The sequence below is a fragment of the Thamnophis elegans genome, chromosome Z (assembly GCF_009769535.1).
Source record: "Thamnophis elegans isolate rThaEle1 chromosome Z, rThaEle1.pri, whole genome shotgun sequence".
Classification (NCBI taxonomy): domain Eukaryota; kingdom Metazoa; phylum Chordata; class Lepidosauria; order Squamata; family Colubridae; genus Thamnophis; species Thamnophis elegans.
The window spans coordinates 105,843,914-105,916,002 of NC_045558.1; the positions used below are offsets into that span (position 1 = coordinate 105,843,914).

The 72,089-nt window shown below is 38.8% G+C and overlaps 2 protein-coding genes across 2 annotated transcripts in view; one reads left to right on the forward strand and one right to left on the reverse strand.

Annotated features, from left to right (window-relative positions):
• Window positions 1–15,745: 15,745 nt before the first annotated feature.
• On the reverse strand, window positions 15,746–57,643 carry LASP1 (LIM and SH3 protein 1). Its single transcript, XM_032235146.1, is given in 8 exon segments — window positions 15,746–19,200; window positions 20,785–20,888; window positions 22,051–22,216; window positions 23,512–23,619; window positions 40,134–40,218; window positions 51,839–51,933; window positions 57,371–57,425; window positions 57,427–57,643. Coding segments are annotated over 8 exon segments (804 nt in total). The 5' UTR covers window positions 57,444–57,643; the 3' UTR covers window positions 15,746–19,026.
• A 10,567-nt stretch (window positions 57,644–68,210) lies between these two features.
• IRF3 (interferon regulatory factor 3) overlaps window positions 68,211–72,089 on the forward strand; it is an 18,646-nt gene continuing 14,767 nt past the window's right edge. The window contains exon 1 of the mRNA XM_032237865.1: window positions 68,211–68,343. The gene's annotated coding sequence lies outside the window, so the exon portion shown is untranslated. The remainder of the gene's footprint in view (window positions 68,344–72,089) is intronic.

Sequence of the window (72,089 nt, forward strand, 5' to 3'; positions counted from 1 at the left end):
CAGCCCCCAGGAGCTCTGTGAAAGCCTCCTAAAACCAAGGCATGGCCATTTTGGTGAAACGGGCAGGGTTTCAGGAGGCAAAAATGCTGTATTCAGTGTATGATGCACCCAGATTTTCAGCCTTTTTAAAGGGAAAATGGTGCATCTTATACTCTGAAAAATATGGTATTTTAATTGAAGTTCTCTTTGAAACACAACTACTTTTTACCCAATTATACATATTAAGTTAAACATTATTGCATCAATTATTGGGAAAATGTGTTCTGTTTTCCATTAAAGTTTTTGAAAGAACTTGCACATATTATTCTGACTTTGAATTATTGGTCAGTTTACATTTGTTGACATGCTTTAGTGAAGTGAAAATATTCAAGAATTGAGTATCAAAATATATTTCAAGATCAATTTATTTTTAACAAATTATATACATATTCATACACACACAGGCATTATCTAAGATAATGTTGCTATTTATGAACCATCTTATTAAACAGAGGTTTTTTTTTTACTAAAGATTGTTTTTAAGTGTATTATTCGTGTTTGGGGAAGATACAATGTCAGGTGGGATTGCATACAAAATGGTAAGATACTAAGTTACATAAAACAAAAAGAAAGTGTGAAGAATGCATAATCAAGAATCTAGCAATAATGTGGTTTTGCTTTAAATTTTGGAATATTTTATATAAAGGGACATAAAAACAATTATAGTCATATGAAGATTGAGTTATGATGACAGTTCACTACTTCCTCCCATATTTGGGCATACCAGGGGTTGTGACTTTAAATATATACCTTTCTTCCTGGCTCAGCTGATAACGGAGGACAGCCTATGGCTTAGTGGTTAATACTTCTGCCTAATATGTAATACAGCACAGGCTCGATTCCCAGTAAGGGTATGGCTAGCTGATGAGAGCTAAATAGCTTGAAATAGATCTATACTAGTGTCCCGTTATTTATTTATCAGCACAAATGCAACACAAATGTAACAAAAGGCAACAGTAAAAAATATTGGGTTTCTGTCTGGATGGTCTCTTGTGACGAGCCGAAGGACAGAGAATGGAAGCAGTGAACTTCCTCCCATATTTGGGCATACCAGAGGTTGTGACTTTATATATAACTTGATATGAATTGTAGGTGATAACTGTGGAAGGGATGCACGAAATCTCTTTGTAACCAGTTGACATACTTTTTACAATTTGTAATGGAAGATATTTGTGTGGTGTTTGTTGTGTTTTGTCTGTTTGTGTTTATTCAATAAAAATAAAAAATCATATTAATAAAAATCTAGCAATAATGAAGCAGTTAGCAAGACAATCCTGAGGGGCAGTGAGGCTATCCAAGAAAAAAAAAACACTGAAGTCGAAGTCCAGGTCATCTTCAGCAGAGCAAAGAAAGATATCCTCAAGGGCAGCCCCTTTGGCTTGCTACTGAAATGTTAAATGGAGATTCCCCTAAGAGAGTTTCAAGTCCAGAGGCCTGCATGTCAATTGGGGTGGGGTGGAGGTGAGGAAGGAAGACTTTAGGCCTTAGGAAATGATCCTTCCTGTTTCTGGCTTGGCTCAGCTCAGGCAAGCAAAGGGCAAAAGACAGTGGGAACGCCTTCTGTGGCCTTGCCAGGGAAGCACATTTGCACAACATTACAAAAAGGCCCTTGGGAGTCTGCCAGTCTACTCAGCACAGTAACTCTCTGAAAACAGAATGGGTATTTGGTGTGGTGAGAGAATTTGACAAAACAAAATTGAATTTGGAAATGGGCTGAGCTCAGCTACGGGCTACAAAAAAAAAAAAGAAGAAGAAGGGGAAAAAATCCTGCTCTTAAGCCTTTCCCCTCATGTGACCCAGAGCAGAGTTTCTTTTAAGTGAATGGATGGAATTCCCAAATGCCTTCAGTGCTCTACCTCAATGGTTCCCAAACTTGGCAACTTTAAGACTTGTGGACTTCAACTCCCAGAATTCTCCAGCCAGCTCTGCTGGGAGTTGAAGTCCACAAGTCTTAAAGTTGCCGAGTTTGGGAACCACTACTCTACCTGTTTCATCCTTTGGCTGATTTCTGGTGCCAGTGTTTGCCTTTAATATGTCCTCTATTACTGACTTAAATGGTAAGGATGATACAGCAATTGCAACTCAGATGCCCTCCCCACTGCAACTCTAACCTTATCTCACTAGCCACTTTTACAGTAGCAAATTGGCACTTTTCTCCTGTGGTTTGAACAAAGTTGCTTGTTGGCATAATTGATGGAAGGAAAAAAGAAAGAGGTTTAACTAAGATTAAGATATTTTAACTATATATTCTCAATATTAATACATGAACATTTAGTTAATAAAAACTCTAAGGGACACATTTGGATAAGTCTTATGATTTTATATGTTTAGGGTAATATCTTCCTCTGATATGAAATTAAAATAATTGGCTAAATGGATCTAATTGCCCGAGTAATGACAATCAGTCCATCGCTAAGCTGACAGTTGGGTTTCATAAACCTTAAAGTAAAACAGGAGTATAATGCCCTGATTTGCATGGATAAAGGAAAAGAATAAGGATCCTTAGTGAATCATTTAAAACTGGTAGTAGTCTATCCACAAAGAAGAAAATTACAGAACAAGGAATGCACTTCTTGTATATTCTTGCTATAGGAGAATACAATAACACAATAAGGAATCTGGTAGCATCTTTTCTGATTAACAAATGTTATTAACAGTTCTAATTTCTCATTTATATGTATTTGATGAAGTCAGCTACAGCCCATGAAAGAAAAACACAACTCTCCTCCTGTGATGTGCTCTTGGTTGGTAACAAGCCAGGGAAAATTGCTACGTTTGGCAGGAAGCAAAGAGAAGGGCAGGGCGTGAGCTAAAGGGTAAGGATAAAGTTAATCATCGGCTGTGCTGTGCAAGCTAAGCCATTAGTTCATTCATGGTAATCCCTGGCTTTTGAAGCCCATGAAGTCAATGAAAAAAATGAAAGAACAGAGAAACCAGCACCATCCCAGAGATAACCAGTGGTGTTACTGAACAAAATGAAATTCAACAAATTTAACAAAATGAAATTCAATGGTGAAAAAAGTAAAGTTCTACATTTAGGCAAAAAAAATGAAATGCACAGGTACAGTATAGGTGGTACCTTGCTCAATAGTAGTAACTGTGAGAGGGATCTTGGAGTCCTAGTGGACAACCATTTAAATATGAGCCAGCAGTGTGCAGCAGCTGCCAAAAAAGCCAACACAGTTCTAGACTACAGAAACAGAAGGATAGAATCAAGATCATGTGAAGTGTTAATACCACTTTATAATGCCTTGGTAAGGCCACACTTGGAATACTGCATTCAGTTTTGGTCACCACGATGTAGAAAAGATGTGGAGACTCTAGAAAGAGTGCAGAGAAGAGCAACAAAGATGATTAGGGGACTGGAGGCTAAAACATATGAAGAACGATTGCAGGAACTGGGTATGTCTAGTTAATGAAAAGAAGGACTACAAATGACATGACAGCAGTGTTCCAATATCTGAGGGGCTGCCACAAAGAAGAGGGAGTCTTCTTTCTTCAAAGCACCTGAGGGTAAAACAAGAAACAATGGATGGAAACTAATCAAGGAGAGAAACAACTTAGCACTGAGGAGAAATTTCCTGACAGTTAGAACAATTAATCAGTGGAACAACTTGCCTCCAGAAGTTGTGAATGCCCCAACACTGCAAGTCTTTAAGAAGATGTTGGATAGCCATCTGTCTGAAATGGTATAGGGTTTCCCTACCTAGGCAGGGGGTTGGACTAGAAGACCTCTAAGGTCCCTCCCAACTCTGCTATTTGTATTGTATTATATTGTATTGTATTGTATTGTATTGTAACACTTAAAAATCTAACACATGAAGAAAGTTTGGGGAAAGCACAGGATTTTAAGTGTGGGTTTACCTCACACTCATGGAGAAATAATAAGCAATTATCATGGAACTGCTAAGGTAGCAGCTGGTAATTTAAAGAAATTGGATATTTTTGAGTTTTATTGACACAGCCTTTCATTTATCAAAATGAATTTCTTTATTTAATTTTATCCCACTTTTATTACTTTATAAGTAACTCAACGCAGCAAACATGTTACTGCTCCCACCTCCTATTTTCCCTACTACTAAAACAACAACCCTGTGAGGTGGGTTGGACCAAGAGTGACTGACTCAATCATCCAACAGACTAGGCTTTCATGCCTAAGGTAGGACTAGAACCGAAAGTCTCCTGGTTTCTAGGCCAGTCCCTTCATCATTTCACCAAAGTGGCTCTCTTAAAAATGAATATTCAGTATGCAGAAAGAATTTTTGGTCTGGCCCATTTCTGTGCCCTGGAATATGAATAGGCTGCTAATTAGATCTTCTCTAATTAGCAGCCAATGCTAATTTCCAATTGTGAATGCAATTATGGGTTCTCAGACAAAAGGGGAAGAGAGTTTGTAGACTTTTGGAAATTTAGGTTTCAAATTTCCTACCACTGGGCATCCTAACTAGGCATGAAGGGAAATAGTCCAACAATATCTGAACAGCAACAGCTTTCTCACCTGCAAACTAGAGTTTTAGATGTCTTTGGCATCATTCTAGAATGTTTTCTTTTTATATTCCTGATCTGGGGACCAAAAATAAAATATCTAGCTTCATTTTCGCTGGCAGAGGCACCGCGGCCTGTTTCTTCACTGTTTCCAGGGCAGTTTCTTGGGTCCAATCTAAGTACCCAGCAGGCTGGATCCGGCAAACAGGCCTTGAGTGTGACACCCTTGTATTAGAAGCTTTTTGTTGAGTTTGCCTGTTAGTTCTCAATTTTTTTTTATTTGAAGATCAAAATTCACAAATTAAAAGTATTACTGGTATTTTGACCAATAATATCTTATGTATTTAAAACAGGGGTCCCTAACCCCCAGATAGCAGCCCCCTACCAGGCTGTGGCCTATTCAGAACCAGGCCTTGACTGGCACAAGCAGCGGGCCAGTGTGCACGGGCATGCAGCTCAACTTGCGCACATTGAGTTGAGTTGTGTGCGCATATGCACGCTGGGGACTGCTTATTTAAAACACAGAAGCAGCATTTCATTTTTCATTTCATTTTAATGACATTTATAGGCCGCCCTTTTCCCTGAGGGGACTCAGGGCGGCTTACAATAAATAGGAAGGGGGTGCAAGACAAAACACAAGAAAAAAAAATGTGTGAATAAAAAAAATAAACCAGTAAAACACAACATTCATTCAGCATTCGGGTGGGGCGAGGTTAGGGTCTTATCCCCAGGCCTGACGGGATAGCCAGATCTTGAGGGCTGTGCGGAAGGTCTGGACGGTGGTGAGGGTGCGAATCTCCATGGGGAGATTGTTCCAAAGCGTCGGAGCTGCAACTGAGAAGGCTCTCCTCCGCGTAGTCGCCAGTCGGCACTGACTGGCGGATGGAATTCGGAGGAGGCCTACTCTATGCGATCTGATGGGACGGAGGGAGGTAATTGGCAGAAGGCGGTCTCTCAAATAGTCAGATCCACTACCATGGAGGGCTTTATGAATGGTGAGTAGCACCTTGAAGCGCACCCGGAGATCAACAGGTAGCCAGCGCAGCTCACGGAGGATCGGTGTTATGTGGGCGAACCGTGGTGCGCCCATGATCACTCGCGCGGCCGCATTCTGGACTAGCTGAAGTCGCCGGATGCTCTTCAAGGGCAGCCCCATGTAGAGCACATTGCAGTATTCTTCCAAAGCATCACTTTGGAAGTATGTACACTTTGGAAGATTCTATTCTAATTACCACAATTTGGCAAATTTCTAGATAAATGTCCTAGTAGAAATCACTGTATCTACCACAAAGCAACTTCTAAGATGGCAGAGAAAATACTATAAATTCAGTTCTTGTCGTGCTGCTAGCACATGATGGTGCCTTCTTGATTTGTTCTTTATAGGTCAACAAAGTAGCAAAACACTGGCTCCCGCAGTTATTATGAATCATGAATTTCATGTCTGCTATTCAGATGAATTGCTGTATAAATTTGACTAAATAAATAAATAAATAAACTTAATGTTTGGTTCATGCTCAGTGTCAAAACCAAGTGAACAGAATACACATACAGTTTTGTGTCTCCCACATATTTGGCTTAGCATGATTGCCTGGTTTATCCCATGTGCAAGGACAACAGCTGGATTCCAGCACCTACTGAGCCACAAACAACCCAACCCAATATAAAGCCTATTCTATAAAACACATTGTGCAAAATTGCCCACTTGCATTTGACTCCTCCTGCCACCATCTTTACTCTGCTGAGTCTCCATAACATCCTTCTCATGTTGCCTCAATCCATTAGCAAGGCAGTGTAGTCATCCTTAGCTACCTAATGTTAATCTCCTGTTTTTACTCTTATGCTGACAACAACCAATGGCAGTTCCTGTGCTCTTGGCATCCAGTCAAGTGGTCCAAAACATAGCTTATTCAAAATCACTAACCTCAATGGGCTTTCAGAATTAGCTGGACATTGATACACTTATAGAAGGAACATGGCAGTGTAACTTGAGCGAGCTATTAAAACATGCCATCTCTCCAAGCCATTTCTCCCCCACACCACCCCATACACACAGACATGAAAATGTGAATCATGTCAGGATTGGTAGGTACTTCCCATCATCTAGCAATATCCAGAAAGAGAAAGGACAGAAAAGCCAGATGGTTAAATTAACTCCTTTGTGTAATATGCCCTTCTTTCCAGTAAGAGTCAATTTGTTGGCAAACCAGAATAGAGGCAATAGGAACATGAGAGAGCAAAAATGAGACAGCCAATATTATGCCAGTATAGATATTTTTGACAATTTAATAAGAAAAAATAGCAACCATACTTAAATTGGCAGAAAATGTCGCAGTGGGGAAAGTCCTTTATTCTATTTACAAAGGGTTTTTTGACATTTTAGTGGAGTTGCAAATATTTTCATAAACAGTTTAGATGAGGGAATAGAAGGGAAACACATCAAATTTGCAGACAACACCAAGCTGACAGGAAAAACCAACACGCCAGAAAATAGGCTCAAGATACAGAAGGATCTTGACAGACTTGAACCCTGGGCCCTATCTAACAAAATGAAATTCAATGTAGAGAAATTAAAATTTTACATATAGGTAAGAAAAAACAAATGTAAAGGTATAGAATAGGTGAAACCTGGCTGAATAGCAGTAACTGTAACAGGAGCCCTAGTGGACAGTCACTTACATGAGCCAGCAGTGTGCTACAGTTGCCAAAAAAGCCAATGTAATCCTAGACTACTAACAGAGACAGAATCAAGATGACATAAAGTGTTAGTACTGTTTTATAATGTCTTGACAAGACTACACTTGAAATACTGCATTCAATATAAAAAAGATTTTGAGACTCTGAAAAGAGTGCAGAGAGGAGCAACAACAAATTATTAAGGGACTGGAGCTAAAACATATGAAGAAAAGCTGCAGGAATTGGGTATGAGTAGTGAAAAGAAGTGACATGATAACAGTGTTCCAATATTTAAGGGGCTGCCATAAAGAAGAGGGAGTCAACCTATTCTCCAAAGGATCAGAAGGCAAGACAAGAAGCAATGGATGGAAACGTCTAATCAAGCAGAGTAGCAATGTAGAACTAGGGAGCAATTTTGTTAACAGTGGGAAAAATTAACCCATAGAACAGCTTGCCTTCAGAAGTTGAAGGTGCTTCATCACTGGAGGTTTTAAAGAAGAGATTGGACAGTCATTTGTCTGAAATAGTATAGAGCTGTGATGGCACATGGAGCCATTTCTGAGGGCACGTGAGACATTGCCCTGTCAGCTCCAGCGCGCATGCATGCTCTGTCCAGTTGATTTTTGGCCTTCGTTTTCGGCCGTTTTTCGCCGTTTGGAGGCTTCCCTGAAGCCTCCGGAGGGTGAAAAACCACTCAACGCACAAACTGGAAGTCTGTTCCTGAACTTCCGGTTTGCATGTTGGGTGGTTTTTCACCCCCTGGAGCTTTTCTTGAACTTCCAGTTTGTGTGTTGGGCCATTTTTCGCCCTCCCCAGGCCCTTAGAAAGCGTCTGGAGCTGGAGACGGTGAAACCTATTGGGTCCACCGGAAGTTGGAAAACCGGCTGTTTCAGGTATCCAGAGGGTCTCTGGGGAGGGGAGGCCATTTTTGCCCTCCCCAGGCTCCAAGAAAGCCATCTGCACATGTGCAGGGCAGTAGGGGGTAGTCACGCTTGCACGTGCAGGGGGCACAACATGGGGGTATTAAATTATGGGTGGGCATGTGAAGAGTGCCATGCATGCTTTTGGCACCCAAGGAGAAAAAGGTTCACCATCATTGGTATAAGGTCTCCTTCTTGAACAGAAGAGGTTGGTTCCAACTCTATTATTCTGTTCTGCCTCTGTTAGCCCAGCACTTGAGAAGTTGAAACTGCACGTCTCTAATAAGAGAGGTCCATAAGACTCTCCTATTTTTTTTATTTTTTTTTAGCAACTGAGGCACTGAAAATTGCTCTGGACCTTTGGATGGAGAAATGTTACAATGAATGGAATAATTACGCAAAATGTCTAATTAGAACTTCATGGGTTGTTGTGGGGGAAGCTCCATGGTGGGCAGATCACTCACTCTCACTCTCATTTTAGAGCAATTAATTTTCTAGGTTACTCAAAAAGCTATACTTAAAGTAATATTCAAGAAATGTTCACAACTTTTAAAATGTTCCTAAAATTATTTTGTGTGTAGGTGAGAAGATGACGACTATTTCCTGCTAGGTTCCCCTCCCCCTTATTTTTCAGATCATTATTCACATTAAAACCACATCCTATCCCATATCTTGATATAAATGGAAAACTGCATATTTTTAATGCATATTTAGATTCTATAATATCAACAGGCATTATTCTATGGTGATGGGACACAGAAGAGAAGATAAAAGTACCATCACCTAAAATCTGCTGAAATTACATTGGCCAAATGTTTCCCTCACTCTTTCCTCCCTCCCACCCAGTTTCTATTTCCATGTTGCTTTTTATTTCCTAGAGAAATATTATTTTTTGGATCGAGCCCATCTGGGCAGCAACCAAAATGTATTTCCCAGAACGTCTTTTTTGTCCCCAGTATCAGGTAAGAATAGCAAAATATTTTTTTGGGGGAAAACTCATTGTGGCAACTGAAAGGGAGAATGAGTATGGTTGCCGGCATTCTTTTCCAAGGATCCTAGAACAGAACAGTGTTTCTCAAACTTGGCAGTTTTAAGATGTATGGACTTGCTGGGGAATTCTGGGAGGTGAAATTCATATATCTTCAAATTACCAAAGTTGAGAAACACTAAAATAAAAATTTAGTTATATACCCATTCTTCAAGGACAGTTTCATATAAGCAGTTCACCTTTTTATTATTTTTTAAAATATTTTTATTTTATCCCTGTGGCAAGTCTCCTTGCTTCATATAGGAAATATAATTAATATTTTGTTACAAAGGAAATTGGTTTACTAATTGCATTATAAAATTACATAAATAATTGTTATAGTTTGATCATGATAGTGAAAATTATTAATATGCTAGAGTTTACTGTTTGATTCCTCTGCAGTGACATATTTAGCATGATGATATCAGTAGAGAAAACAACCCATTATAAACAAATTATTTTCTGGAAAGTTTTGGTTTTTTTTTAAAGCAAGGAAAAAAAACACGCTGATCCATAGAATGAGGCTGCATTTTCAGATATGCCCCGATCTTCCAGAAATAAGTATGACATTTTGAAAATACTATGTAATAACTAGATAATATTTCCTTCCCTTGCCCCCAGCAAACTGTTCTGTAGCTACACCTGAAATTTCTGATATATAGTTGCCTTTTATGTCTTGAGAAATGTACTGTTTAGCATGGCAAACATTAAATGTAATTCAGAAGACACATCAATCTTCTTGCTCTCCCAACCCCTTTCTCTGCAATCTAATGCTTTCAGAATCCTGCATTTTAGAACTTAAAATCACTGAAGATTGTATATCTAGATATGCAAAAACACAACTTTTTTCTTTAAAAAGCAGATTCTTCCTCTCCACTGTTTTAGGAACATTCCATTAGAATTCTCTCTCTCTGCTTTCATTTTCCTTGCCTCTTGTTCTTCCCATCCTCTTCCAACTCAGTCTTAGGATACAGCTTCAGCATTTAGCTAAATCACTCTTCTCTTTGTCAGGGAGTTTTGCAAGGGTTAATTTTTTTCCAGAATGCTCTGGAAGACCATGCTGATGAGATGTAAACATGGAAATAATCCATGGATGCTGCTCCTGTTTGGAGAAAATTTACATTTAAAAATAAAGGGAATGAAGCAAGGCAGAAAAAGAAAACTAGAAAAAATATGGGTAGAAATGCAAATAATATGACTTATTAAAGAATATCAAGCTTTCAGTCATTTGTTAAAGGCAAGCATCCCTTCCCCCTCAAATTCTTAAACCTCCAAATTCTGAAAGACATTGTCTAACCTTTGTTCCTTCTTTTGTTCTAAAACTAGCACAATTTTAAGTAAGCATCCTGAAAAAGGGTGGTTCTTAGACCTTAATGTTATGTATGCATGCATAAAAATGAAGTATTATTAAAAAAAAACATTTTGCTCAGCATGCATGATCCATCTTGAAGAAGACATATTTTTCAAATCATATTGTTAACACTTCAGTTGACCATCCGGCTCCCTATCACAAACATACAAGAAAAATTCAATGCTGATTTTAAATCCCAGCTAAATTATGAACCAGTGAGAATTCCCACCTGCAACATTGCTGAAACAACTGCATTAAATAGGGAGGGAGGGGGGGGGAAACCTGCTTCCTGGCTTGGCTGTCCTTCACAGGCTGTTGGTGGCAGTAAGGTTGTGGCCGGACATGTTACAGCATGTAGATGATATATGATAAAACGACCAGCCCTATAATGGCAAAAAACATGAGAATGAATATGTCCAGCATGATGATGGGGAGAAGCAAGTACAGCAGTAGCCGTGCTGGAATCGGAGGCTGGGATGGGCAGGCACGAGTGATGTAGAGATGCTGCAGTAAGGAAGAAAAATGAGAAAGGGAGGGATTTGCAAGCTAAAGAAGAACACACAGAGCTACACTTCAAGAGGGCAAAAAGCCGATTCCCGATGAAACAGATTCAATTCTTCAGGAGGAAATGGGATGGAGGGAGAATTGTAACAGTGGCTTCTACACAGGGTGATGTAGCGAAGTGCAGATTTTGTAAAGATGCATATTCAAGATTAGCTACAATCTGGATAAATTCTAGCAGAGGGGAAGGTGGCAGAACTCAAGGACTATCTTGTGTATCCTCTTCTGGGTTTTTTGGTTTCTGCTGCACCAGGGACTGCCTGGCTAGATGTAAAGAATCAGATCATATTCAGCCTAAAACACCAGCAAAGATTCTCCTGACAATGGAGGAATTTACCTTGTTTAGCCTGTGGAAGAAACCCTGTAACATAAGAATATAACCTCAAGCTTCCAGGATTGGAATTTGTGGAAATTTCTTTGCTGCCGTCTAATGATTGTTTGGATATTTGCAACCCAGGTCTGGTAACCCCCCTGTCAACATTATAATATATGTGATAAATACAGCTGCCTGGGTGTCAAGTTAATTAAGAAATGGAGGACTGATGACATCTTTGGCTCTAATTCCATCATTACTAAAATTAAGGTTTCTCCATTTGCTTGTCTAGTCTTCCAAGTGAAGACTGACAGAGGGATAGTATCAAGGTCACATGAAGTGTTATTACAGCTTTATACTGCTTTCATAAGACCCTATTTGGAATACTGCATCCAGTTTTGATTACCACAATTTAAAACAGTTTTTGAGTCTTTAGAAAGGGTGCACAGAAAAGCAATGGAGATGATTAAGGGATTGGAGGCTAAAGTATATGATGAACTGTTGCAGAAAGTGTGCAGAAATTCTGAAAATTCCTTGCTTTGTGAAAAAACCAGTTAAATCCAAGATTGCTGTAGATTTGTAGGCACAGCAGGACCAACTTCTATCACCTTGCTCTATGCTCTTGCTTTAAATATAATATGGGCTGTCCATCTATTCCCAGGGCAATTTTATTTCACCAGAAATGACAGCGATTACAGCTCATTGTAGCAAAATCTGATTATCATTCCTTGTTTTACTTGATGGAGAGGAATTTTGTTTATCACACATTTTGTTGCTTGGTCTTGGCTGACATAATATCTCACATTAACTAATGGATGAATTCAGACCCTTTTTAGTTATTCAGAAAACTGGCTAATTTAACAATGGCCCCAATATGTAAACTACTGGTGATAGTTTACTCACCCAACTGACAGCTTGCAAAGTATTCTCCAAAGCACCTGAAGGAGGAACAAGAAGCAATGTATGGAAGCTAACTACAGAGAAGCAACCTAGAAATAACGAGAAATTTCCTCACAGTTGCAACTATTAACCAATAGAATGGCTTCATTAGTTATGGGTGCTCCATCACTGGAAGGTTTTAAGAAGAGATTGGACAACATTTGCCTGAAATGGTCTCCTGCTTGAGCTGAGGGTTAGACTAGAAGACCTCTAAGGTCTCTTTCAATTCAGTTATTCTGTTAAAGTAGTTGCAAGATAATCCAAACTCCACAAAAAGTATTCTGCTGGACCTGGAAGGTCATCTTAAGAGGTCCATTTAGCGCCACATGTACAGTACATAGGCAGAAAGGCTCTCTGTATAGTCTGTCATTATGTGGAACATGCTGCATTGAAAGCACTTCTTTTCAGCATATATTTGATTGTGGGAGACCACTGAGGGGTATTTATTAAACGATTGTAGTTTTTGTGGAATTCTATGATTTAATAATGTACCGTATTTTTGTACCGTACAAGACACACCGGAGCATAATACGCACATTAGCTTTAGAGGAGGAAAACAAGAAAAAAAAATCTGCCTCTGCCTCCCAGCATCCATCTGGTATTCATCTGGCTAGCATCCTTGCAGCAAACAGTATGGTCAGCTTCAGCACGTTATCGCAGCCCCAGCATGTGGCTCATCAGGGATCCATTTTGTTGCGCCCACCACCAGTCAACGGAGCTGAGCTGTTGCCACCAAGGAATGCTGGAGCTTTCACTGCTGAGCAGCTGATTGGCAGTTGGATTAGCCTCCTAGAATACCACTGATCAGCTGTTCTAGGTCCACTGCCTCTCACTGCTACTGCTGCTCACCACCACATATCAGTGGCAATCGGTGATTAGCGGCAGTGATCCCCATCGCCTAGAACAGCTGATTAGCGATATTGGTGTTCCGGGAGGCTGATCTAACTGCCAATCAGTTGCTTAGCATTGAATGCTGCAGCATTCCATAATGGCAGCAAACAGTGGCAAACACCTGCAATATTTGCTCTATAAGACACACACAGATATCTCCACCCACTTTGGGGGGGGGGAGGGTGGGCGGAAGTGCAATTTATAGTGCGAAAAATATAGTATGTTTGACATTGTAAATTGCTAGAATGCATGTGCAGATAGTATTTAATTTTTAATTAAATAAAATATGTATTGTTATTTTTTAATGACTTAAAGAAAATGTGACTTTTGCATAACCTACATCTATATTAAATTATTGTATGGAGTACTAAGCTTTTATCAGGTACAAAAATGTTGGTAGTAATGTAACACTCAAAATAATAGTAACCCCCCCATTTTTAAACATAAACATCCAATTATTTGAGGTTTTTTTTTTAAGATACAGTACACAAATCATTCTGGGTGAGGAATGGCAAACTAGGGTATCTCCAAATGAGTGGGGACAATGACCATGGCTAAGATCAGAGGACTGTTCAGTAGACTTGATAAAGAGAGGACTGGAGGTTGCCCACTTGTGCTCTGAATAACTGCGCCTTGTGAGGAGATTGCAGAATAGTGTTTTCTTTTCTTTTTCCTGCAGGTTTGAGTGCCAGAGGACAAATACAATGATGCTCTCAACCACAACAGAAGTTTTTAAAGAATACTGAACTTATTCACTCACTTTCTAATCACATTCAACTACTTTTAAGGGTTTTGGAAAACTTCAAAGTAAGTTTGAAAAGCCATCTGGTGAGTTTACTTTCATTCCTAGTGAAGGTGCTAGTCGTAATTTATAAAGCCCTTCATGGTATTGGATCTGGGTACTTGAGAGACCGCCTGCTGCCAATTACCTCCCACAGACCCATTAGATCTCACAGGGTTGGCCTCCTCTGGGTGCCATCTACCAGCCAATGCCACCTGGCTATTACCCGGGGGAGGGCCTTCTCTGTGGCAGCTCCGGCCCTCTGGAATGAACTCCCCGCAGGGATTCGGACCCTCACCTCTCTCCAGGCCTTCCGAAAAGCCGTCAAAACCTGGCTTTGCCGACAGGCCTGGGGGTGATGAGTTCCCTCCCCTCTCGACATGTATGGTTGTGCGACTGTTGTTTACTTTTATTATTTGTATTTTGTTTTTTATGTTCCCCTTTTTTCCCCTTTGAATTGTTCGCCGCCCTGAGTCCTCCCGGAGAAGGGCGGCATACAAATAATAAAATTCTATTCTATTCTATTCCTGAAAAAAAGAAAATTCATAAGCTTAAGAAATGTCAGGTCCAAGCCCAGAGACTGTATTGTGAATGCCAATTGAGTCAAATCCTTTATTTGCTTACACCTAAGGGACAGACCCTTGCCAAAATAAAGCTATAACCTTCTAACATGTTAAATTTATTATGGGAGATTCTAGAGTGTGGCTACCCTGAACTTCTTTCTTCCCTCTTTTCCTCCAGCTCAGGACTGTAGTCTCTTAATCTGGACCTCTCTGTGAAAGCTTTCCCCCTATAGCAGATGCACATTCCATCACAAGAACTGACACATCAAAAACTCATGATGTGAAAATGGTTTTAAACAGCCCAGGCTGGATTTGTGCACTACTCCTAAGCCTTATTTTAGCTACACTTTGTTAAAGCTGTGATTGCTTGATATGGCATGCTAATCCATAAATTATAGTTCACAAATTACAATGGCAGAGTTCTCACATTGCATCAATTCAAATATGTATATCCAGAAAGGTATTTTTCCCATTAAAATTTACAATTTAACATTAAGATTAAACACCAAAATGCTGTATAGGAATCAAATCATTTTCTTCTTGACTGCTCTTTAGTGTCTTCTTTACTGTAGAATTACCAAGCTCTTCATCACAGTGGGCATGAAGACTTTAATTCACAATTTAAAGTTTTTAAAATTTGAGCTAACAAGACTATGAGGGATTAACAATACATGTTTCCTAAATCAACTCAGAATATCAAAGAAGGTCCTTGAATTTGTCTAGTAAACTTTAGTTATTATTGTCCATGAGTGTCCATTAGCAAAACCAGTATGTCTTGAAATTTTTCTTCTAACATAGAAGAAAAAGTAACAAAGTTACTTTATACAATCAGTGGCCTCCAAAATACTGAGCAAATATTGATTGTATTATTTTGACTTGTCAGTTAAATCCTATCCTGGATGTTGTGTTTGAAATAGTCTATTTATGGATTGTTGTATGCTGCTCAGAGTGGTTTTTTGAGATAAGTAGCAACACAAATTTGATTAATAAATAAACATTAACAGCCAAACCATCAAACTCTTGTTCACATAACCATTTGTCAGTGTTACAAACGATACCACAATGTAATCAAGTTTACTCTAAAACTGGCTTAGTTAGATCTATTGCTCTAAAAATAACTTTTTTTTCTTTTATTGATACCATTGAAGAGAGGGAAGGGAGGGAGAGAATGTAATTCCATAAAATGAAGAACAAAACAATCAGCAGGTACAAATTATATTTTTATTTTTAAATTGGCATAAACCAGAAAAGAACTGGCACTACATTTGATTCTATGGTCCCATTGAAAAAGGACAAATGATTTTAAGAGGGTATGTAAGCCCACAGTGAAGAAATAGACAAAGAGAACAAATGAAAACCCCAAAATATAGTTCAAAACAAATAATTAAAGTCATTAATTTAGACATTGAAGTCTAGTTTGAAAATCTAAGATGTACAGAAGACATGATGTGAATAACAATGGCTACAGAGATGCATTTTAGCTGTTCTTTCTCTTTTTTCATTTATTTATTTAAATACAGGTTTAGGTGCTTTTCAGATATTGGAAAAAATCAAAGATAAAAGTGCATAATTCAAAGAAGGCGAGGGAAAATAAATCAAGCAATGACAAACCATTTATTTCAAGGAAGGGGTGAAAAAGCTAGAAGACATTTTTTAAAGATGAGCTATTTTATTGTAATTTTATTTGGTCCTCTAAAAATATTTATTCACATTATGTCACTTTGTATCTTCCTCATGAAAAGATAGCCTCTGCAGGATTGTCCACACGATTTTGCCTAATTCTCATCAGTCAGAAAAACAGCTGCTTTTTTTAGCTTGTGCTTACATCTTAGCACCAAGGATGTGATGATCTCATCAATCATTCCTCTGGACACCCTTTAAAAACTCACCCCAAGAGTAAGTGGTCCCTGGACACCTACAGTCCTCTACAAATTGCCTCTGACAGGAAAGCCTGCCACCATTCTCACTGGCCTCTCTAGTGGCTCCAACAGAGTTCATGGAATTATACTATGGTATGAGGAAACAGACACTCCTTCCTTGAACACCTTTTTCACTAGTGCAAGCATTTAAGGGAAAAACACAGACTAGGATTTTTAAGAAATAAGACTAAAATGTTTGTGCTTCTACAACACGAAAAGAATGACTTGATAATTTGATAAATATTTCTACATTGATTGGAATAATGTATAAGAGCTTCTTAATGTTATGAGGCAACGAGCTCAAATCAAACCAGCAAACATGTTAACTATGAAAGATACAAGACCAGAGTAAAATACTGGAACATCCCTTTACTTAAATTTGGAGGAACTATACACTGAGGTAAAAGGTTCTCCTTAATTCTTGCTTAATGAATACCCTTGCTTGCACCCCTTGTAAGAGATGGTTGCTTTTTATTCTTAACTGTATATGCTTTGTAGTGCAAAGAAAGTTAAGGAAAAAAGTCCCAGAAACAATATAATTGGAAATAAGTGGAAATAATACAGAGATAATGCCAGCCCTTTACCATGCCTCCTCTATGCAAGGGGGGGAAAGCAATGATCAAAAAACAATATCAATCAGCTCTGGAACGTCAAAAAAATTTAAAGTAGTAAGAATTTATCATATTGATCCTTTACAGTGGAGGTAACAAGAACAAAGCCAGAAAGAATGTGCCTTTGATAACTGTAGCATATTTAAATGTTACAAATATCAGCTTTCAGGATACTTTCTGCTATGTGACAGGGAGCAGGTTGTACTTTTGCTGAGCAGGGGGTGAGTCTTGGGAAAGCTTTAAAAATAAGAGAAAGCAATTTCTACTCAATAAATGATCTAAGAATTTCACACTTTCAGTAATCCTCTTGCCTTTGTGATTCAATCTTATTATCCAAGCAACATAAACTTCCAGTTTTGTAGCAGTTCCCTGATATTTTTTAATAGCAAACTTCTATAAGAAATTTGATTTTGGTCCATGATTTTATCCCACACAGCAAAGAAACTGTCAACCTGACAGCAAAGGAGGAGAAAGTGGAATATTTCTAGTGAAAGGACTTTTTGTTCCCCTGATGACTTCGCCGAAGGATCAGGTCTATCAGGGAGAAACAGTGGAAAAGAGGATAGACTGTAAACATTGCTTGGCTCAAATGGCACACAAAGGAAAGAGGGAGATGTTTCTTAATCTGCCTACTAGCTGACAAGATTTTGAGTCCTACTTAAAAAAAAAAACCCTCATACAAGAATTTACTTTGAACAGAAACTTATGAAAAACAAAAATGTGGTCCCAAAGATAGCACCTCTGTAGAAAGTGTGACTCTTTTGCTAGGGCTGATACAGGGAAATTTGGGGAATTTGCCTATTTCCACACATTAAATACCAACAAGAGTTAGAAGTCTGGAAAAAGGAGCCTCTATCCTGATCATAGTTGTTCCAAAAGTGCTTTGAAAAAGGCAACTGAACTTTCTTGAGATCTTCGAGATAGGCAGGTTAAATGGTCTAGTGGCAACTCTTCATGAGCATTCTTCTGACTACTATCCAATCAAGCCACATATCGGAACGAACTAGAAATCTACTCTGACTGAGTCATGGCATCTAAGAGGCAACGCTAATCAAGCCTGCTAAACCAGGGGTCCCAATCCCTGGCCCACTACCGGGCCTTAACTCGTTCGGAACCGGGCCATGGAAGTGGTGGGCAAATGTGCATGCACAGCTATATTTGCATGAGTATGGCGCAGCTCCATTTGAGCAGCAGGCACATGTGCCCGCCACTCGTACAAATGGGGCTGCGCACACGTGTTCACTAATCACTTGCGCGTAATGATTTCCTCTCCCTTGCCCATCCCCACCGGTCTGCAAAGGTTGAGGATTGTTGTGCTAAACTATTCCATCTGTACAGAGTACCTTTATGTTAGAAACTGCTGCAGTGTCCATACCTTCCATATAGACTATATATGCTCACTGCTTTGAGTCCACAAAAACCTTTTGACAAATACTTTCATTTCTTTCAAATGGATATTTTAAAATTCACAGAAAGTTAGATAGAATAAATGAGCAAGAGTCAACATTGCAGAGATCCTGATAATTTTTTTCAGTAAATTGCTCAGATTTCCCCCAAGTTACTGAAAGTGTGACATTCCCCTCCTTCCCCACCAGCCAAATAAACATCTTTTAAACCTTCCCACACTACTTCCCAATCCATGTAGCAATTGAAGTAGGATTTATTTAATTAAGTATCAATTCTAAAAAATACAGCTCCAGGAAGAGGGAGAAGGGCACAGTGCTATGTTCCATGAAGGCTGAGGAAAAGGATGGAAGGGCAATTACATGATACCCCTCCCAAGTTCGTATGCCTCCAAATCAAGGCTAAATTGGTAGAGAAAAAGATGACCATTTCAAAGATTCATAACATAATAAATGATGGGTAACAAGATAGAGCAAAGAAGTAATAAGGGAACAAAAACCCCAAAGAGCCCTTGCCCTGCTGGCTTTCAGGGTAGCACTACAACAGAGCTCATATAGCCTCCACATAGTTAGCTGGAAGCATGCCTGTGTCACCGGTCCGTTCAACGGTGCCATACATCCAGCCATCGTCAATTTGCTGCACATTGATTATGGTATCACCATCCTGGAAGGAGACCTCATCTTCATCGGCTGCACTGTAATCATAGACTGCACGGAACCGTTTCTGGGAGAAGGGGATGAGAAGGAAGTAAAGTATAAATCAATGCTCAGAAATGGATATTTCCAAAACTGTGGTGTGCGTGCGTATGTGTACGCACACACACACACACACACACACACACACACACACACACACACACAATGATTTATATATTTAGGTTCAATGAATTTTATTTGGTAATATTTGTGCAACCCAGGAGCTTCAAGAAAGTTCAGGGTGTATGGTTAAGCGTCTACAGATAGAGGCTGATAGAAGGGTTTATTTCTCTGTCCACCCTTGTTAACAAATAATCTGAATTTCCCACTATTAGGAAAGGTTGGGGTTTTGTTGTTTTTTGCAGAAAATGAAAACCAAGCAAAAAAGAAAGAGTATCACTTTTTCTTGCTAGGCATCTTACAAACTACAAATTAACAAGATCCCCTTGTTTCCTAAGGTTTCTACATTCTCCTGTTGCTCACTACACCCTTATCATACAACTCACTGTTTTTTACATTATTATGTGCAAGCATGAAAGCATATCAACAACAAAGTGGAATTAGTGGTAAATGCATGTCTCTCAGAGATAAAAGATAGGAAGACACCCAACCTATAGGCTAAATAAAAATCACATAATTATCTGCCGGGGTAGCCACTTATTCCAGGAAATTTTAATATGTTCTATGTCTTCCTCTATAGTTCTGTCCCCTCCCCCCAGTGCTATAAGTTGCTGCAGATTGCAGCAAAGGATTTTTAAGTCTTCCTGCTCCACATTCTCTAATGTTTGCTGCTTAACTGATTGTTTAGAAACAATCTGACAGTGGGAAAAAGAATATTGTGCAGTTCCAATGCTATGCCTCCTTTTTCCATTGCTCCAGCAACCTATTGAAAAGTGTGAAAAGAGAGATGTAAACATTTGGCTCCTATTAGCTCCCATCCCAAATAGCATTTCTGGTTTGTTCTGGTAAATGCTAACTCTTATGATAACCCCCCTATTATTACATGCAAGCAGAATTCATGTTGTTTTATATATTATACTTAAAATTGTTATTTCCTGTATTATTGTTTACAAAACTGAAATATAAAAAATTAAAAAGAACAGGCACAACACCTAGAAATGCTACACACTATCCATTTTGGAGGAACTTTGGTCTTACTGTTTGGTTTACAGATGAACTGTGCTCCATTGTTCTGCAGATCAGCATGAACTGAATGAAACTTGAATTAAAAGTTTTCCTTATTATCTGAGACTTTTCTAACTGAACAAGGGTTAAAAAAGAAGGAACCATAAGTTTAAGATTCAGCTAAAATAAGAGAATCAATAGACAGCTGGAGGCTAAATATCACAGTATTTTGAGCTGCCTTCTGTAGCTTCACATGCAGAGATTAGACTTGCAAAATTATTCCTTTCCAATAATGTACATTAATTGCTGCAATTAAAGTAAGTTTGCTTAATATATACTCTGACATGAAAGTACCTTTCCTCCTGTCTTCACCTAAACTTTGGAGATAGACCACATCATTGGATAGTAGTTAAGAGTTAAGACTACTTATTTCAGAATAAAAATCTGAAATATTTACAAGATATTGTATATGAAGGATCATACTTACTCCTCCTCCACTTGGGGCACTACGCTGTATTGACACTGGTGCTGCTGGTTCCTTAAAGCCATAGGACTGAGAGGCTGGTTGTTGTGATGGCTGCTGATGATAAACTAGAAATGGGGGGGTGGGGGGGGCAGACGGACACAAAGACATTGTTAACCATTGATTAGAACTTGAATCTGCACTGGATAACCATCAATGCAAAATTCCTGATGAAAATGTTCTCTGAGATGCCACATTCACAAGTTGAAAAGCTACCTTGAGACAACAAAATCTATTAAAGGAATTTGCTTTCATCTTTGTTTCTATTTGTCATTATGTTTTTAAAACTCCTGCAATATTAAATAATTTGTGCTGTTTATTTGTGGAATGACATTACCCGCCATGCTGCAAAATTCCCTCTGGCTGTTTTTTGATGCCTCATATCATGATTTTGGGGAATTATTTGTAAACAAATGGAGCAATTTGTGCGCTTATTAAAAATTAATAGTTTTAAGCCTTAATTTTATTTGAATTTCTTATTGGTTCTTCATGGTCTATGTATAAATTTGAATACTGGTCAGTGATTATAATAAAACTGAACAGATTAACTGAGCAGAATATAGTTTATATGAAAATGGAAACTATTACCAACATCTTTTCTTACAATTATTAGTCCTACTATTTTCATATTTTGAATGACTACAACTGTTTATTTTGCCTAATATTACAAATGATCACTCCAGCTTTGCACACAATATTGGCAGCCTTCATCTACAATAAAATTCTTGCCTTTTAATATCAGATGAATAAAATGTGGGAGTAGAATGGCTTGCTTTGCATCAACTAGCATAGTCTTTCCAGTTATATTACATTTTCCCCTGTCACTCTGCTTTTCTTTTAACACAGGCCCCACCCCACACATTTCACCCATGTATGTTATGTTTCTTCTAACAACAGAATTCTGATGTGATATAATACTAACAAGGTTAGGATTAGGAAGACTCAGATTCAAATACCCCTTCAATTATTAATAGTAACTTTTTTCAGCTCAATCTATCTCACAGGTAAATTAAATAAAATGAGGCTGTATCCCAGCATGAGTTCCTTAGATTACATTGTAAGAAATAAATAATAACTATACATTATATTGCTTCATAAAACACAAGGTCAACAAAGGCAATCCTATCTTATTTGTGCAAGATGAAATTATTGCAGAACAAATTGATACTTATATTCATGTGAATACATTGATGGGATTGCCAGCAATCTCTATTTCCTCCTGCTCATTACCAGGGTTACTTGGCTGGGCATGATGAGGTTGTTGATGTGATGGAGGCGGCTGTTCAACTGGTCTCCTGTAATTGGCACCTTCTTGGGAATTACGGCGTTCCAGCTCACCTCCCTCCCCTGCAGGAGAACCCATCTTGCTCTTCTCAAATTCCTCATGGTATTTGATCTACAAAAGAAGGAAAAGATACTATCAGCAAGAGCACCAAGACAAATGAGAAAGCTTATAATGTATTTGCCACATCATTAGTAGAAATTTTCCTGACTCCTTGCTGACCTTTATTATGTCATGCACTTTTGTTTTCACTATCTTAATGAAAATTCAGTAATTGCAATTGGTTTGTGAACTTCCACTGAAAGTCGCAGATGAATATACAAATAGTTGACGGACTGAGTCTCAGGAATTGGGTTTTCTGCTGAGTAGGGATAGTACTAAAATGTTAATCAATTTTTCCTTTTTTACTAATTCTATATTTGTTTATCAAAAGTTTAACACACCAAGTTATTTGTGTTATTTATGTTATTCTCTACTCAGTATTCATCAGAAAATATATTATGATGTTTAGCAATTGCTTATCAAATTCCAACAGATAGTCTTGGGCAATTCCAGGAGAACATAAACCCCAGAATCATGATATATAAATAGTCAACTCATTTTCCATAAACACTGGTTTCCTCCTTAAAATAATTATCTTTAACCTATCTCTGCACTTGATGAATTATTGTAATAGAGGTTATGAACCAGAAGATGGAAACTGAGAACTGGTTCATTCCTATACAATATTGTGGAGTGTAATTAACTTCCTTCTTTCACCCATTAAGCTGTCTTTCCTAGCCAGACTGATTGATTGATTGACTGACTGACTGACTGACTTTCTATCCATCCTCCCTCCCTCATTATTTTTCTGAGGATATCAGATAAATATTAGTTAGCCATTACTTATTTTTACAAGAGGAACCTGATGCCTTTGATTTCAAATCATGAAGTCATTCTTGTGAATGAGGAATTCTGTCATTCCCCAATCTCAAGATTTGGGGATGTCATGCAGAATAAACTGAATCCCTTGGGGATTCCATTCCCATGCCCTCTATTCCACTTGCAAATTTGAAATTAGGTAATTGCTTTTTTGTTTTGATTTTTCCCTCTTTAGTTCCCTCTTCACTCCAATTGTCTATGCTACAGAACCCCCAGGGTTGCAATGGAATGTATGAAGACATGTTCTAGTTTGATGATAACAGTTCAATCCAGTTTAGCCCAGAGTCTTGGGAAAATGTTAGATCAACAGGAATGTATTTGCAGTATTTGGACTTTATAAGTAAGTATCCACAGTACTGCCTTAATGACAAAATTCAAGTATCTGCAATCAAGATGTTTTAAGAAAAGAACAAATGAAGCTGACAAAGGAAAAGCTTTTAAATATCTGAAACGCAAAGACAGAAGATGAAATGTGCTGGGCAGCTTACATTGCTGATTTGATCTTGAGTTTTTTTGATTCGCTGTAGTTCAGGTGTGTCAGCCACCACACTAAAGCCTTTCCCTTTATTCTTTTCAAATTCCTCCTTATAGCGGACCTGTGTATGAGAATGAAGAAACAGACATTATTTATATAATGCCAGCCTAACTATATATGAATTCTAATCTATAACCCCACCTAAATGTTAAAAATGATTATTATTGTGGGACTGAAATTGCCATTAGAAATACTTCCTGAAACTATCTGCAATGGCTAATACTTGAATTTAAAAAGTTCTAAATATTATGTGAAATTCGTAGTTTGAATTAATGGCTTTATATGTTATAACAGATATAAAGTGCTGACCTCATGCCTGCAGGCTGATAGGAAGTAGATGGGGAAGATCAGGCTTAGGTTCAAACCCAGCAGGTCAATGTTATGGATTCAGAAGTCACCCAATTCAGAAAAATGTATCCTTAATTATAGATTGTGTCATATCTATGGCATTGATGTGCAGCTTTTAAGAGTCAAAGTTCATATCATGATTCAAATTGGAAAAAAGACTTCAATCTTAAATTTAAATTATGATTGTTCAACCTTTTGGCTTGTGTAGGCCTCATTGAGTAAAGAGAAATTGTCCTGGGTGATGTGGAAATTGTAAAATATAATTAATAGCAATAACAATAGCACTTAGACTTACGTACCACTTCATAGTGCTTTTACAGCCCTCTACAGAATCAGCATATTGCCCCCAACTATCTGGATACTCATTTTATCAACCTCAAAAGGATGGAAGGCTGAGTCAACCATGAGGTGGTAAGATTCAAACTGCCAAACTGCTGGCAGCCAGCTGTCAGCAGAAATAGCCTGCAATACTGCATTCTTACCAGTGCACCACAACAGCTCTTAATGTATATAAATTATATAATAATGTTAAAATTTACAATCTTGTGGGGCCACATTTGTCCAGAGCTGAGGGTTGGACATGTCTGATTAAAACTACCATGCTTATTAATCTTTAAAAAGATTAAAACACTTTTAAAAAATCTAAAATAATAAAATTAAATTGCTAAATGTTTAAAATTAATAAGCCATGAACTAAGCAATGTTCCTTACGAAAATAAAAATACGGGTAGTTCTCGACTTATGACCAACCCTTCATTTAGCAATTGTTCAAACTTATTGGGGTACTGAACAAAGGGATTTATGTCCAGACCCCGGAGTTACAAAAGTTTATTTATTATTTCATTTGTTGTCACACATCTCACCACATGGTGACTCTTGAGATTGCAATGCTCCTTCAGTCACTTGATCAAAATACAGGTGCTTGACCCCCCATTCCTACCTATGATCAATCCCTTCACCCACATATTATCCTCCCCATCTATGCTTTTTTGGCCTTCTGCACTACACAGTCCCTTACCTTAGAAGAACTTAGGCTCAGAGCTGGGATGAACCAAGGCTGAAATGGCTTGGATTGGAGTGAGTCCTTGGCTAGCAACCTATTCACAATGGGGATTGTTGAGATAGCCATTGCTAAGCAATGCAGTCAAGTGATGTTGAACTTTATGACCACATTACCGAGTGACAGAAATTCTGATCCTAACTGTGGTCATAAGTCAAGGACTACCTGTAGTTTGCCTTTAAAATCTTTCAGGATGCATTTTAAACTTCTCTTTGAAAGCTTCCCAATGAACCATTCCAGACAGTGATTTAATATCTGAGCCCAGGAAAGGTCAGTCAAATGCTACCATCTGCTGAAACTGCTAAAACATTTTTATTATGGCAAATAGATACAAACCTGTTTACAAAAGCAGCATATTGTACTCTGCTTTCTTGTAAATTAACATGGCTTAGTAAGAAGATTGATAAGGAAATACATTCGAATCAAAGGGTTTCTTAACCAGTTCCCCTTGGCCTTGAATGTATCCATTTTGTTAAATAAACTGTTACTTTCTTTCAACAAGTTCATGTAGAAGAGAACTGTACATACATTCATTTTGAAAATGGATGTAACACTGCAATTTGACAAATTAAAGTTAAGAGACACACTGAATTATATTTACAGAGATCAGACACATTAAAATCAAGGTTCTTGACAGATGTAATTTTCCCATACTCGGATACATTCATATGTTTAAAATCTATGTGTATGAATCCAATTTGAAGAGGAAATTCATACACACACACAGAGAATCACTCTGTCCCTAGAAGCTGAGCTTAGGACATTCTTAGTCAGTAACTAGGCTACAATGCCATATATGTCTGTAAAAGGGAAAATTACCCAATAAGCAAATTTTTCCCATATTAGTATATCATAAGATATTCTAAAGTAAATAGTCCTTCTATTCTGGTGAGTTGCAGATTTTCCTCAAGACATCTGTCCAGAATATTAGGAAAATCAAAACATACACAGATGAATGCCAATTTAATTTTTTTTTTACCTAAAAAAAATATCAGTGTACAGAGCAATCTCTGATGACTGCAAACAGATTTGCTATTGCTCTCTGTGGAGCCAGCAAAGGGGAGGGAAGAGAAACAGACAGAAAGCCTTGTTCTCACAGACAGCAAAAACACATTCACAGTTTTCTAAATCTAAACTGTGAAACTGATAGGAGTGCATGTCAATACAGATGACTAACCAGTTTGAGAGCCAGTTTAGCATAGTGGTTAAGGCATCAAACTAGAAACCGGAAGACTATGAACTCTTATTTCTGCCTTAGGCATGAAACAAGCTGGCTGGCCTTGGGCCAATCACTTTCACTCATCTCTAGGAAGGAGGCAATAGCAAACCACTTCTGAAAAATCTTGCCAAGAAAACTACAGGACCTATTCAAGGCAATCTCCATTGGTCATGACTGAATAGAAGAAGAAAAAGTTTAAGAAACCAAACTCAAAAGAGAAATTTTAACAAGAGATAAAGAAACTTCTACATATTAGGGTATCTAGAATCTGGAAGCAATGAAAAAGCAACTCCAATATGAACAAATTTTAGTGAAAGATGTCAGAAAAGTATTTTATGTTTCTAAACGTGTTATTGTAACTTTTTCCATAATAGGACAGATAGAGCAAGAAAAATGAAAGCTTGGATTGGATTAAAAATATCTAAACTTTACTATTGTAAACAGGGGATAATATTATGATTATTTGACATAGGGACAGCAGTATTTTTAGAAATATGCAAATCAAATGTTGCAAGCATTCATCATTTGCACAATATCAAAAAAACTATAACCATCTGTTATCAGTTCATACTATTTTATCCAATTTCTCTTTATACTCCTATTTCTTTTCAGTTTTACCTCCTGAGGAATTTTAGGAAACTTAGAAAACTCACATGCTGTCTTCCTATCAGTAAATCATTTGTTGCCATTAACCTAAACCACACATACCTAAAAATAAGTTATTTTCCTCCAGATATATTTATCTCAAAACAAAATTCACTAATCTGGTATCTGTAATCAGCAGAGTTTCAATCCATGTTTAAGGGTTCATATTCCAAACTTTCTTATAGCGAGAGATGCCCAGCACTCAGAACAAATACTCCAAAAATAGTGTAACCTCTTATATTCAATACTTTGTGCCTGCCAGCCAGAACAGCATTTAGTGCTAAATGATTTCATCAAACCAGGGGGAAAAATAGACACTTCTCTAAATCAAAGCATATCAAGGCATTAAAATTTAACAAAGAAAAGGATTTAAGTGATATAGCCCTAAGGCTGTGATGGCGAACCTCTGGCACGTTTGCCAGGACACTCGAGGCGTTGCCCTGTCAGGTCCAGCACGCACATGCGTGCTGGCCAGCTGACCGGCTTTCATTTTCAGCCATTTTTCTCCCTCTGGAGGCTTCCGTGAAGCCTCTGTAGGGCAAAAAACAACACAACGCGCAAACCAAAAGTTTGGGAACAGATTTCCAGTTTGCGTGTTGGGTTGGGCTTTGCAACAGCCAAGGATGGAAGAGTTCGCTCAGGAAGGCAGCCGGGTCGGAGGGAGGCGTAGCTCGAGCTCTCTAGGACGGGTAAGCAAGTATGGGGAGGCAAAGGGGAGAGGGAAGAGAGAGCATTGGGCAGGAGCCACAGGAGTAGAGCTGTGCCTTTTCTTCGGTCCTGCCCCGAGAAAGATTCCCCCCAAGGAGACCAAGAGAGGGAGGCTCAAGGTGACTCCACCCTAACCCAGAGGCGGCTGGGGTTGCTCTCATCCTCGGGCAACAGCTCCGTCTTCTCAAGCATGGCAAGGAAACCTGCTCTTCCCGCCAGATCCACCCAAGGAAGGAGAGAGAAAGCCCGATTCAGTTGAGGTTCGTCTCCCCAATGCCAGAAGTAGTAGCAAGCACCAGGCTACCACCCCTTCTGGGTTAGCCTTAAACTCCACCCCACACTTCCTGAGAAAAGGAGCTTTATTTTCTTGCTCATGCCGGGGAGCGTCGCAGTCTCTGGCCCTTAACTGCTTCTTCTAGCTCAGGAAGAGGCAGCTCATCTGAGCCCAGATCTATCTCTCCTTCCTTGGGTGGATTTGGCGGGAAGTGTGGGCTTCCTTGCCGGCCTTGAGGAGGGGGAAGGTGGAACTGTTGCCAGAGGGCAAGAACAACCCCAATTCGTCTCTGGGTATGGACAGACAATGCCAGAGGACAGGAAAGAAGCTGATCTTAGCAGAGACCAGAGAGCCCATGCAGGCTGGCTTGAAGGCGGGCAGGGGTTACCAGAGGGGCGAAGGCTAGCCCCTCTGGTAAATGTGGGGAGCTCCTCGCAGCCTCGGCTCATATGGGATGTAGCTGAGTCTGCTGCCCTTAGCTGGTGGAGGTGGTAGGTGCGGATGGGAGCGCGCTAACTTTGCTCTCCCCAAGCACCGGACTCCGCTGCTACTATTGCCTCTGCCCAGCTCACCCCAGCTGGCTCCCAAACTAGGAGGCAGCGGCCGTCCAGATCGCCAGCATGATCATGGCTCTCAAGGAGCTGGATGAAAACATAAGGACAAAGCACTTTTCGGCTCTGGTTGGCCAGCAAGAAGAAAGAGTGGGCATCTTCGTGCATGCACAAAGATGGTGGAAGATTTCTTCCCCCACCCTGCTCCTGGGGGTCGCCTGCTTAACTAGAGGGTTACGGTTACCCATCGTGGCACGGCAGAGGTCCGCAGCACCTTTATGCCCCGCCTGGCTTTTGAAAGAGTGGGCTGAGGGGCTCCATTAGAGTGGGCTGAGGGGCTCCATTAGAGCAGTTGGCGCCCATCGGGTCAAGGAGATCCCAGCTTGCATGCCGGAGTGAGGGAGCCTTTAGGCTTGCAGTTTTCTTGGCACTGCTGCAAACTGGGCAGGGATGGCGGCCCCAATGCCCAGCGCCTTCCACTCACAGCAGCCACTCCCTGCCACCTTCAGAGGCAACAGAGGCTAGTGCTCCTCTCAGTGTGGTGGCCATGCTGGCCCACTCTGGGTCCAAAGACTCGCGACCACCCCACCCTGTCAAGCGTGGATGCTGCTGCAAGTGGAAGGCATGGGCATCGGGAGGGGGGTACTGTCCCTGCCCAGTTTGCAGCGGCGCCGAGAAAGCCGCAAGCCTAAAGGCACCCTCACAGATCAGTTGCAGCAGGGGGGCATGAGGCTTCAGGCCAGGACTGCACAAGCACGGCCACCTCACTGAGAGAAGTGCTTACCTTTGTTGCTTCCGGACACGGCAGGGAGCAGCGGACACAGCTGCCGAGTGTGTGAGTGGAAGGCACTGGGTCTTTTGCCTCTAAACAGCCATTATCTTCCTCCCTGGGCTTGTTTCTCAAGCAGATGGAGCGAGAGCCCAGGGCCAAGCCCATTGGCCACAGCCGCCACTTCCAAGAGCAGGCTGTTCAACTTGCCCCCAACGCAATCTGGGAGACAGTGAAAAGCCTAGGGAGTGCCTCTGGTGGATGGGAGAGGCCGTTTTTCTCCTCCCCAGGTTCCTAGAAAGCCTCTGGAGCATAGGGAGGGCAAAAAACGAATCGCAGACCAAAACTGGGGGAGGTGGGGTTTGTGCGAGCATGCGCATGGGGATCATGTGCATATCATTATGGGTGTGGGCATACCCGCACATGACCCTCCTGCACTCCCCATGCTTTTAGGCAAAAAGGTTAAACCTAAGGTGTATCTAGTTTACCATACACGACAAGCAACTTCTGTAAGTTATTACAACAGCTAGTAACAGGAAAGTAGAAACATATACCCTTTGGTGCTTTTGTTTATCTGCAGATATCTTATGCATCTTTCATTATAATCATAAACTTAAAGTTCATCATACTTGTAGCAAACAAAAATTATGATGATGTAACTGACAACAGATATGCAATGTTGTTAATGAGAGAACTATTACTCTGATTAACTAATGAGTTATTATCAATGAAATATCTTCTGAAGGTATTTCATAAGACATTCTACTCCTTCATACTTTTGTTCCAAGTATTGAATTCATGGTTTCCTTTGTCCCATGTTTTAACATGGGAATTGAAATCTCCCAAATTTTGACTGTTACAGACAAGATTATGGAAGCATATTGGAAATAAGCTACTATACTAATAAAAAAATAATAACAAAGAAATATAATCCTTATTGAAGTTACACAAACTATATAGAAAAAGGGAGACATTCCTCTGGTGCAGAGGATGAAGCAACAAGTCTGTTGCAAGCAAGCAGAGGAAATACTCAGACAAGGCTAGCTTTCAGTTTTCTTTGTCCTTTTATGGGCACTCAGCTGGAATCGACTCAACTCTTATGCTTGTGGAAGGCTAGACATAAGTGAGTCAGGCAAGCTGGGTAGCTCTTTCCCATGTCTTGCTCAATGCTGGGCTATTATAAGCTGTTAAAAGGAGGATGGAGGGAGTGCAATGCTGAAAAGAAAAATGGGACTAACTGGGGGAAGTCAAAAGGGCGGGGACAGCTGCCATCAATCCCTCAGTGAGGTAATTCAATTCACCAGCGAACAAACAGTTATGTAGTGAATTCTTTCCTCCATTTCTTCTCTTCATAGCATTTTCAGCTACAAAGCTGTAGGAGTCTATCAAACTTCCCATTTTTAAATCAGGATTCCCAAATTTTACTCCAATTTTAAAATACATTGGAATACTCGGGAACAAACATCTTGACACCAGTATGCAAATTCAATCCAGCATTTAGACCATCTTAAGTTTCATTTAAAAAGCAAATATGATTCTTAGTCATATGAAAAAAATGATTCACACTTAAAAAACATGATGGAAACAATAATGATTTCCTGCAATTTAACCCTAAGGAAAGCAAAAGAAGTAAAAAAAACAACACATACTAGACACATGTTTTAATTAGTTTCATAGGACATTGCCTCCAATCTTTTCAATGTAACGTTTCCTGATTTAATTTTGGATGATATTTGGAAAGCTGACATTCTAATTCGAAGTTTTGCTATAAAAGCAGGGTGGGGTTGGGGATAAAATATATATCCATATCTGGACTCATCCCATACTGTAGGGAGTATAGGGCAGCAGAAGCCTTGGAATAAAAGATGGCAAAATCAGCTGGACTATATTGGGACTTCCCAAAATGAGGCAGCTTCCCGCCAGTGTTAAGATTTCCTGGTGAACAGAAGATCTGCATTATGTTGCTGGGCCAGATTGAGAAGGGTGAAACTTCTAGGACTGGTTGTAGCTTCACACTATGCTCAGGGCTTCAGAGCGACAATGCATCAAGAATCCCCTGAGCTACAGCAAAGCAAGCAGTCCCACAGCCACACTCCCAATAAGGCAGGATGCCAGTAGCCAAAAGGGCACTACAGGGGAAAGGGCACTTGGGGGGAGTTAAAGGCAAGGCAGTCCCTTCAATTGGAAGAAAGTAGGCTCCAGGCTGGAATGTGTTTTCCAGCCTGTGAGTATCAACAAGGGATTTTTGGGGGCAGGGGTTATCCCTGATAAATCTTAGTTCAAGCCATTACACACTTCCAACATACCCGTGTTGTAAAGATCATACTTTGATAGAGATTACTGAGAATTCAAGGCAAGATCTCTCACACCCATATTTGATTATCTTCACAATGATTAAAACATCTGACTTTAACTTCCCCTTCAAATAATCCTATATGTTCACATACCTTTGCAACACACAAATAGCTTTGGATCATTTTCCTTAATAAATAAATGAACAACTACGGTGGTTTTGACTCATGCATTTGTGCTCTCTTTATCTAGTTTAGGGCTAGTGTGAGTTACATATCACACTTTAGGGTAATATTTATGCAGAAATATTGAAAATTCAAAAAGATTCATGAACTCTTAAGCACTACTATAGGATTCTTTTTATATTGTTACAAAAATGGATAGGTACTTAAAATTGGACGTTCTCTCTTACAGAAGAACAAATATAGAATTCTCAAGTTTCAGGTGCTGTTTAGCCTGAAATTATTTCCTATTTTCTCTCCTCCAAACTGCAGTTTTCCACGTTTAGTAAACCCAAACCACAGGAAATAAATGTTCTTATTTTACGGTCATATGTGGGCTGCAGGCGTTAAAATTAATCCAGCTGGAGGACTTGTTTACTTACATAGAAGATAATTGTGTGTTTTTGGCAAGCTATCGGAACTAGTTACGCCTTCTCAGCTACTCAAAATAAAGAAGCAAAACTGACAGAAATATGTAGTAGGAGCCCTCAGCATTGTTATTTCAGTTCCTGATATTAAAGAAAAGGTCCAATAACAGCTTTAGGAGCCACCAAATGGAATAAAATATTACCAGTATTTAGATTCTAAACCCTCCCAATTTTATATCCTGAATTTCTTATTAAAATATATATGTTTTTTTTGCACCAAAACAAGCACTGAAATTATAGTTAGGTGTTGATGCTACTTTGGTAAAATGATACTTGATCTCAACAATTTGTCCTGTATATCACTAGTATACTGTGTATTTCCAAATTCAAAACAATCTAAAAATACAGTCATTATATAACAAAGCATTGTGAAAGAGAAAACCATTTAGCATCTACCTTTCAGATCAAACAAAAATATGAGGAAGCAGCCATGAAAAACTGGCTGAGTACAGCAATGGAAAATAAAAGCACAAAGATAATACAAACAAAAGCAGTCTAGTGAGGGGTGAGGTTGGTGGGAGATAATGTGAATTGTTTTATGGGATTTTGTATTTCTGTTGTTTAGGAAAAAAGTTGTAATGAATTTGCTAATGATGTAAATACTTACCTACAAAATGAATAAGCACTTTCAACAATTCTCACTTAAGTTTTATGAAGAACTTACAATATTCTATCAGATATTGTTGAACTATAATGAAAAAATGATTAAGAAACTATAACTTTCTACTAAATTTGAAAATGGAAGATAAAACAATGATACAGTAGTCAAAAAACTTTGGTCATAATATAGAACTAGAGAAATGGCAAAATATATGGGAAAGAAATTTTAAATTAACATTGGCAACTTCGTATTAAGAAAACTTATATAAAATATTTTATAGATGGCATTTACCAGCTGCTAGGTTAGCCAAAATGTTCAAAAATATGTCTAGTAAATATTGGAAATGTAACCAAAAATCTGGCACGTATTAACATCTGTGGTGGACTTGTGTTAAAGCAAAACAAGTTTGGGCGAAAATACGCATATGGTTAGAAAAGATGTTAGGAAAACATGTAGATCTTAAACCTGAACTTTTTAAATTAGGTATGGTATCAGAAACAATTGATAAACGAAGTGTACATTTAATATATTAACAGCAGCAAGGATTGTATTTCTGCATTGGGAAAATGAAGAAATACCATTTTAAGGAGATATTGGACTGTGCAGAAATGGACAGACTTGTTTTGAAGATTAAACAGAAAGAAGATACGGAATACTATCAAACATGGAATTTATTTTAACAATGGCTGGAAAAAAGGAGTTAAAATTAGGAATATAATTTGTATTGTTAAGCAAACAAAATAAGACAGACAACACAATGTTTATTAAGCACTAAATAAATGTAACAGCAAAATAACAACAATAATAACAAATAAAAACACAGTCATACCCATTAATCAGGGCACTTTGTACCATGTCCAAGAGTTTTATAAAATACATCACTACATCAAAATACATCCAGAGGAACTACAAAAAACTTTGCTACTCGGAATATCGTACAGCTTAAGAAGGTACTTGGTTGATACCTAGGACACTGGCAGCAACCTGTTTAAATCATTAGCACCAGTCAATGGGATTTCTGATATGTTTTTGAATGTTCAGTTGACTGAGTTTCGTGTTTAATGAATAAAGTAAAATAATAATAATAATAATAATAATAATAATAATAATAATAATAATAATAATAAAAACAGGTACATTAAAGAAAGAAACAGAGTCACTAATCCTGGCTGCGCAAGAACAAGCTATCCGCACAAATGCCATTAAGGCCAAAATCGAAAAATCCTCTGATGATGCCAAATGCAGACTTTGCAAAGAAGCTGATGAAACTGTTGATCACATACTCAGCTGCTGTAAAAAAATCGCGCAGACTGATTATAAATTGCGGCACAATTCAGTAGCACAAATGATCCATTGGAATTTGTGCAAAAATTATAATATTAAAACAGCAACAAACTGGTGGGAACATCAGCCTGAAAAAGTCACCGAAAATCAGATGGTCAAGATCTTGTGGGATTTCCGTATACAAACCGACAAAATACTGGCGCATAATACACCAGACATCACACTGGTTGAGAAAAATAAGGTCACAATCATAGACATCGCAATACCAGGTGATAGCAGGGTCGCCGAGAAGGAACATGAAAAAATCGCAAGATACCAGGACTTAAAAATCGAAATTCAACGACTATGGCACAAACCAGCAGTGGTAATTCCAGTGGTAATTGGCACACTGGGTGCTATTCCAAAAGCACTGGAATTACATTTAAAACAGTTAAAATTGACAAAATCACCATCAGTCAAATGCAAAAAGCCGCACTGCTTGGATCTGCACGCATATTACGAAAATACGTTACGACGTCCTAGGCCCCTGGGTGGGGCCCGACTAGTAACCAATGCCAAATCCGGCGAAACAACTGGCCGCTGTGATACAATTGTATAATAATAATAATAGGAGGAGGAAGCAGCAGCAGCAAAATTTGGACAACCAAAGAAAATAGACAAATCCTCAAATATTACTTACCAGGCAGAATCAACAGCCAGGGGATTTAAAAAAAGAATGATGCAACTGTGGAAGGAACAACAGCCGGAAAGTGACATAACTGAACAAAGATTAATGGATCAAAGGTGCTTCATCACCCGTAATAAAGTTTTCACATGAGAGGAAATGCAACATCTAGAAATATTGGCTAAAGAGTGATGATGAACAAGCTGAAGAAATTGCTCCAACACTTGAACAAATTGACCAGCCAGTGGAAGAAACGAACATAAAGGATGAAGATTCTCCTGTGCAACAATGATTATGTGAACCAAAGCCCAGAAAAATTGCTGCAGGCTGTGAAAACAGAGAACAGCCTAAAAACAACAGAAACAAAGGCAGAATATAAGGAAAAACAGCTGGATGACAGATTAAATAGATGGAAAACCAAAGCTTTGCATGGACAGCACTTAAAAAACATTGAAGGAAAATTTGATGTATCAAGAAAGAAATGGAAGGCTTAATACTGGCTGCTCAAGAACAAGCACTACAAACTAATGCCAGGAAAACGAAAATACAAAAATCCACTGACAACTCAAACTGCCGACTTTGTAATAACAAAATCAAAACTGTTTCACATTTAATATGTGAATGCAGCAAAATCGCACAAACTGATTACAAAGCTAGACATGACCAAGTTGCTAAATTAATCCACTGGTCATTATGTAAAAAATATGATTTACCTGTAACCAGAAAGTCATGGGAACATAAAGTGGAAAAAGTTATAGAAAATGAGAAGGTGAAGATCTTGTGGGACTTTCGAATACAAACAGATTGTCACTTGGAGCACAACTTGCCAGATATCACAGTTGTAGAGAGCCGTACAGTTTATTGATATTGTAGTTCCAGGAGATGCCAGAGTCACAGGCAAAGAACTAGAAAAAATAATGAAATATCGCGACCTGGCCATCGAAACTACACGATTATGGATGAAGCATGCAACAGTGATACCCATTGTCATTGGGGCACTTGGCACCATGTCCAAGAAGATACATCAACAAATTGCAGCTTCCTGCAATTGCAGCGGAACTGGAAAAAACTGCGCTACTCGGAACATCTTATATTTTAAGAAGGTACTTGATTGATACGTAGGACGCTGGCATCACACTGTATCAACCATTAGCACCAGTCACTGGTATTTGTGATGCATTTTTGAATGTTCAGTTGGCTGAGTTTCATGTTTAATGAATAAAGTATATCATTCACTGGAAGTTGTGCCAGAAGTTTGGATTTGAGTACAGCAAAAACCACTGGGAACATCAGGTTGAGAAGGTTCTAGAGAATGAAAAAGTCAAGATCTTGTGGGATTTCAGAATTCAGACTGACAGGTACCTGTCTTATAACACACCTGACATAATAATAATAGTTGAAAATAAATAAGTTTGGTTCATTGACATTGCAATACCTCGTGATGCACAAATTGAAGCAGCAAGAAAAAATCAAAGTATGAAGTTTGCGACTGTGGAAAAAGAAATTGTGTGTTGTCCCAATTGTAATTGCAGCCCTTGGAGCAATACCTAAAGGGCTATCTCGCTATTTGGAAATTCTAAATTTATCTGATTCTACAAAAAAATCACCCTTCTTGGAATAGCTTATATCCTCCAGTGTTACCTTAACAGTTCCTAGGTCCTTGGTTAGGACTCAAGCTGTTGAGCTAGCTACCAACTAGCTTCCAAAGGCTGTGAATCTCACCAAAGATTAACCACATAATAATAATAATTAATAATATAAAAAACAATTCTCATTAAGCTTAGATTTTGACTATATAAAGAGAAGTTTGGATAACTTTGTGAGTTCTTCAAATGTTTTCCTCCAAGATACCATTTACTTGAATCATTAATTCCTTCAGCCACCACAACTGGACCGAGGGAATGGAAATAAAAATCAATTATTTTAAGATAACAGTGACTTGCATTAATTTTCCTATTAAAAACCAGCACTGGCCACTGATCAAATCAGGTAGTACACAAGTCATATTTGAACAAGGAAGCATCCCCAGAAAAATATGGTTGCTTGTCATAATACTCACACCCTGGATCTGCAGTGAGAACACTCAGCAAGAGGAACTTAAGTTCAGACTCTTTACTGAAATCAGTTCTATATGAGATTTAACATATTAAGAGCAGAGCACTTATGAAAAATAAAAATATTTCCGTGAGATTGCAAATAATGATCAAGAACATGTATTCTCCCAGAGTTAAATCAACATTAGCAACCAGGCTTGTGGGGCATGAAATCCAATTTTGAAACAAAATAAACATTATGGAATATCTAATATGATTATAAGGCAAGTTTAAAGGAGAAGAACTGGAGAGAAATAATTGATAAATAACATAAGTGAACTATGATAAAACTTTATTTATTTATTTAGCTAGCACAGGGATAAGCAAAAGAAAGTGGACTTTACTCATTGTTCTGCTGTCTTCATGGCCCACATATGTACTGCATACTTAAAAAAAGAATATGACTTCTCATTGTTTAGTTGAGGGTTATTCACACCTTGGAGAAAAAAATAACCAAAAGCAAGCTAGGGGTAACAGGAAGCACCAGGGAAGGTTTTTTTTTTTTTAATAAATAGTTGTTTTCTGACTTGCAATTATCCCCATCAATGAATTTATGCTGGTAAAGAGCATCAAAACTTCAAATCATAATTAGGAGCTTAAGCATCAATGACTTTGTCTAATCATTTACCAAGTTTCAGCTTATAAGTCTGGGTTTACATTTAGAACAAAGGGGATAGGGGAACAAGGGAAAAAATAAGGAAGTTTTATATGAAAGGGACACTAGAAAAACAGAGCAAGAAATGCATATAGGATAATGCATGTTAACAAACCTATAATTACAAGTTCTATGGCCAGCCACTTTTAAGTGTTCTTTTAAATCAGAGAAAGTTATTAATGGCAAAATGATTAATGATTGAAGATAGATAAAAAAACAAGTGAAGTAACTATGACCTATATAAAGACCTTTGAGTTATATCATGTCATATCATATCCCCAAAATAAGACAGGATCTTATTTTCTTTTGACCCCCCCGAAATAAGCGCTTGGTCTTATTATTTTTGAGGTGCAGGAGGCAGCGAGCGTGGTCACCTCATGCTTGCTGCTGTGTTGTAATATTTTCAGGGAGGGCTTATTATTCAGGGAGGTCTTATTGTCAGGGAAATAGGGTAGTAGCATGTTGTTAGAACTTGTAGAATATTATTCCATTACTGTAGGGATCAATGCACTGAAAAAAAGAAATTTCCATTGAATCTATTTGCTTTATAACTTCTCCTTCCTCCTCCTCACTGAGCAAAGTTCTCTCATTGTTAGCACACTCTAAAGGAGGAAATGAGGGTTTTGTGAAAAAATTCTACCTAGCTCATAGAACCCATCAGTGGGAGGTTTGGGGGGAAAAACTAAGTATATTGGCAATTACTTTGGTATGAGACAGCTACTTGCATTTAACAATGAAAGACAATAATTTCCCTAATTTATGCAGTAAATTTGATAAGAGGAATACAGGTAGTCCTCAGCTTATGGCTGTTCAATTAAAGTTACAATGTCCTAGGCTGGGAATCAGCAACCTGCTGCTCTGGAGCCCTCTGGAGCCTTTGGGCCCTCTGCTGCGTCTCCCTGCCACCCTGTCATGGCAGAGGGATGAAAGAGCCATTGTCCTGTCGGGGCAGTAGCATGGTCGGAGATTGGTGCGGGAGCGAAGGACCCCTGCACTTGTCTTTGCGGGGCAACAGCACTCTGCCTTCGTTGTGGTACATTTGCTGTTGCTGCCAGCAAAGAGAGCTGAGAGAGAATGGCAGGGGCAGATCTTGTCAGGGTGGGGCCATCCCCACAAGCCTGGCCTTCCTCTTCCTTGTCGGTGGGGCCAAGAAAAAGAGGGGGGCGTGGGGAAGCGCTCCCCCCGCTGAGCACAACAGCCGAGAGGGAGGAGATGGCCCAGCAGAAGCGCCCCCATTGGCAAGTTGGATGGTGGAGAGGCATGGGCTGCCTCTCACAGAGGGATGCTGTTCTCTGCCTTTGAAACACGCCACTTTCTGTTGCCTCTGCCTTGCCCAATTTCACCTCTTTCAAAAGCATGCTTCACAATGGGGGAGACTGCATCCCCTCCTCCTCCTCCTGGAGCCCATTCCCTGTCCCACTCGACCCTGGCAATTCTTTCTCTCTTGAGGCGGAAAGCAAACCTGGAAGTAGCCGCCCGCCATTTCCTGCCAGTCAGGCAGCAAGAGAGCAAAAGAGAGAGATTCGACTTGATTCAGCCCTCACCAAAGAAACTCTCACCCATCAGCCAGTCTGTGTGGGTGTGTTTCTCTCTCTCTGTATTTCTCTCTCTCCCTGACTCTGTGTCTCTTCTCACTCTCTCAGAAAGCCCTGCGTGCTCTCCTTGGGGCTTTTCACTACCTGTTTTTCTTTCTTCCTTTTGGAAATTCAATTGCAAAATCCTGCAGTCACGATATATGACTTTTCCAACTGGTTTCTAACAAAAATAGTCAATTGGGGAAGTTGGAGTCACTTAATAATAATGTGATTCCTTAAGAACATAGTGAAAACAGTTGTAAAATCAGGTCTGGTCACACTTTATAACTACACCCAACTACGACAAAATTTCCATTCTATTCCCAATGGTGGCGATAAATTAAGGATTACTGTATTCTACTAGCCTTTGAATGTAACCATTTATTATTTGATATGCAGATTTCAACATGCATTCTTATCTTTATTGCAAAATAATATATAATACAGATGGTTTGGCTTGCTAAGGCCTAGTACCAAACAACACCCAGGTAAATTTGTATGATTTTTTAGGAATAAAATCTGATTTTATTAATACTATAAGAAACTATTTCTGCATTCAAATGCATACTTTGCTTTCCTAGTATGCAAAAACATTTTACAATTCTTTATGTAGTTTTGCTCTGTGCAACATGATATGACTCTACACCTTTATAATTGAGATTCAGGCAAAGGATTGATGGAGTTAAAGCTTCAACTATTGCTGCTCTTGAGAATCCACAAGGTACAGTCCTCAATGCTGAATAAAGGAATTCCTCTTTCAGGTTGAATCTTCTCAATCCTATTACTCTATGCTATCTCTGCACATATCACCCTACTTCTTCATAACTTAACTATCTGCCATGTTTATACCTTGATTCATCCTTCTCACTCTTAATAGGTATATAAGGACTTTCACAATTGTACTTTCATGCTCTGGATTCCTGAGCTAGTTTTAAGATACTATCTTTCATGTGTTGCATTATAAGTGTTATCTCTTGTAGAGTTAACAGCTTATATTTTATTTCATTTCCATACTTTTCTTCTGGTAATAAGGGGAAAGTAAAGCAGCTTTGATTTTTAAGCATCAAGCCATGCTCTCTTTTATGATATTGACTTCTTCACTAAAATCTTCCTTGAGTATAGTTTGGAGGAATGCAATTGCTAACATACAGCAACCTGCATAATGAGAACAAACAGTTAAAAGCCTTACTTGACTCTGAAGTTCACTCTGCTGCTTAAGGCGCAGGTTCTCTGGAGTGTCAGCCACCATAGTGAAGGACTGCTTTGGATAATGTCTGCAAAATAAATAAGTAAATAAAGCAGAATTAACAGTGTCTAATCTTAATCTGAACTAGCCAATAACTATCTAAGGAAACGGTACTAACTACTCCTCTTTCTAGGTTTCCTTCACTTTTTGGCTTCTGAATGAATTATGAGCATTTATTAGTAATTAAAGATACTTCTATCCATCATAGTAAGAGTATTTACAATTTATTGATGTTATTTTCGGTTCCTGAAAGATTACAAAAATAGTCAAAATTTAAATTTGAAAATCTCAGCTTTAATCTATTTAAAAAATAACTCTAAACACTTAAATGCAATACTCATATTGTTCTATTAATATATTTTCTGTCAAAAATTCAGCTTTCATAAAATTTCAATCCTTATTATTGAAATCAGATATGTAGTGTACTAAATTTTGTACCATTGCTCAGCATCAGCCATATGTTCTTTTGTATAGGATTCTATTTTGATGGATGCATAAGATACCAATCTGCTAATAAATGAAGCAACTGGAAGGATTCTGCACAAGAGCATGTTATAGCTTGATTTATTTTGTGCATATCTTTGTTCTATGACTTATGACAGTGCCAAAATGGTGTATGCATGCGGCATGAAAAGAGACAGCTCATAACAACAGTGATTTGGAGAAAATTAGTTCCTTATTAACCAGAATTAGATGATCACGGTTATTACCGATGGCCAATTAAAACTATGATGAGTTTACAAAGAAATAAAAAAGATATTCTTTTAAGGCGCTGTAGACAATTAAGTAGGTCAGACGGATATGCCCACAAGCCCTATAAAATTGTTTAGAATTACTTTAACGAACAAACAAACTTCTAACCCAATGCTGTAAGGTCAAGCTTGAAAACAAGCCCTAATAAATTAAACAATAAATGAACAAAATTTCAGAGGCAGAAAAGCAGTAGTTTTACCAAAAAAAAAAAAGTAACTTACATGTGCATATTATTTTGTGTAAGTTTTTGTTGTCCTTGTGCAAAATTTGAACTTTCTTTTCCAGTTGTCTAAATCAGGCAACAATCAATTCTAATGTAGTTTCTACGCTTCTCCCAGTCTCTTCTTGCTTCCTTACCTATTCCTTATCTTTCCATTATCTTTCCATTACTAATTCCAATTTTCTCCCTAACTCATCCTGTCTTAAATGTATGTTTTACAACTAATATAAAATAAACACTTATTTATTTATTTGATTCAATTTACCCAATAATGACAAAAAATGAGCATAACAACTTGTAGCTAAACCAGTGAAAAATGCCTGTGAGGTTTTTGAGTATAGTATCATCAGGTTTTATGAATGAATAATCTCTATGTCCTGGTATAAAACAGAAAAGTAATAGAACTTTAACTCCCTCCATCTATGAACTACCTTTTGCTTTCTTGGACTATGAAATGCTCTGTATATTGTTGACAATTAGTCTCCATTCAGTGAATAACAACCTCCACTGTTTAAATTCTTTGTTCTAAGAAAATAGCTGACTTCAATATGTATTTATATTTATAGGATTTATAGACTGTTCCAGTCAGAATTGGTTCCAAGCAGGTGTCACTGAGACACCTGCTGGGACTCAAAGATTTAAAAAATCAGAGACAGAAAGCAGAAAAATAAACTGTGGCAACTAATAGACATTGAAGTATAAATTATAGTTATTCAATGCTATGCCTAGAGGATAAAGATGGTAAATGGGCTTGCTAATGCCAGTTGTAAGGTTACTGCAAAACATGATAATATTCTAAGTAAAAAAACTAATATAATAATAAACCCATTAGCTGAAATAGGCTACATAAATTAAATCAATAAAATAATACATAAATAAATAATCCAAGTCATAAAACCATATTTAGACTAAATGATATAATGCAAAGTTAATGCATCAAACTAATAATCAAACCTGTGGTGAAAAGCCCAAAAAAATCTTCTACCAAAAACACTTATCCCAATAACATCAATAGGTTCATGCTTCAAAATAATCAGTATGGGCATTTATCTATTGTGCTCAAAATTAAAGGAGATACAGAAGAACCAACATGCACATTTCTAATGTTTATTCAGGGTGGATAAAGCTGGGAGCAGATCTTGAGTTAATCAGGACAGTTAACTGTCTTGAAAAATGTAATTATTACTCATAATCTATGAAAGAGATTGTCTAATGTCCTTTCAGAGCTCTTTTGAAAAGTTCCAAAGCCACCAATTATGGAGGTATTATATCATATTTCCTGGCACAATTAATGCCAATACCAGGTCTTTTATCTTAAAAGTGTTTGCAGCATAAAGAAGTAACTTCTCCCATTAAGTGCAGCAAAACAATTTGAATTTGAAATAAAATTTGTCTGAATTTCATTTTCTATTTGATTTAATTAATTCTGTACCATAAAGATATTGATACCTCAAACTTTAATTCCTTGCAAGGAAGTCTATAAAGAACTGCAAGGAATAAAAACAGGGTACCTGATAAAAGACATTTTTATTTTTCCCCAGAAGAGTACATACTTATATATACAGCTAATATTCAAATTACTCACATCGTAGGACCCGGATTTCAGAAGTCACTATTTAAATCCAAATTTGGTCTAATTGAGTTTTAGGCCATTGAATATTGAACTTAGACAAAACAAGCTGATCTTTTGCAGTCAGAAAGCTGCCAGTGATTGTCTAGCAACCTAATGAATCCTCCTTTTTTCATAATTTTTACCTTTTTTTCTTGGTTTCTCAAATAAAACAATTGCTAATGTTTAGCTTTCCAAAAGTATTTTAGAACCAATCCTGGAAATTTAAATTGCTACTGCAACTGCTGTGAGACAAAACAGCAAGAGACAAAAAAGAAATCTAGCACAGGGAACAGATCTCGATTAGTTTCTTGCTAGCAGAAATATAAGCAGCAGAAAGTTGTCATATACCCATTATTCCAGGCTTCTATCATGTAACTGCAATAAGTTCACAGTTCACAAAAGCAATTCAATTATTTTGCTCCATAGAATTTCTAGTACATCAAGAAACATTACTCCCATCTTCCATATTTATAATTTTCTTCAAATCCCTTCTCATTCTATCATCTTATATCTGGGGTTTTTTTTTGGGGGGGCGGGGCGGAGGAGAAACCTTTGAGACAATTTTGTTTCCTGTTGATTGCCTAGTCCAATTCAAGTAGCTTGTTGGCAACATTATTAGAAGTGCTTTAATACTGCCTTCTTTCTTAGTCCTTCACAGTCTCCTGTCCAATACCTTTAGTTATCACATAAAAATGAAAAATTTTCTTTCCCAACCTTTTTTCTGAAAAAAAAAAAACATTTTTTCAATATACTTTCCTTTTACCTTCCACACAAGAAATGGATTTACATTTTCTATATTAATGAGAAACTTCCTTGAAATTCAGAATACTTGGGGGGGGGGGGAGGAGGAGAAAGAAACACATTTAAATGAAAGGTTTACCTGAAATAGAATAGACAAGTGCTCAATACAACAGGGAGAAATAGAAAGAAAAGTCCCATTGGGAATTGAATCTCAATACTTGTTCTAACTTTTCATTCTTTAAAAGTACTTTTCTAAAAGTACTTAGAAAAGTAACTGTTTAGATTTATGTAGACATAATCCCAAAACAAATGGTTAAGATTATGGTTTCTCAGCATATATGGATCAAATATTTTTTTTAAATTATATAGCCCAGAGATGGCTAACCTTTTTGGTGTTGGGTGCCAAAAATGCACGTGCTGGCACCCATAATGCAAAGTACACCCCCACATGTGCATGTGCGCACAACCAAGCCTCCCCCTGCTTTCCTCAAAAATGAGCTTGGTATTTCCTCTGGGAACAGGGGAGGCCGTTTTCGCCCTCCCCAGGCTCCAGGAAAGCCTCCGGAGCATGGGGAGGGTGAAAAATGGGCCCAATGGGTCTACCAGAAGTTCAGAAATGATCTGTTTCCGGCTTCTGGAGGGCGGGATGGAGGAGGCTGTTTTTCACCCTCTCCAGGCTCAGAAGGTTTTCCTTAAGCCGGGGGAAGATGAAAATGGCCTCCCCAGGCCCTCTGGAAGGCCAAAAATCAGCTGGCCAGCACACGTCATTACGGATATAGCCTTTTGCAGTTATACTTGTAGAAATCACAATGGGATAACTCCAGAATATCATACACAAAAGCACAAAATGTCATTGTATTAATGATACAACAGGATTCAAATAAAAAAAAAACAGTGCTATTCATATAAAAACAGAACTGCTATATGTACCAATGAACAGTGCTTGGCAATAAAATATTAGGTATCATTTTTTCCCCAATGTTTAAATATAAGATATTTCTCTAAACTTCCACAATATTCAATTCCTTTGCATATTTCCCAGCTGTATATAAAGACCAAACTCATAATTTAAATGAACACTTAGTTGTTTCATTATCATACACCTACAAACACACATACACACATATTGATTTCTTCCTAGAATGCTAGAAAAGGATATCACAGCTTTAATCAACCAAGAGCACTATTCCAACTTTTCAGATCCCAATAAAAACAAAATATATTTTACCGTTTTAAAATAGTTGTTTTGTAAAAAGGAACAGTATGTCTTCCTCCCAGGATAAGGGAGGGCAGAGGAAATAGCTTTACAACAAGGTTACTTGCTTCCTGCCTGTTAATATTGCACATTAATGAAATAAAGAGACCCGACTCAATGGGTTACATGCAAGACATCTTCTCCTAACTATCTCCTATTCAAATAATTTTAATCAATATTATCACTTTTTGCTGTTTGGAAATAAAACCATCGATTTCTATGCCTAAGGTATAATTTATTGAATACCACCAAGAAAACCAACTTTTTCTATTTAAGATTCGAAGTAACCTAAGATATTTACTAGTGCAGAAATCTCAAATTCAAATTACCAGAGTGCCACACAAGGGCCAGCTTAAAGATTGTGATACTAAAGACTGCAACAAAAAAACTCTCTTATAACTTGAAAATTAAGAAAATGATCACCATCATGGTGTGCCACGAAATTTATTTATTTATTTTTTAAAAAAATATTCTATAAAATAGAAAATCTCTCCAGAACTGCATTCTGGTCATTGATCTGGGAATATCTCCACCATTATTCAACTCCATATTCTGAGATGAAGTCAACCCCAACCCCAACCCCAATTATTAGCCAGTAACAATCTTAACAAAGATCCAACTTTTGAGGGATAAAAGCAAACTGCCCCCCCCCCCAAGGGGGTGGAAATGTTGGTGGGTCTTATACACCAAATATGGCAATTTTTGGCCTCGCGAAACTCCGCCCCGTGCACCCTGTTTTTTTGGGACCATTTTTCGCCAAAACAGGATGCACAGAGGGTTTGGGAGGCCTGCACAGTACTCCTAGGCGCTGGGGAGGGCAAAAACAGGATGCGTAGGGGGTTGGGGAGGCCAAAAATGGGCCCATTTTTCATGAAAATTGACCTGGTTTTCATAAGAATGGGATGTGCAGAGGGTGTAGGAGGCCTGAAGAGTGCTCCTAGGGACCAGGCAGGGCAAAAACAATTTTTTCTTTTTTTTCCTCTTCAAAATCTTGATGCGTCATATAGTCCAAAAACTACAGTAAATCCACTTTCAACTAGTAGGAGCATTCTTGAAGAAGTAGTGAACTGCTCTCAAGAAAGAAACCTGCAAAAAAAAAACCCACTCCATTATATTTTTCTATTTTTAAAAAGTGCCACATCAAATCTCCGTTCATTCCACTTATGCCTCTTTTCCAAAATTGTCAACCTCCAAGCACCTAAAGGTAGTGGTAAATCTGAATTTTAAAGGAAACTCAGTCAGTGAATCCACTGAACACAAGAATGTAATCCACTAATACAGGTAGTCCTCAATTTACAACAGTTTGTTTAGTGACTGTTCAAAGTTACAACAGCACTGAAAAAAGTGACATGACAATTTTTCTTACTTATTGCAGTATCCTCATGATCACATGATCAAAATTCAGATACTTGGCAACTGGTTCATATTTATGACACGCTGTATGCCGGGGTCATGTGATCACATTTTGTGATCTTCTGACAAACAAAGTCAAAAGGAAACTCAGATTCAGTTAGCAACTTTGTCACTAACTTAACAACTACAGTGATTCACTTAACAACTGTGGCAAAAAAGATTGTAAAATGGGACAAAGTTCACTTAACAAATTCCTCACTTAGCAACAGAAATGTTGGACTCAACTGTGGTTATAGGTCAAAGACTACCTATACATGTATGCTCAGAAACAAATCCCCTAGAATGTATCACCAACTCTCAAGCATTTACCCCACAGCCAATTCCTTGGGATGTCATGTCAACAAGGGACCAGAATATATCTGCTCTCAGGCTACGAGAAGGAGAAACTATAAGAGGTGAAGCCCTAGCCTAGCTGCAATGGACTAATGAGGGAGGACCACCATAGCCATCTTCTCAATCATCATTTCCACTTCCTTGACTAATGGAGGACCTGAAGCCAAGTTCAGTAAGCAGCTGCTCCACCCTTTTACCAGCCTTTTGTGGTACCAACGTCATTCTTTACCACTGTGCCTCTGTCCTTGTGAAGTAGGACCATATGTTACCCATGGAACACAAGTCTGAGACCCACTGATCTAATCAGTTGGATTAGATGGAGTTGCCCTATCAGTATAATAATCCATTATTATAGAATCCCTGACAGATTCTATAATAATGAATTACTATATCTATTCAATCTTTGTTCCAGCAAAACAAAGTCTATATCCTGGGAGAATCCGTTCCATTGTATAACAGCTTTAACAATAGGAAATGATGCCTCATGTCCAGTTATTTCCACTTTAATCAGTTTCTTGTTCTGTCTTCAGCAACAACTGTGATCAGTTTTCTAAATCCAAGGACATGTGGCAATTTGCACTGTTGACAGAAGAGACTATGAAGTAAATCCTTGAGATTGCACTAAATGTGCCCCCTTCACCCTACACCACCAATGAGGAAAAAACTCAGAGGGCCTAAAAAGCAACAGCTCCCATTGGAAAGTTATGTTCAACTTACTATATGACACCATGACAGTAGAGAGGAAGCACAGCTTTCATTGTATTGCTCTCATTAAGAAATAAACTTAAAACTGGGCACAAATCCAGAAAATGGACAGAAGAAAGTCTGTATGAAGCATATTTGAAGAAGCACACTTGTTTCTGCCAGTATAAACGTAGCCCTTTTTCTTCTTCAAACCTTCCCAAAAGATAGGACATTCATTGTTCAATTCCAGATTTTATGGAGATTGTTTAGAAAAGAGAACTTTGTAAGCAACTTTGAACATAGTTGCAGTTCACCCCCACAATATTATGTCAAACCATGAATATGCTCTGCCATAATATATTTTATATACTATAAAATATACTATATACTAAAACTAGCATTTGAGGTTTTACATTTGAATTCAGTGGTTTAGACAAAGAACATTTTAAACCCAAATATGAGGCATGAGTAGCAAAAAGTATCCTAGAGCCTATAGATATTGTAGATATGTAATATAATTTAATAAATAAAGCAAATTCTATAATTTCAATAATTTTTCAGAGGCCAAATTTTTTCCCCAAATTTTCTTATTCCTGGGGGTTGGAATTGGTTTGTCACATGATTAAAGTCTGGTCATAATATAATTCTGAAGCAAACAGTATCTCAAATAAAAATGTTTTGTTCTGAGACCAGAAAAAAGAAGGTTCATTTAAAATGTTCTACTGGAATATATATGCTGTGGAACCTATGACAACAACTGAGACTACAACTTTTATTGTACATTGTTGCCACCTTAAGTCCAGTCAGATCCAATTTCACAACTTTTATGGCAGTCATTAAGCAAATCACCATGGTTACGCAAATGTGATTTTTAAGGGACTCCAGGTAATCATCAACTTATGAACAAAATTTAGCCCAAAATATCTGTTAAGTTAGACATTTGTTAAGTGAGTTTTGCCCCATTTTACAACCTTTCTTGTCACAGTTGTTAAGTGAATCGCTGCAGCTGGTAAGTTAGTAACACAGTTGTTTAGTGTTACACCATTGTCTCTGCTTGTGAGAAAGTCAGAAATGGTGATCACATGACCTTGGGACTCAGCAATAGTTATAAATACGAACCAGTTGATCACATGATCATGGGGATGCTGCAAAGGTTGTAACTGTGAAAAGCAGTCATAAGTCACATTTTTCAATGCCATTGTAATTTTGAATAGTTACTAAATGCACTATTGTACTTCAAGGACTACCTGAACTGCGGGCTCTGGTCAAGCATTGCTTATAAGCTAAGAGATGAATAGGAAATGAACTTCCAATAATGTTTTCTGCTATCCTCACCACTCTGCATAGCCTTCCTAGCCAAAATAGGAAGTAATAATATCCAAAATAATATCCAAACCACACAGTAAGACAATATGATATGATGCTACATAGACAAAGGCATTTGATACAATGCTTTGCCAAAGTACTTTGTCCGTTGCTGTTCTCAACTGTATCTGTCCGCCCCGTGCCAACTCAGCGAAGCGGTAGAAGTGATGTGCCAGTGCCTGGAGGCTGTCAGGGTCTGGATGGGAGCGAACAAGCTTGCACTCAATCCCGACAAGACTGAGTGGCTATTGATGCTCCCTCCCAAGGATGGTCCAACTATTCCATCTCTTAGCCTGGGGGGTGAAACCATATGCCCCTCAGAGAGGGCTCGCAATTTGGGAGTCCTCCTGGATCCGCAGCTGACGTTAGAACATCACTTGTCAGCTGTGACCAGGGGGGGCCTTTGCCCAGGTTCGCCTGGTGCATCAGTTGCGACCCTATCTGGACCGGGAGGCCCTTCGTCACCTCAAGACTGGATTACTGTAACGCGCTCTACATGGGGCTGCCCTTGAAGAGTGTTCGAAGACTTCAGTTAGTCCAGAATGCAGCCGCGTGAGCGATAGTGGGGTATACCTAGGTACATCCACGTTACACCTATCCTCCGCGAGCTGCACTGGCTTCCCATTGGTCTCCGGACATGCTTCAAGGTGCTAGTCGTTACTTCTCTGTAGCTGCTCCGGCCTTATGGAACGATCTCCCCGTGGAGATCCGAACCCTTGCTACCCTTTAGGCCTTCCGCAAAGCGATGAAGACCTGGCTGTTCCGGCAGGCCTGGGCTGTTGATTTATCCAGCCCCATTCTAAGCTATATGAATGTTGTGAAATTTTAATGTCTGTTTTTTAATTTTTATATTTTCCCCCTTCCTGCCTTTATCTGTAAGCCGCCCTGAGTCTCTCGAGAGTGGGCGGCATACAAATCCTAATAAACAGTAAACAGTTCTTTGGCTTGATTCAAAACCAGCTTGCAATGGGCTAAACCAGTTACAATTTGCTTTATCCAGATTTTCCATGGTGTCCTGCAATGAATGTTCTTCCATGGGGTTATGTTCTCTTAAGTAGCTTGCTTGGGTGAAAAACTGGTCCGTTCTGCAAATGTTCCTAAAGCATCTCAGATGCCATTTTGGATTTTACTGGCAATTTTTAGTTGGTTGCAGCATTACTGACATATGGTTTCATTGTACAGAATCAATGTGATAATCTATGAAGTTTGTACATTTGGAACTTCTTCAATTTTTGGACCTATTGCTATAAAGCATCTATGACCTAGTCTGAAATAGAAATGCTGGTACATCAGTGACCAAAACATTCATTTATGTATGTATGTTAAATTTCTACCGTAAGTGCCAATTGAGTGAATCAATAACCTGTGGTAGCAGCACCAATTCAGTGTTTCATTTCAGTTATTGAAGCAATTTTCTTTCCTCTACTATAGAGGCAAAATATTTCAATTTAAGTACACATAGGATAATAGTTATCACAACACAAATCCTTAACCCTAACTTCACAGAGCAAAAACAAACAAACAAACAAGCACATACATACATACATACTCAGCATTCAATTTATTTACTGGAGAAATAGTAATGAATTTAATTTATTATCCTAATAAATTTCTTACCTAAGACTTTCTTTCTTCAGTAGCTCCACAGGGATCCAGCAGCAGAAATGTAACCCATAACTGCTATTTTATTGGCAAATATATATTCACCATGGTTTGGTGGATTTAGAGAATTTAACGATGGCATATTTTGAACATTCAAAATAATCTGGAATAAAATATCTCATTTTGTCCCAAGTCTGACATGTATTTTATTTTGTTGTACAAGTAATGGAAAATTCAAACGACCATTCCCAATAAGGAACATTCTGTACTCTACAACACACACAGCTATGAATGTGCAGTTCATAGTACTACTAGCAGAGGATGACTACTTTCTTCTTACTTTGAAAACAGCCTTACAGAAGTTGCTAATATTAAATATTATTTTAATCTTTTTTCTTTTTGTTTAAATGAATCCAAATAGCAGAAGTAGTCCAGTGATTTCAGGCAAACATTTCATTAGCTTTTATATGAATTCTGAAAATTTACCACAGCTAATTTTAATTTTTGTCTTCCTATTTTTAAATAATTATGTTTTCATTTCCAAAGCAGATCAGTATCACTGAAATTACTCATGCTTCCCTTACTTATACATACATACAACATGTTATATATGTAGCAGTGATATCAACAGAAAGCCTTTCTTATATTGAAATTTAAAAATATCATCCTAAATTAGATTACAATATTAAGAAATTTACTTAGGAAATCAACTAATAATATTTTTACCAAATGAAAAACTTATTAATGAGCTTTTATTATCTGTAATACACCGTACAACTATACAATCCTTCCAAGCCTATCTCCAAAGGCTATTTCCGAGTACTTGGAACATGGGCTCAGCACCATCCAGAACACCTGTTCACCTATTTTAAAATATATATTTAGAAGATATTATGGCAACCCAAATAAACAATGCCACCAGAAGACCAAGATCTGAGGAAACAGTAATTGCAATTTATATTATTGCCCAATTAGCAGCTATGCTTTCATGCTACATATTTCTGCTTAAATTTATACATAACTGCTCTTCATTTAAAAAGTTCATTCTAACTGTAACTTGCTCTCTGTTTCTCTTTTAATAAGGCTATTTCTCACAAAACATTCTCTGCTCCTTACTGCTGACTAAAATTTCCCTTGCAGTAATTTGGTTATTACTTTCCAAAGCATGTTTAAATATGTAGCTCTTCTTCCTTCTGTGATTACCACTCTGCTTTATCACAGTTGTTCCTCAGTCTCAAATCTCTCTCGTCAATTAGATTATTGCTAAGGAATTATTTGTGACTTTTTTTTCTTTTAGTGAAACCACAATGTTCCTTTTATATTTGTTACAAACTTATTAACCAACAGTGACACCAGTTTTTTTTTTAATTTAGCAAGACATGTCATGCTGGTATCACTGTCATTTAATATATTATTGTCATTACTTTCATATTTATAAAGGAATTGAAAGCTTAACACAGTCCATTTTAGAAATTTAGAAACTTAAAATGCACTGCATAGGACTAAGATGCCATGAGTACATTCTTCAATCAGTTTTTTTCTTCATATTGTTTATCTGCAAATGGTTTAAGATCTCAACCAAGATCTAGAAATGTTATAGTTCCTTACAAATAGTTTTGATTTGTGCATCTCTAAAATTATGAGAACAAAACTCTGAAAAGCATACTTACGCATTGCAGTATGGCTTCTTCTCATAGCCCTTGTAGTTTTTCATGTTGAGAGTCATCTTGCAGACTTCGCAATGAAAACATGCTTTATGCCAGTACTGTGGAAATATAAGAAACATTTCAAGTGGATTAATTAACTAAAGAATGTATATCCAAAGATAGCATATCTTTGTACCAGTCATACATTCCTGATGGATTTTTTAGATAGATGCTCACTGTAAGAACTTTATGTTGCTCAAATGTAACAAACTTTTTTTGTAAACAAAAACTGAACAAGTCCAGAAAAAACATGTATTTTATTTAGTTAGTAAAAACACTAGTAAGATCTTAAAATAACTAGTTTGTAACTACTAAACTTATTAACTGTATTAACCCAAATGGAAGTTATTTTATGTGATCTTACAACAGAATACTCTTCTGATATTTAAGAAAACCAAGTTTCCCATTGGTTTGAAAGAGCTATTTTATTATCAAGATTAAGAGCAGAGTTAGTTCATGTTAGCATTTCTAAGTGGAAGATTTCATGTTTTCTGAAATAGGCACAGAAATTTCTGAACTGAGAAAACGTAGCACTGAATTGTCACCTGCAACTATTCTGATAGTGGAAAGAATATACAGGTAATCTTCAATTTACAACCATTTGTTCAACCTTATGATGGCCTTGGGAAAAGTGATTCGCATGGATCTTTTACAAGTTACAACCATCACATCACTGATTTGGACACTAGGTGACTGGTTTGCATTTACAACTGATTGCAGGATTCTGTGGTCATCTGTAACTTTCCTAATGGTTCCAATAAGCGACATCAACTGAGGAAATTGTATTCAATTAATGATCAGAAGATTCACTTAATTTAGTAAAAATTATCATAAAATCAGGACTGGTCATATGACTTCCTTAATAATGATATGATTTAGGATGGAAATTCCAGTCCCATGTGTGGTTGAAAGTTGAGGACCTACGTGAATTCACAATAGAAGATGAACTGGAGAGCCCATGTAGTAAAATAATATTATTATTATTTTGCTTAACTGCCTAAACTGAAATTGCATTAAACCGTAACGTGGAAGCTAAGCATCTCAGTCATTTCTTTGATCTTAAACGCTATGAAGATCCTAGAACATAATTTTTGAGAGGGGGCACATCATTCATGTATTATGTAAATACTAGGTTAATTAAATAATGAAAACCTGTCAAAGCTATGATTATATATGATTGTTCTTCGCTTTCCTTTTTGTCAGGCACTAGTCATAGTTTCTACAGTGGCCACATTCAGTGTTACAACATTCTTTGTCCCTCTTCATCTCAGAATAAGTAACAGAATAACTGTTGTAAGAGGTCTTGAAAATCTTCCAGTCCAACGCCTTGCTCAATCAGGAGGCCCTAAACCACAGGGGCTGTCTAATTTTGTCTTCAAAATCTCCAGCAATGGAATATCACAACTCTGGGACACAAATCATTTTTAAAACAATGGATGAAATATGGTTATTAATTTTAAGCAAATTTTAGTGTGACTTTGCTTGTGTCACACACCACTTTTTAAGTTGAAAGATTGCTATATGAAAAATGTATTTGCCCAATTTTATTGGTAGCTACAATATTTTGTTACATATTATTGTGAATTTTATTATCTGATAACAGTATTCAAATTTGCCATGTACTTTATATTTGAGAAGAAATTTCAATTTGCAGTCACTCAAATTGTGCAAATTATGAAGTTAAGAAGGCTTCGGTTTTAAGACTTATTTGAGACTTCCAGTTGCCCTGCATTTGTTTGCTGATTGAAAACATACAGTTATATATGAGTATAAATTAAAGAGGTCCTGGTTGGGTTATGTCAAATGTTCATTGAAAATTAAAAAATATAAAAATGAACTATATGAGGAATTGGGTTCAGACTCATGTAAGGTACAAATATGTTGCTCTAGGCAATAAAATGAGGCAGACTTCTAATACTGATGAGTCATTATGTGCTCTTGTCATCTAGGCTGTATTTAAAAATTGGGTGTGGTGAATTCCATATTATTAGCTGACTCCAGGATACTTTGCAATTATCACTGATTGTGGGTGTTCAGAAGAGTAGCAAATCTAACTATTGTTCTTGATCATTAAATAGTAGTGTACCAATTCTTGCTTGATAGTCTTGTTTAGAAAGCTGCTGTTGTTCCTTGATGAAAGAAAACAAATTATTACATGGAATCTGTCAATAAAGAGATCCATATGGGTACAGATACTCTTGAGAAACTTTGATTTTACTTCATATTATTTGATAGTTTTCCTTGAATTCTAAAATAATAAAATGCATTACTTTTAATTGTCATTAAAACATGTGCAACGCCCTCCTATGCTCCGTTGTCAGCCTGGATAGCCTCCTGTAGCCCTCTGCCAGCCAAAATGCACCCCTTTTTGGCCAGCAAAGTGCTGCAGAAGGCCTTCCAGACAGAAAACGCGGTGCAGGCACCTCACATGGGAGAGGTATTATCCTGAATGGAAGATATATGTCCCTGGTGTAATGCATGGTCATATTTTGTTAATACTAATATATTGTTTTACTGTTAATCTTTGCAAGCACACCCATAATTGTTGAAGAGTGACAACCATAACAATTTAACTCTGTGATGGTGAACCTTGGCACAGAGAGCCCTCTCTGTGGGTACACGTGCCATCACCAGCTGCTCTTCTGGTTAAAAAAACAGGCTGGTTTTCAGGCCGAAAAACGGCCCCCAAAACAGCCTGAAAATGAGCCCCAAAATGGCCTGAAAACAGCTTGAAAAGCAGCCAAAAAAATAGCCGTAATGTTAGAATGCATGCACTGGCCAATTGGTGTTCAGTGCTCTGGTGCTTTGGCATGCACACATGCACAAGCATGCCCAAGTGCTCCAGTTGGGCACTCAGTGCCGAAAAGGTTCGCCATTACTGATTGTTAAATATTACATGCAATAAAATGTCAATGCTTACCCATTGTTTTTAAATCACAGATTGGACCTTTGGAAACTGACCAAATGTGCTTTTATGTCATAGTTTTTTGCATTCTTTTAATACCAAAATAGAACTTGAAAAAAAAACAATGATTCTAAACATATGTTCAGGTTGTGTCACACAAATCTATTAGTATATGGCACATTCAGACATAATTTTCATGTTTATATTATAAATAGAAAAAATATTATTGCAGTGCAGTGAAAAAATTCACTTGTGTAATTGGCGTAACCTTCCCCTTCCTCTTAATTACCACTAAATGTCTTCAACAGCATATAGATTCATTTCTACTCATGAATTAGCCCTTGTAACACAGGGATCAAATTCGATTGCATCACGGGCCGGATCGTGATGTATGACGTTTTCTGCCTTTGCGGAGACAGGGTGGGCGTGGCCTGCATGTGATGTATCCAGCCCGTGGGCTGCCAGTTTGATAGGCCTGCCTTATAACTTGTGAGTGTAAGCTGTTTAAGGAAGGTCTACTGCAAAAGTGATAAATCTGTAGTTCCCTACTTCTATCTGTACATCAGATAAATCTAACTCAAAATTCATTAAGATTTAGCTCCATCACTATTTCAGTAGTACATAATTAGTAGTTGCAGTTTATGACAGAAATCTCCCCCTTAATAAAGGATATTAAGTGGGGAAACAAAGTTGCCACATCAACTATGAATCTAAAATGTCAAAAACTTTTAAAAGCCATATGTAATAAGATGAGCAAGGCATATAAAGTCTTTATAATTATAAATATGATACACAGCAAAGTCCGTACAATACTTCACTCAGGATTTTTTAAAACAGCAAAATAGTCATTTTTAAAGAATCTGTTCTTATAAACTCTATAACACTGAATTAATCACCAATCCAAAGGGAAGTGGCAAGGGAATAGATCTAATATAAAACAGATGATGGCTAATTTGTTCATCTTTTTAGCTATTGATACACAAAGTTGTTTTTAATTTTAGCAAAAAGTGGTAGAAAGCTTCTCTTGATAGCTGCTTCATTTAAAGCCACTTTTAAAATACTTTAGAAAACTATTTAAAGTAATAACATTTGCTTAAAACACACAATTGAAAACGTGGCTCAAATGCCTGTATATTTTAACAAATCAGAACTGGAATGTCTTCAATATCAAAATCAGCTGTTCTATATAACCTTTACTTCATTTGTTTGCTGGAAATAATTTGATAAAATCATTTTGTAATTCCTCTTTTTTTAAAAAAATGGGCAGGTAATTTGATAAAAATATAGTAATAAGCAAGCAGATGCTTTCTAGGCAAGGTAACATATATTAAGAAAAATTAAAACAAAGCTTTTCTAAGCCTTAGGTTTGGCTATTTGCATAATTTATTTTATTGAAGTTACATTACTGCAAAACTATAAAGTGAGAAGTCTTTACATTATAGATGCTATATTTATAACCACCATAACAATGTCAAACATATTAATTACTTAGCAATAGCTTGTCCTGCTTTTAATATTCTTTCCCGAAATCCACAATGTCTTTATGCAATATTTCCCAGTTCAAACTAGTGTCAACTTAATCCATAATTTTGAGAAGTTGAAAATATAAATCCTGTTAGTTTTCTTTACCACTCCATCTTTCCTAAAATACACTTCCAATAACATAACTGTTGAATATATTTCATACTTTCTTTGCAGGCCTACTGTATTAGCAGTAAGGCACACCTGTCGCTAGAGATCAGCAGGCTTCTCAAATTCTCTTCATACTTCTCTCTTAGATTCGGTTCCAAATTGACTTTTCTGTATAAATCCATGACAAGCGGAATCTGAACCTTAACAGCTACCAATACCACCTCCCCTCCTCCAAAGTATCAAGCTTTCAACGTGTCACCAACCGCCATTCTACAGGTGATACCCACACGTTATATTGTCCCCACAACCATTAAGTTGCCAAAAAGCACATGTACCGTAATTCAGGTCCACCAGGAGATTTGCCACTCCACACCCAGAAAGACTGCTTCAGCTCCACCACGTCTAGGAAGCGCTGGGTTCCTCCCCGCTCTCCCATTCCCTCCTCTACGCAGCCCGCCTTTTGTTCAGGCAATACCTTGTACCTTATATCCTCCCACGTCCTGTTCCTTCAACCACTCCCCGATGGCCACTCTCTAAAATGCCCTCTTTGTGCTTTCACACGCTTCTTCCTCAGCCTGGCCCGCTCTCCCCTTCCGGCAATCACCCCTTCGGAGCCTTGCCTGCTCCTCTCCTCCAACTGGCCCGCCTTCCCTTCCCCTTCCACGCACACGACCATCCCGCCCTTGACATCTCGGCCCCGCTCCACCCAACCGCTCCCCACGAACGCTCTCCATTCACACATCGCACACACATACACACACCCCACCCGGTGCAACCAGCAGCCACAACGGTCCTCCCCTCCGGGCTTGCCAATGCCGCGCTCCTCGTCTCCCCCCCCCCCACCGACTTCCTCGTCTTCGCACCTCCGTGCTTCAAGTTCCTCACAGGCATTCCCTCACAAGCCACTAGCACCCCCCCACCCCCCGCGGGGCTCGCGCCTCTCTCTTCACGGCACCCACCTTGTCGAGGCAGTTCACTTCTCGGTACTGGCGAGTAGTACGGATTTTGCCGCAGGGCGCAGCTGGGATTCATGGCGACCGAAGCGAGGTGGGGAGGGAAGGGTCTGTATGTATGTGAATGCTGCTGTTGCTGCTGCCACCGCCGCCACCGCTACCTCGAAAACTGCGCCCTCGGGAAGGTTCTGCAAAGGACAGCAACGGAAAGGAGGGGAGGCGAATAAGCAGGAAGCACCCCGGCAATGGCTGGTTGCAACTGAGAAGGGAAGGGGCGCGGCAAGCCACTCTCTTTTGCGCGCGCGCGCCTCCTCCGCCTTCTTCCTCGTCAGCACGAGCGGGGGACCGCGGCGCACACACACAAAAGGGAGGGGTGGAGGTGGAAGGCGGCGACGCCAGACGGGTGGCGGCGAGGGGGTGGGTGGGGTTCAGCGCCAAGATTTCGCGGGTCGGGTAGTGAGGCTTAAAAATAAGCTGAGAACGCGGACTATAACGGCACAGCCTCCCTTTTGAGTGTTTCAACTTTGAACTTTCCACTCTAGTACCTATCATCCTCAGCCAGTTCGGCCGAGTTAAGAAGAGGCAGATTTAGAAAAGCTGTCTTGCGTCTACGTAGAAGCGGGAAAACTCCCTTGAACTTTGCCTCGGAGTAGATGAGAGCTCCTGTACTTTTGCATGTTCCCTACAAAACCTTCCCAACCTACTCCAGATATATTTCACTCTTACCTCCCATTACTCCCAGATTGCACACCCAATGGCTAAGAAGTATAGGATTATAATTTAAGATGCTTGGAAGAGAGCGCCTAATAGAGTTTAAGGCTGCTCCTATGTGTGCTAAACCTAGAGTCTAAAAAGGAAAAAGGAAACAGTATAAACAGCACCAAACCAAAAACCACAGAGGTAGCTATTTCCTGGTTACTACAGTACTTTGCAATAGCTATTCCTCCGCCTCATAACAAAATGCTGCTTTTCCTTCTACATATCAGAACTTCCCCATGTTTTTGAAAATCTTGTGACAATCAGTCATTTGACAGGTAGAAAGGTAGGAACTCAACAACTTGCTTCCTCAGTTGAAATTTACCTTTTTTTAAGGCATAGGAGTGACAGCATTTATTGTGGTGGCTATCAATTATGGAGCTTTCTGAAGAAAAACCTCCAAACCAAAGCCTAATGTTAGATCTTTTCAATGGCAAAGCAAGCTATTTCACTAAAATTATCATTTTTTCTATTCTGATAACCAGTCCAAGACTAAATTCATTTCAAGCAAGATCCTTTTACTTTCCAGATACACTATACTATAATGCCATTTTTCCCTAGAAGCATGACAAATTGTTGAAGCTATAAGGAGGAACTAAGGAAAGGATCTGGAATTGACAAGGCCTGAATATAGGCAAAATATTTAATTTATGGGAGGAGTTTCTAGTCAAGCATGTGTTATTCCCAAAACAAGAACAATATATTAGCTGTGCTTTTTCTTTATAAGTCTCCAAGATCTCCACTTTATCCCATTTATCTTCTGGAAATTATGTTAACTAAATAAAATGACATTTTCTAATCATAATAAATATTACTTGAACAGAGATAGAAGTATGAGTTCACTCTATTTACAAACACATGATGGGTGGCGATCAAACACAGCCACAGTAATTTCCCCTTCTGCACCTTTTTGTGTGTGCGCGCGCGCATGCGCAGTCAGTCTTGCTTCCAGTCACGACCAAATTGGGTGCCAACTGAAGTCCTGGAATGGATTACGGTCGTGATTGAGGTCCTTCCGGTTCTTACTCCACATATCATATGAAACTATAAATGGGATTTGTTTCATTTTGATTTAGTGTCAGAACCAGACATAGATGTTTAAACTGATTTAGAGTTTATGTGTAAGCTCAGCTAATTTGGTTTTTCAATAAACTATGCTTAAAACATAAGGTATAGTATGATGTATGAATTGGGCATTATTTCTTACATATAATATGTATGTTACAATTTCACTTCATTTTCACAGCTAAAACTGCCTTCTTTTTCTTTTCTTTTTAAAAAAACAGTTCCTAGAGTGAATTAATGAACATGGCAAAGAATGAGGTCCTAATTATTTAAAATTATTAAAACAAAACTAAGTTTTAATCCCATTTTCTCCTTTTTGATCAATTACGATAACTGGACTGAATATAGAATCTTCTATTAAGAAATTAAGCTGTAAAATGTAGCGTACATCCACATGAGTCTATAACACTAACAGAGTTGAAACCCTAATTTCGTTGTATTTAAGTACAATGACAATAAAGATTATACTTATACTAATCTCCCCTACAAAGATAATAAATGGAAATGGAATTCTATGAAATTCCATAGTATTCCTGTAACCTGTATCTTGGCCGCCAAAATAATCCATGCTTCTTTTTAATATTGGCATTTGAGCCCTCTCATGTGTCATATTATCTTATTCCAAATCATTTGACCATCTTCCTAATACAAATATATTCATTTCAGTATTGGCCAACCTTCTAGTTGACAAAATATTTCAACCAGTCCCTCTGGAAATGTAAATAGAGGAAGGAAGATTACTAACTCACACATAGGTAGAAGAATATCCAAAACTAATTGAGTTTTCTCACCCTGTTTACTGAATGCATATAAAATATGTGTCAAGATTGTTTTTGTGTAATTATAGTACTGAAATGCTGAAGATCCTGTACTATTTTGGAAGCCACTGCTTTCTTTCTCTGCTTTCACTTCTCATCTAAAATGAAAATCTTTAGGTAATTATTTTTTGGTTTCCAGACATACCTAGGCGCTTGTAAAACTAGGCAAGTTTCTTCTAATGTGCAATTTCTCTTTTCTTTCGGTATGGAAACTCCAACCTGCCCACCCGGTTCCCAAAAATATTCTCTATAACTTGGCTTTACCAGCTTTTCATTATTCTCTTGTAAGGGGATTGAGCCTAAATTGAATCATCTTATATGCTATAACAATTTGGGAAACAACAACAACAAAAGTATGATTGACAAATCACATCTGCCCTGATATATCAATGATTCTGAAATATTAAAAGACCCCTAATTTTCAATGCATATCTTCGCTGCAGTATTTCTTGATATGAAATCACAGGAAAAATGGTGACATGGAAAGGAAAAGCAAATATGAGGATTCCCCAATCAGACATTGTGGACTAAATACAATTTGCTTTAAAAGCAACATAAGAGCAATCCATGGTTCTCCATTAATAAAACAATCAAGGCCATCAACAAATGATGGACATCAGCACCCTCTGCTGCTATATACTAATAATGTTTCTAAATACTTAGAACGATATAGCATTTTTGTTCTAAACCCAATACCCATGAATCTAATGAACCCCTCTAAGCTCTCTCTGTTTTAATAGTATCCTGTTATATATTTACATTAATACTAACTTATTCTCTTTATACTATGGCTAAGAAAACGTTTCCTACTGGAGTGGATGAAACGGACTTCTTGCATGATGTTGTACAATATTGTCTTTTCAATAAATTTTCTTATACCGTATATACTCGAGTATAGGCCGACCCGAATATAAGCCGAGGCACCTAATTTTACCACAAAAAAATGGAAAAGTTATTGACTCGAGTATAAGCCTAGGGTGGGAAATGCAGCAGCTACCGGTAAATTTCAAAAATAAAAATAGATACCAATAATGTTTTTGAATATTTATTTCAAAGAAAAACAGTAAACTAGCGGTGTATTCAATGAAATACTTCACTCACCTCATGATGCTGACGTCCCGCTGTGATGATGATGTCCCGTGCAGCCGCGGGAGCGATGTCCCGCCTCCTATGACACACGGCACAGTGATTCCTATCATTGGATCACTGTACCAGAGGAGGTGGGACATCGCTATGTGGCTGCTTGCCATAACAAGGAGGAGGTGGGACATCGTTGCAGAGCGGCAGGAGGGGGAGGAAGGGGAATCGTAAGACAGCCCTGCATTACATTAGAACGTGAGGAGGGGGGATAGTGCGGTGCGCGCTGCGCGGCAAACTGACACAGAGGGAGGGGAAACTCACAGGGGCACTGGGCCATTCACGAGTGTCACCCAGCGGCATGGCCCCGCCCCTTTTTCTCCTCCATTTCGGGCAAATTTTTCACTGACTGGAGTATAAGCCGAGGCGGCTTTTTTCAGCCCAAAAAGTGGGCTGAAAAACTAGGCTTATACTCGAGTATATACAGTATATGACTTAAGACAAAAACCAGAACATTCTTCCTTGATATAAGATAAAGCCAAGTGTCTTCAGACTAGTAAAAAAATACACAGATTTTATACTCTTTATAGGATCAGAGATGAGTCTGCTAGTTGAATGCCTAGATAATAACAATGTACATTTTGAATGATTTTGTTCAATCTAATTCTATTTGTTGTTGTTATATTTTCATATATTTCCTGTCATACTCAATTTGCACACTAAAGAATTGTTTTATGAATAGTGTACATTTTGATCAAGTCAGGGTCAATGTGAATGATCACTGCTAAATTGCTTTGCAATATAATAGTACTCTCTCATTCCCATAATAGAGAAGATATTCTGAGTATAATTATAAACTATACATTTACAAGTATTGTTCTCATATTTTCACTGTTTTGACTGAAGGAAACCAGAATTAGACAAAGAAATGGCATTAATCTTTTGATTCCCTAGAGCCCTTTTAACCATAATTGCTCAAAAGTGGCAGTGGTTTCCTACCAGGTGTTTCTTCTGAAACACAAGAAAATTATAGTGCAAATTGCATTAACATAATCTCTCTCTGTCTCTTTCTCACACATTCTAATTCTCCTGAAGCAAGTTCCCTCTGGCTCCATTTATTAATTACTCTTAGAATGCTGTCAAAGCCAGAGTCAGCCTGATATATATTCACAGCTCTGTCCACTATTGCTTCCTAATGGAATAGGATCTGTTCTTACAATTAAAAGAAGGGAGAAGACCAGTTAATCCCCACTCCCTATACTTTTTGATGCTACTTCCTTGACAGCAGGCATCCAACTTTTAAAGCAAGTCTAAGACTATCAGCTACAGGACAATTTACAGCTTCCATTTTCTTGGTCTCTACAGGCAGGCTTGAAACAAATAGAGCAAGAGGAAATACGTAGTAGCTTAGTTATGGGGCAAACCTCTTTTACAGAGTGAAACAGTGCAACCATCTATTTTATAAAAAATATCCACTGCATGTTAATGGCCAGTGGAAATGACCTTGGGAGACAAAAGGAAGAGCCATAACCTACGTAACAATTATGCAAAAGGTTTGTGCTTCTTGTCTAGACTACTTCAAAAGGCTGACACATTGGATGAGAATTGTTTCTGATATTTTGGATGGTTTTCAGTCCTTGATCTGCTTTGCTTGATGTCTGACAAAGAAAGCTTTTAGCTGATCTGGCTGTTGAAAGTATTCTTCCCTTCTTTAGAAATATTTTTAAAAACAAAGCACACAACAGATGGACTTCCTCTTTGTAATCACAATAATTCAGCCAGTGACTGTTCTTTAGACTTTTGAACCTAGCCAGCTGGTCTGACCAGGCAATAGTGAGAAACTGATATAAACAGATGAGGAACATAGCTGGAATTCTAAAATAAAGTTTATAGAAAAGAGCAGATTCCGTGGATATTAATACTTCATAATTCTAATAAAAGTGGAATGGCTACTGCTTCAGTTATTAATTAAATAGAGGTTATCTCTATGTTTTGTGCCTGGCTATCTCCAATACTGAACAGTTGAGGATAGAAGCATACATAAAACCAAGTGAAATAACCCTGCTCATCCATCTTGCAACACAGAACTAGGATGAAGCATATTTCCTTTAACAATGCATGATAAAAGTTTAGAAAATATTATTACTACCTTAGTAGCATTTTCAGTTGACTCTTCCAATAATAGGAAAAGCCCAATTTGTGGTTTTCTTCAGTTTGCTCTTTTTAAACCTGAGATATGGGCACACGTAATCCAAAATGGAAAGCAGGCCAAACTCTGGGTATTCAATGTATCTAATGAAGTTTAATTTCAAATCTAATTGTTTATTAACTGCCTAGGAAAGTTAGCATTCGTAAGCAAGATAATAAAACAATTCTACATTATCAAGATTACTTGGCCTTGCAAAGGCGAAGTTCTTTTCTTCAAGCAGACCTACCCTAGGTTGCAAAAATCTGGACAACAGCAGTATACTAAAGGCACACAATATGTCTTTACACCTTTGCTATTAGCAATATGAATATTTGCAGCCTGGTATGATAAGATTTATTTCCAACCTTTGATCATTTTATCTTTGTTTAAAAAGGAAACTTTTCCTAATCAACTCTGTCTTTTCTGAAACGCAGTAATTAGAAAAACAGAAACAGGTTTGACTGGATCCTGTAGAATGATTTTAATACAAGCAAAAATAAGGTATTGTACAATATGCACATGCAAATGCATGCAATACAAACAGTGAACAAATTTACCCTGAAGAGGGACTTGGGGATAGTTAAAACCAGTTTGTCTTGAACTCTTAGTTTCAAGGTGGTATACCTACATTTGAAGACTAAATTCCCCAATGTACTGTAGTTTGTACAAAAATAGATGCAGTGTCGGACATATGACAAAAAAACATTTTAAAAGAATAAAACTGAAGAAATTATAAGGAATTTCAGAGAAAATTCAGTTGCATCAAATTGGTGTTGATTCTTAGAAATAAGGACATTTGTTTGTTTGTTTGCTTTATTTGCTGATTAAATTTATTTGCTGCCCATCTCATATCCAATGCCTCTGGGCGACTTATATGAAAAAACATTTAAAATGTCCATTATAATGTAGCAGATAAAAACATTATCATAGAGGCAACATGACAAAGAAGGCCACTAGACAGATTGGGGGGGGGGGGGGAGAGGAGGTGGCATTGAACTTAATTAGCCAACCACCTCCAATATGATCCTCCATCCAATATGATCCTCCCCAACTGGCACTGCCTTGTCTTCCGGCTCTTCTGGAAAGTAAATAAAGTTTGGAAGGCCATACTTTATTAAGCCTCAGTGAGGTTTCCATACCAGCATTTATTAAGGGGATTCAGCAGCTACTAAACAATCTCTGTCATAACACAACACAAACCAATCAGTCTTCATAATAATTAGAATGCCTTTCCTAGTGACAAATGTAACCTTAGCTACAAAACACATCTATTCTTTAGCAACAAATATGAGTTAAATGGCTTTGGTGATTGAACTCTAAACACTAAAATTACGGCCACCTTTATAGAAGCTGCTTAGAAGGAAAATGTGAGCATGACTCAACTTTCAGGCATGACTCAACTGTCTCAATTTCTCTCAGAGCATTGGAGTTTCTTTCAATTGTATGAAAATAGTCCATTTTTTCTAATTGGCTCAGTATATTGTATAAACTCAGAATTGGAGAGTAAGATAAACCTTGACTTATACCCTTAGTGATTGTTTGAAGTTAAACATCATTGAAAAAGGTGCCTTACAACTGGTCCTCATACTTAGGAACACTGCATCACACCCACAATCATATGATCAAAATTCAAGCTCTTGGCAACCAGCATGTGTTTAGGACAGATGCAGTATCCCAGAGTTATGTGATTGCCCTTTGCAAGCTTCCCAGCTTTCTTCAGACAAGCAAAGTCAATGGGGAAATACAATGACATTGTGATTCACTTAATAACTATGGCAAAAAAATAATAAAATCAGGCATGACTCACATAACAATCACCATGCTTAACAACAGAAATTCTGATGCCAATTTAGTTGCAAATTGAGGACTACTTGTAACCAAGTTAAGCATGATATATAAATACAAGCAGTAAATATGGATTAATCAATTCTATAAATCATGGTTAAATGATGACTTGTCAGTTGGGAAAACACAATTTACTCTCAGCATGAATTGGGAATATGACTGCTAGTGTTTTTATTTGTTCATCAGTTGTATTTCTCTACAGTAGCAGTCCTCAACTTTTCCGGCTCAGTGGACCGTGGAGGTGACAACTGTGGTGGGGGAGAATGGATGGTTTCATGTGCATGCATGCACTGCTTTCACAAATGCAGCTTCGTGGACACATGCACATTTGCCCACTACTTCCATGTCCCAATTCCGAGTGGGCCGTGGCCCAGCACTGGGTTGCGGCCTGGGGGTGAGATTGTATCTGCTCTACAGTATATCACCTCAGGTTAATACCTTGGTACTGTATGTTCACATAAATCACTAAATCAGCATTTCTCAAGTTGAAACAGGGATCACATTTTTTTTAAAGCATATAATACATGTGCAGAAAAAGGAGGAGCTTGAGCATCATCAAAGCATACAATGGGCTTACACAATCACTGCAGCAAGCAAAGCTTGAGTAAATATTGAGAGATGCCTAAACTCATTTTGTGATGAATAGACAGTTCCCACTTACTGGTGACTTCTGACATGTTTATAATCAAGCACAAGGTTGGAGTAAACTAAGAATGATTAATATAGTTCATCAAGAACTAGTGAGTAAAAGATGTCAACATTTTTATTTTTGAGTCTTTCTGTCTTACTTGTGGGTTCAAACACTGCACTGATTTTGCTAATATAGGTAATCCTCGACCCATGACAATTGAGCCCAAAATTGCTAAATTTGTTAATTTAAGTGAGTTTGCTCCATTTTATGACCTTTTCTTGCCACAGTTGTTAAATGAATCATTGCAATTGTTAAATTAGTCAAATTGTTGTGAAGTGAATCTGCCTTCCCCATTGACCTTGCTTGTCAGAAAGTCACAAAAGGGGATCATGTGACCCCAGGACATTGCAACCATCATAAATATGAGTTAATTGCCAAGCACCTGAATTTTGATCATGTGACCAATGGTCGTAAGTGTGGAAACTTGTCATTTCACTTTTTTCAGTGCTGTTGTAACTGAATGGTCACCAAACAATCTGTTGTAAATTTAGGACTATGTACAGAGTAAACCACAACTGGCAGGTTTCAAACATGATACAAAGACATAAACATAACTGAGTTAACATAGTACATTAAACCTCAAGCATGTTAAATATATTATGATTTAATCTAATGCATAAAGCCAGTTTCTGTATGCACACAGCACACTCACTTTTTTTTCCTGAATAAAGTACAATTGGCAAGTCCCAAGTTGCTTTTCAAAAGGCAACTGGACTGAGGATCTCCATAGACATTTACAATTAGCAAGATTCACAAAAAAAACCAAACATAAATGAGTACTGTTTAGCCTAACTGGATTACAAGTATTCCTTGACTTACAATTCATTTATAACCGAAATGACAACAGTACTGACAAAAAGTGACATAACCAGTCCTCGCCGTTAAGACCATCACAACATCTCCATGGTCATGTGACCAAAATTCAGGCACTTGGCAACCTGCATGTACTTACAATGTTTGTAATGTTCTGGGTCATATAACCATTTGTGATCTTCTCAGTAAACTTCGGGTGAAGCAACATCAATAAGAAATGCCAGATTTGCTTAATAACAGTGACCAAAAAAAAGTTGTACAATCAGGCATGACTTACTTAATAACTGCCTTGTTTAGCAATGGAAATTCTAGTCCCAATTGTACCCATAAATTGAAGATATATAAGAATACAGCCACTGTGTAATTGGGGGAACAGATAGGGTGGAAGGAACTAAGAAAATTGCTGTTTCCTTGGACAAGGACCTGCTACTAGAAAGTGGGGACTTCATCCATTCCCAGCTCTATTACAATGACACCTGCTGAATTCTGGAGCTGGGAGCATCTTTCATGAAAATGAAAGCATCCCAATAGAGGTTGCCAGTAGCTGTTCTTTTGAGGCTATTCAAATGAGCATAGGAACTAACCAGTATTATTCCTTGCACATGCTCTGCTTTTAGCTGCCCACTCTGATGCCCATTAGATGCCTTGGACTTCTGTGTTGCAATGCCTCAGCCTGCTTGGTTAAATATACAGTACATTGTTCCAGCAACACAGCCAGAGGGCATAAAGAGAGGACATGCCTTAGGCTTCTTTATAATAATATATCAGAAAAGGCAAAAAAAGTGGTCCAGGACTCTCTTTTTAGTACAATAGTACTGTTCCTTGCGGGGTTGTAGAGATGACTATTCGTTGATGGATTCCTTTGGGAAGAAAATTAGCAGCATTGTGCACCCTTTTTCACAAATGAGGTTATTATAGAAGCCCATCCCCTCCTCTAAAATCCCTCAGCAACTTCTCACAGCTTTCCCCAAACTGGCACCGGGAAATGACTTTATCCAGGTCTCTGTCAGCTGCAATCAGCATGATTTCTTAGATTCTTGTCATTACGCTCGCTACAGAAATATTGCTTTCCTAAAAGAAAAAAAGGAAAAGGAAATTAAAACTGCCTCCCTGATGGGTGGGGTCTTTAGACCTATGGAGAGTGTTCTGCCTCAAGCATTGTAGGCTTGCTTGGGGCATGCAGTTAACTCCACGCTTAGGAATCTTATTCAGATCAAGTTTATTATCAGGCATTCTTAATAGCAAAACTTACAGTTCAGTGTTAAGATACTTGCTATAATCTGTTCCATTACGTGATGTAAAAAGATGATCCTTCACTCTCATGCTGAGAGCAGATACAAACACTACTTATACAGGATCACAAAGACTTTTAAACTGACCGGCTATAAACTTTGCAGGCAGGCAGAATGCTCCAGTGGCCAATCAGAAACACAGATATGATCACATGCCATGGAACTACATTTCCCATAAGGCAGTATCTGCCTACATTTCCCACGAGGTAGTTTCTTAAAGGAGACAGTTCTTAATTCCTATACTAGCTCTATACTGCTGGCTATGTACTGCTAGGGCAGCACAGAGAGAGAAAAAATAGAGGCGTGTCCAGTTGAAGATTTCTGAGCCAGGAAATCGAAACTAAATGTGTGACACCGGGAGAGGGGAGCTTGTAACCTGTTTTTGTTTTTGTTTTAAATCGGTCGATCAAAGCAGAGATCCTGTAGAGAAAGAGGTAGGTACTCTGATTGGGGAGGGGGCGGTCGGACTTCGGGAAGGCGCTCAAGTTGTCTTTACCCCGATGATAGATGATAGCCGAAGTCTCTCGCAAGTACTCTCCACCTTCCATATCCAAAATCAAAATACGCGAGGCCCACCAAATAATAAGTTATCTTTCCAAAATTTACAGAGTAATCTGAGGTTTACTCCAAAGTAAATCCTCCCTCTGCACACTTCCAGATGAGAAGCTGTCGAAGGTTGCCAACAGGGTTTGTGCAACTATTCCATCTTTTTTTTTTATTTCAAGATAATGGAACTACGGATGAGAAAGTTTGTTGTTCAGATGTCCAGACAATGTTGTGAATGAGAAAAGGCTATTTGCAAGAGGATCAGTGTCTTGTTTAGGAGTAGGGGAGCAGCCTAAATTCGCTGCTGCTTAGAACTTTTCACAAACAATTGTCCTCTATGTATTTGGACCACAGCTCAATGAAATGACAATGAAATTCTGGAAGGTTCTGTCATCTGGACAGCTGCAGATTGGGGAAGTAGTCGTTCATGGCAAGGGATTGCAAACAATAGAAGAGAATAATTGTAATTTAGAGTTGAACTGTGGGGTCCTTACCCACAGTTTGGTGGAGACTCTGGTTGCTGCCTGGCACTCGGCAGCATCGGAGTCCCTTGACCGGATTGCACCACTACGGCTCCTCCGGGTCGGCGGATCCCGGAGGCCTCCTTGGTTTACCGAGGAGCTCCGGGAGAGGAAGCGCCGGAGGAGACGCCTAGAGCACCTATGGAGGTCCGATAAATCCGAATCGAACCGAGCACTCTTAACAACCTGCACCAAGGAATACATCAGGGCATTGAGGACAGCAAAAAGAACGTATATTGCCACCTTGGTTGCGTCCGCTGAGTCCCGCCCAGCCGCCCTGTTTAGGATAACCCGCTCCCTCCTAAATAGGAGGGATACGGGGGACCCCTTGCAGGGTAGGGCTGAGGATTATGTCCAGTTCTTAGCGGACAAAGTTGCTCGGTTTCGGTCGGATTTGGACTCCACCTTTGCAGATCCAGCCGAGGCACAAGGGGATAAATTGGCAGACCATCTCTGGGTTGAGTTTCAGGATGTTGCCCCTGGGGATGTGGACAAGGCCATAAGAGCTGTGAGTGCCTCCACTTGTGTACTGGACCCGTGTCCCTCCTGGCTGGTTGCCAACAGCAGTGAGGTGACACGAGGCTGGATCCAGGCGGTTGTTACCACCTCCCTTCGGGAGGGGCACTTCCCCGCCGCACTTAAAGCGGCGGTGGTGAGACCCCCTCCTGAAGAAACCATCTTTGGATCCAGCCGTTCTTAACAATTACCGTCCAGTCTCCAACCTCCCCTTTGTTGGGAAGGTTGTTGAGAAGGTGGTGGCCTTCCAGCTTCAACGGTCCTTGGAGGAAGCTAGTTACCTTGACCCTTTCCAGTCCGGCTTCAGACCTGGTTACAGCACAGAAACCGCTTTGGTCGCATTGACCGATGATCTCTGGAGAGCCAGGGATGGAGGCCATGCATCCATCCTGGTTCTCCTTGACCTCTCGGCGGCTTTCGATACCATCAACCATGGTATCCTTCTGCGACGACTGCGGGAGGTGGGGGTGGGAGGCACTGTTTTGCAGTGGTTCTCCTCCTACCTCTCGGACAGGTCGCAGTCGGTGTTGGTTGGGGGGCAGAGATCGACCCCTAGGCCCCTAACATATGGGGTGCCACAGGGTTCGGTCTTATCCCCCCTACTATTCAACATCTACATGAAACCGCTGGGCGAGATCATTCGGAGGCACGGGATAAGATACCACCAATACGCGGACGATACTCAGCTGTATCTGTCCGCCCCGTGCCAACTCAATGAAGCGGTGGACGTGATGAACCGGGGTCTCGAAGCCGTTAGGGACTGGATGAGAGCTAACAAACTGGTACTCAACCCGGACAAGACCGAGTGGCTGTTGTGTTTCCCTCCCAATAATTTGGCTAGTGTTTCATCACTCAGGCTGGGGGGGCAAATTTTATACCCCTCAGACAGGGTTCGCAACTTGGGAGTCCTCCTGGACCCACAGCTGACCTTTTACCACCACCTGTCGGCTGTGACCAGGGGGGCATTTGCCCAGGTTCGCCTGGTGCGCCAGTTGCGACCCTACCTGAACCGGGAGGCTCTCACAACGGTCACTCGGGCCCTTGTGACCTCTAGGCTGGAATACTGCAACGTGCTCTACATGGGGCTGCCCTTGAAGAGCATCCGGCGACTTCAGCTAGTCCAGAAAGCGGCCGCGCGAGTGATTGTGGGCGCACCGCGGTTCGCCCACATAACACCTATCCTCCGCGAGCTGCGCTGGCTACCTGTTGATCTCCGGGTGCGCTTCAAGGTGCTACTTACCACCCATAAAGCCCTCCATGGTAGTGGATCTGAGTACTTGAGAGACCTCCTCCTGCCAATTACCTCCCTACGACCTATTAGATCACACAGATTAGGCCTCCTCCGAGTTCCATCCGCCAGTCAGTGTCGACTGGCAACTACGCGGAGGAGAGCCTTTTCAGTAGTAGCTCCGACCCTTTGGAACGATCTCCCCGTGGAGATTCGCACCCTCACCACCGTCCAGACCTTCCGCACAGCCCTCAAGACCTGGCTATCCCGTCAGGCCTGGGGATAAAGATTCTAATCCGTCCCCACCCGAATGATGAATGAATGTTGTGTTCTATTTTTACTTATGTATTGTCTCATGTCTTGTCTTGTATTCCCCTCCCCACAAATTGTAAGCCGCCCTGAGTCCCCTCAGGGAAAAGGGCAGCCTATAAATAATAAACAAATTCAAATTCAAAATTCCTTGATGCTCTCCGAGTTTTGTGATATTTCTGCAGCCATTTCATTACCCTAATAAGTAATATGGGAAGTGCACCCCAAAGAAGACAATGCCAGAACCTCTGAAACAGTGCAGGAAATAAAAATAGCCTTTTCAGCCGTAGCTAGAATTTTTTTTTAGAATAGCAGAGATGGAAGGGACCTTGAAGGTCTTCTAGTCCAGCTCCCTGCTTAGGCAGGAAACTCTATACCATTTCAGACAAATGGCTACCCATCATCTTCTTAAAGACTTCCAGTGTTGGGGCATTCACAACTTCTGGAGGCAAGCTGTTCCACTGATTAATTGTTCTAACTATCTGGAAATTTCTCCTCAGTTCTAAGTTGCTTCTCTCCTTGATCAATTTCCACCCATTGCTTCTTGTCCTGCCCTTGGGTACTTTGGAGAATAGTTTGACTCCCTCTTCTTTGGGGCAATCTCTGAGATATTGGAAAACTACTGTTATGTCATTCCTAGTCCTTCTTTTCATTAAACTAGACATACCCAGTTCCTGCAACCGTTCTTCATATGTTTTAGTCTCCAGTCCCCTAATCAACTTTGTTGCTCTTCTCTGCAGTCTTTCTAGAGTCTCCACATTTTTTCTACATCGTGGCGACCAAAACTGAAGTATTCCAAGTGTGGCCTTACCAAGGCATTATAAAGTGGTGTTAACACTTCACTGATCTTGATTCTATCCCTCTGTTTATACAGCCTAGAAGGTGTTGGCTTTTTTGTTATTTTGTTATTTACTAGAAATAAAGTCAGATTCTGAAAATACTTAAGGAATTAGGTTAAAAATAAACTCTCCATCAAACTCCCTTTTTCCTGCCCCCTGATAAGATTAACCCCCAGGATTGGAAAGACAAAGGTCCTGGGACAGGATTAACCCATTAAGGC